The 70,707-nt window shown below is 38.1% G+C and overlaps 4 protein-coding genes and 3 pseudogenes across 6 annotated transcripts; 4 read left to right on the top strand and 3 right to left on the bottom strand.

The window, feature by feature from the left end:
* Positions 1-1,963: 1,963 nt before the first annotated feature.
* LOC126585025 (protein PIGMENT DEFECTIVE 338, chloroplastic-like) lies at positions 1,964-3,656 on the bottom strand (annotated as a pseudogene).
* Positions 3,657-21,137: 17,481 nt separating this feature from the next.
* On the bottom strand, positions 21,138-23,970 carry LOC126585032 (uncharacterized). Of its 2 annotated transcripts, XM_050249429.1 has the most exons (3): positions 23,718-23,970; positions 23,594-23,669; positions 21,138-21,896 (listed from the first exon to the last, which is right to left on the bottom strand). In XM_050249429.1, exons 1-3 carry the CDS (start codon positions 23,847-23,849, stop codon positions 21,685-21,687), a joined length of 420 nt encoding a protein of 139 aa, XP_050105386.1. In that variant the 5' UTR covers positions 23,850-23,970; the 3' UTR covers positions 21,138-21,684. The 2 variants fall into 2 exon arrangements, with proteins under 2 accessions (XP_050105386.1, XP_050105385.1); XM_050249428.1 differs by having other exon boundaries at positions 23,594-23,969.
* A 5,048-nt stretch (positions 23,971-29,018) lies between these two features.
* LOC126585022 (uncharacterized) lies at positions 29,019-31,491 on the top strand. Of its 2 annotated transcripts, none has more exons than XM_050249416.1 (8): positions 29,019-29,204; positions 29,505-29,544; positions 29,672-29,770; positions 29,857-30,146; positions 30,259-30,407; positions 30,504-30,631; positions 30,740-31,160; positions 31,261-31,491. In XM_050249416.1, the coding sequence occupies exons 2-8, from the start codon at positions 29,523-29,525 to the stop codon at positions 31,292-31,294; spliced, it is 1,143 nt and encodes a 380-aa protein (XP_050105373.1). In that variant the 5' UTR covers positions 29,019-29,204; positions 29,505-29,522; the 3' UTR covers positions 31,295-31,491. The 2 variants fall into 2 exon arrangements, with proteins under 2 accessions (XP_050105373.1, XP_050105372.1); XM_050249415.1 differs by having other exon boundaries at positions 29,497-29,544.
* A 1,627-nt stretch (positions 31,492-33,118) lies between these two features.
* Positions 33,119-35,056, bottom strand: LOC126585031 (protein PIGMENT DEFECTIVE 338, chloroplastic-like). Its single transcript, XM_050249427.1, has 4 exons — positions 34,728-35,056; positions 34,336-34,410; positions 34,180-34,251; positions 33,119-33,771 (listed from the first exon to the last, which is right to left on the bottom strand). The coding sequence occupies exons 1-4, from the start codon at positions 34,869-34,871 to the stop codon at positions 33,586-33,588; spliced, it is 477 nt and encodes a 158-aa protein (XP_050105384.1). The 5' UTR covers positions 34,872-35,056; the 3' UTR covers positions 33,119-33,585.
* Positions 35,057-62,039: 26,983 nt separating this feature from the next.
* LOC126585030 (SKP1-like protein 1A) lies at positions 62,040-63,535 on the top strand. Its single transcript, XM_050249426.1, has 2 exons — positions 62,040-62,438; positions 63,125-63,535. Exons 1-2 carry the CDS (start codon positions 62,145-62,147, stop codon positions 63,308-63,310), a joined length of 480 nt encoding a protein of 159 aa, XP_050105383.1. The 5' UTR covers positions 62,040-62,144; the 3' UTR covers positions 63,311-63,535.
* A 3,182-nt stretch (positions 63,536-66,717) lies between these two features.
* Positions 66,718-69,703, top strand: LOC126587384 (disease resistance protein RPV1-like; annotated as a pseudogene).
* A 245-nt stretch (positions 69,704-69,948) lies between these two features.
* The window catches only part of LOC126587382 (disease resistance protein Roq1-like), a 978-nt pseudogene continuing 219 nt past the window's right edge, over positions 69,949-70,707 (top strand).

Below are 70,707 nucleotides of genomic sequence, written 5' to 3'. Positions count from 1 at the left end.
TTAGGCGAAGACCTTTAGATTCCAACCATTCTCTCCAAAGGTTAAGCTTTGCATTTACCCCTTCCTGAGTTTCATCTATCAACACTATATCGTCTGCGAAAAGCATACACCAAGGAATATCATCTTGAATATGTCCTGTTAACTCATCCATTACCAACGCAAAAAGGTAAGGACTTAAGGATGAGCCTTGATGTAATCCTACAGTTATGGGAAAGCTTTCGGTTTGTCCTTCATGAATTCTTACGGCAGTCTTTGCTCATTCATACATATCCTTTATAGCTTGGATATATGCTACTCGTACTCCTTTCTTCTCTAAAATCCTCCAAAGAATGTCTCTTGGGACCCTATCATACGCTTTTTCCAAATCTATAAAGACCATGTGTAAATCCTTTTTCCCATCTCTATATCTTTCCATCAATCTTCGTAAGAGATAGATTGCCTCCATGGTTGAGCGCCCTGGCATGAACCCGAATTGGTTGTCCGAAACCCGTGTCTCTTGCCTCAATCTATGCTCAATGACTCTCTCCCAGAGCTTCATTGTATGACTCATTAGCTTAATACCCCTATAGTTCATGCAATTTTGTACGTCGCCCTTATTCTTGTAGATAGGCACCAAAGTGCTCATTCGCCACTCATTTGGCATCTTCTTCGTTTTCAAAATCCTATTGAAAAGGTCAGTGAGCCATGTTATACCTGTCTCTCCCAAAACTTTCCACACTTCGATTGGTATATCGTCTGGGCCTACTGCTTTTCTATGCTTCATCTTCTTCAAAGCTACAACCACTTCTTCCTTCCGGATTCGACGATAAAAAGAGTAGTTTCTACACTCTTCTGAGTTACTCAACTCCCCTAAAGAAGCACTCATTTCATGTCCTTCATTGAAAAGATTATGAAAATAACCTCTCCATCTATCTTTAACTGCGTTCTCTGTAGCAAGAACCTTTCCATCCTCATCCTTGATGCACCTCACTTGGTTTAGGTCCCTTGTCTTCTTTTCCCTTGCTCTAGCTAGTTTATAGATATCCAACTCTCCTTCTTTGGTATCTAGTCGCTTATACATATCGTCATAAGCCGCTAACTTAGCTTCTCTCACAGCTTTCTTCGCCTATTGCTTCGCTTTTCTATACCTTTCACCATTTTCATTGGTCCTATCCTTGTATAAGGCTTTACAACATTCCTTCTTAGCCTTCACCTTTGTTTGTACCTCCTCATTCCACCACCAAGATTCCTTTTGGTGTGGGGCAAAGCCCTTGGACTCTCCTAATACCTCTTTTGCTACTTTTCGGATACAACTAGCCATGGAATCCCACATTTGGCTAGCTTCCCCCTCTCTATCCCACACACACTGGGTGATTACTTTCTCTTTGAAAATGACTTGTTTTTCTTCTTTTAGATTCCACCATCTAGTCCTTGGGCACTTCCAAGTCTTGTTCTTTTTTCTCACTCTTTTGATATGTACATCCATCACCAACAAGCGATGTTGATTAGCCACGCTCTCTCCTGGTATAACTTTGCAATCCTTACAAGTTATACGATCCCCTTTCCTCATTAGAAGAAAATCTATTTGTGTTTTTGACGACCCACTCTTGTAGGTGATCACATGTTATTCTCTCTTCTTAAAGAAGGTGTTGGCTAAGAAGAGATCATATGCCATTGCAAAATCCAATATAGCTTCCCCATCCTCGTTTCTCTCCCCAAAACCATGGCCACCATGAAAACCTCCATAGTTGCCTGTCTCCCTGCCCACGTGTCCATTTAAATCTCCTCCTATAAATAACTTCTCCGTCTGAGCAATTCCTTGCACCAAGTAAAGATGACAAAAAAATCGACAAATGTGGAATCTTGATGAAAATATTGAAAATTCTAAATGAAAATTCTTGATATTTGTAGAGATATAATTGCCTTGTCCACACTCTTTAAGTATCCTCATTGCCTTGACTACACTTTAAGGCTAAAGCACACTCTTTTCATTATGAAACAGTGGCTTTAAGAAAACAGTGTATAATGGATTGTGTCCAGTGTTTCAAGTGCTTCAAGTATACACAAGCAAGCATTGATGTTAATGATATCTGGCTGGTTGGACTATCTAAGTACATAGAATTTCCAATTATTACTCTTATATTTTCATCTCTTAATAATACTGACATCTCAAAGAAATTGCTTCATTTGACGTTGATAGTGTCATAGAAAGAAGTAGTTCCAGTGGATACATGATATCAGTACTGATTGATGGCTTGGACGCATTAACATAAAGCAATTCAAATCATACCGGAGATGTAGCCAAATGAACACCGCATGAAAATATACATACACACACACACACATTCCACAAAACCATCAACTTACATCTCTCTCAATTCAGTGAAGCTGTTCACTTTACTCATTAAGTAAGTTTTTGGAAGGAAAGCTTGGGGACCCTAATGAACCAAACTGTGAAATGGTAGTTTGGAAACAAATACACCTTCACAATTTCACACACAAGACAAAGACACAAACCTCAATTCTTGTAAGAAGGCCTCCAGTATTCCATTCTGTAATTCTAACTTCAGTACGTTCATTGAGTTGTTTTATCTGTACATCATGTCGAAAAGCTTTAGGAAAAATTTGGAATACATTCTCACCCAGCATCACCAGTCAGAGTATCATGAGATAAATGCTACAGTCAACATAGTAGTTGCGAAGAGAAAATCAAGTATCATGAAGTCATGATAATAAAAGACTTAAGAGTTCCGAATTAACAAATAAATATGGTCTAAAAAATAACAGCGACGGCAAGATAATCCGAAAATGCACACAATAAGTCATGCAGCAAGCACAAGGATTCACCATAAAAATTGCCAATGCCATATCCAATGAATAGAAAAGAAACAAAACAAAGTGAGATAAGAACCTGCCTCACTCGATGCCAAGATATTCGCCTGAAGAGCGTCTAGTTGAAAGCAAAGGCCTACCACTGAGCGTTCTTCCAAGGACCTCAACAAACAAAACAGTGCCGGTTTCAACAACTGGCCCTTCCGGCACAGGTCCCCCCATCACAGCTTCATTTTTCACAATCCCCATCTTCCCTCTGACCATAAACTCTTCGGCGTCATAATTCGTATCACATAACAAGTAATCCATCTCTTTGTCATACAAGGCAGCACCTCCTTAGTCCTTAGCATTGTACCCAACAAGTCTGCCCCCACATTCACGTCGAGTTTATTCTCATCAACTGAAACAACAACTTCAACCACAAAATCACCCGGTTTTGGTTCGTAATACTCCACATTAACCTTCTCAGCTCCCTCATTTTCACCATCCAATTCACTTTCTTCCTCAAAAACTCCCACCTCACCTTCCTTCTCTTCCACTCCATCTCCATCCCCACTATCTCTCGGAGCGAAAAACTTCAAGAAAGGCGCCAATGCCTCATCTTTATCGACCTTTTCGGAGTTTTCATCCATTTTTTTGGAATCTTTATCCACTTCTGAAGCAGACCCATTACTCATAGGTACAGGGGAAACTGGGAAAGCTTAACAAGCAGCTCAAACTCTTCATTCTCTTCAATCCCATCCCCTTCAAACTTGTTACTCAAATGGATACTTGGAAAAACATCATACACCTCACTCGTAGAGCAAAACGTAACCCGGGTTCTCCCCCAAACGGGAAAATTCCTACAAATTTTCAGACTTTTCGACAACCCAACTGTGGAAAACGAGCTATAATTTTAAGGTTTAGCAAAAACGCTGAGGTTTGTGAGTTGAAATTGTCAATTTGAAGTCGAGTCAGAATTTTGTAATAATGGGTCATGATAAATAAACCTTTCACAAAGAAAAAAACTTAATGAGTTAACCTACCTGTAAGTATAAATACATGTGTCACTTAATATTATTGTCTAGTGCTATTCTTTTTCACTTGTAAGTAAAAGTTCTTAGGTTTGAATCTCGTGAATGACAAGTTGACAACCAATTCATTCCCTCACTCTTTAGTATAAATATTTCGTTGTATTAAAAAAATTACAAAAAATATGTAATTGGTTGCCCTGAGTCTTAGAAGAATGTCATAAGGCTCACATTGTATGTCTTACGTTACAAATTATTAGATCAATTTAATCCATTGAAAAGAAAACTGATACTCCATCATTGGTACTAGGTATGATAATGCAATCACATTCAAGACATAATAGAAGATAGTTGTTGAAACAATTAATGAGAAGTAACTAAGTGAATTCTGTAATATTATAATTGGCAAGCGAAAGATGAACATATGTAGTGCACAAACTGGTCAAACAAAAACCAACCCAAATGAATTAGGAAGTAAAATTCGTATCTCCAGTCCAATGGATGAAGCCAAATTCCAAATGGATGGTATGCAAAATATCTAGCACTGCTCTACCTACACCATCAAATTTGGTCTTCTTTGAACAAATTATGAGGTCAAGACAACAAAATACAAGGAGGAGCACTGGGTTATTGGGGTCGTGAGCATGTATTGCCTCCAATGTAGCTCCGCTACTGTTTGAAGTGACGAGCCGGGGAAGGAGAAAGACTTACAGGGTTGTCAAAGAGTAGCATGCATATCTGTTTTCGTTATCTTGGGCACCCCATGAGATTCAGCTAGAATTTTGCGTTCTAAACAGTTTACTGTGCAAGGCTACGTTTTAGAAATCTTACTTCTCGACATTCCATGACCGTAACGTTTTTTGGGCTTCCACAAACATCTTTTAAGACTATTTTGCAAGAAAATCAAAGTCAAGTCAAGTCCCTAGGTTAGATTTACAAATTATTAATTCTTAATATCTATACTACATATCTAAAATAGATATTAATAAAATTCTTTCAATCAAAAACCAATAGAATTACAATTATAACTTTTAATACATAACTAAAAAAAAATATTAGAAAAGAAACAAATGTGAGCATTAACACAAACAACTTTTTACTATTTTTTTGCTGGACGGATCCTTTTCCTGGAGATCCTAGGGATCCCGTGATCGTAGCCGTTCATTGTATATCGTGCGATCAGAAATCATTTCAAAATCTAATATTTAAAATTAAATATAAATAGTATCTAAAGAAAACTGATCGCATGATGTACAATGAATGGTCACGATCATGAAATCCCTCACCGGATCCTTTTCCTTTTTCCTGAACCTCATAACCATGTCACTCAACCGGATCCTTTTCCTTTTTTCTGAATCTCATAACCATGTCACTCAATCGTTATCCTCTAAACTCAAACATCCTCTCTCTATCCTTAACTGCCAATCCCGTTAAGAACAAATAACTCCTCCCTTAAAATAATAAAAAATAATATTTGAGAAAAATAAAAATTATAATTATAATTCTCACATAGAGAGCGTGTGACCTTTGCTAGTTAATATTAATAGAATTTTGCTTGTCAACCAAAACTCCATAAAATTACCATTTTACCTCTCTAATTAAAACTGGACATAAATAATAAGTATGGGAAATTTAGTAATAAAATTTGTGTTGTTTTTTTTTATTAAAACATTACCCACATATGATTTTAACATCTCTAAACATTAAAGACTAAAAAATAAAAAATTAACCTCTCTCCCCTCTCCCACTCCCACATTGTGTCTCACTCTCTTCCTCTTGCCTTCCATTTTAAAAACAAAAATAAAAATGTTGTGTGTGGATATATGTTAGTATATAAAGTCAGAAGGCAAAAAATGTGAAATGTTCATCATTCTAAAAATGTCCCTCCTTAATTAAGATTAATTAAAATCTAAAACTAAATTTTAACTTAAAAAACAATCTGCTAACAGAATAAAACTATACATGCAGTAGACAATTTTGTCCTTTAATTTTTAAAATATAAATATAAAAAATATTTAAGACAAAAATAAAAGGAATAAAATTACAAGTAAAAGATAACATGTAAAAGAGTAAATTACCACCAGCATGAGCCTGTGGTAGGAGGCGTATATATAAATGGAGCACTCTAAAATGGTGAAACATTTAAGGAGAAATTAGGTTCTCATACTTTCTTTTGCTACTGCATTGATTAAAATCTTATTCATTTTCAAATTTTGATCAAGGTCATTAGGTATTAATAACGTCATTAATTATTTCAATAATAAAATATTTTTTTTATTTCTAAATATATTCAGTTAAAAATGTTACAATTAGTCTATTTATATTTGTGACTAAATATTTTATCATATATTTTTAGTTTTAGTTTGTACCCATTTTTAATTTGTAATTTTTTTTTAACTTGTACCAATTTTCTTTTCAGTTTAATTTGTACCCATATATTAATTTCCTTTTGTGCCCATATTTTTTAAAGGGAGAAAGGATAAGATTAGGAATGAGGATATCCGGGGTAAAGTAGGAGTAGCCGAAATTGAAGGAAAGATGAGAGAAAATCGGTTACGGTGGTTTGGACATGTGCAAAGAAGGCCTACTGACGTTCCGATTAGAAGATGCGACTATGGGACAGAGGTTCAGGGCCGAAGGGGTAGAGGAAGACCTAGGAAAACTTTGGAAGAGACTCTAAGAAAAGACTTAGAGTACTTAGATCTAACGAAGGACATGACACAGGATCGAGCACAATGGCGTTCTAAGATTCATATAGCCGATCCCACTCAGTGACTTGGATTTTCCAAGTCTCCAACCGAGAAGTTTTCCTCACTCGGGAAATTAAGGGAACACTACCCCAACCTACATGCTCCACTCAGAAAGCTTCAACATACAAGCTTTAACAAAAGAAAATTCAAAGAACTTAGCGAAGAAGGCTTTGGTGTATTTAACACAATACGTTGAAATGAAGGAAAGCTTATTTATTGATATCCCCGATAAGCTACAAATATGTACATATACATGAGTCAAAATAAGCACACAAGAGGGAGCCTTCACAAAGGTTGCTTAGGAGAAGTCTCAGCAGTCGGTAGAGCCCCAGAAAGAGAAGGCACCGGAGGGGGATCATTTGGAGCCTCAGTACTGGACAGAACCCTAGAAGGAGGAGGCATCAGAGGTTGATCATTTGGAGCTTCATTACGCGGTACAGCCCCAGAAGACGAAGGCAATAAATGCCTTTGGAACAAACCCACAAATCTATGATGATCAAGTAAAACCTGACCATCAGTTTCCTTCATCTGGTCAAGCTTCCTCTTCATGTTTGTAGCATAGTCATGTGCGAGCCGGTGCAACTGTTTATTCTCATGCTTGAGCCCTCTAATCTCCTGTTTGAGACTCATCACTTCAGCCGCCAATGATTCAACTTGGCGGGTTCGAGCAAATAGGCGTTGGGCCATATTAGACACAGAACCTGCACACTGAACACTGAGAGCCAGCGAATCCTTAACAGCTAACTCATCAGACCGTTTGGAAAGTAGTCTGTTATCTTTGGGAGTGAGAAGGTTCCTGGCCACCACCGCAGCGGTCATATCATTCTTCATCACGGAATCCCCAACGGTAAGAGGACCAGTAGGGGAGACGAAGGATGGGCGCCATATGTTGTCTGGAGAAGGCGGGGCTGCCTCTTCAACAAGGTTCAAGTCAAAACGACGGTCGGAGGGGCCAGACATTTTCAAAGGTGTTGAAGAGAGAAGAGGTCGGACAAATCAAGATCTTAGAAGTGCAAGAATGAAGCTTCTACTGGTGGAGATTCAAGTGTGCTTTGGAACTTAATGCCAGCCCCTATAAAAATCTGCACTCGACGAAGCTTCAGAAATCGAAGAGGCGCCTGCTCAGAAATCGAAGAGGCGTTTGCTTTCTCAAAAGCTGGGCTGCTTAGAGATCACGAGGGTTGATCTCAGAAATCGAAGAGGCGTTTGCTTTCTCAAAAGTTGGGCTGCTCAAAGACCACGAAGGCCGATCTCAAAAATCGAAGAGGCGCTCGCTTTCTCAAAAGCTGGGCTCCCCAGAGACCACGAGGGCCGATCTCAGAAATCGAAGAGGCACCTACTTTTCCAGCCTTTTCCAGCCTTGTCAGCACCTGTCACACGCACACTCAGTTTTGCGGAAATTATGGGCATTCTGTCAAAGACTTCTGGGGAAGTAGAAAACACATGAATCTTACTGTTCAATCACCCACTTCTCACACGCAACAATAGCTCATGGGTACCACAGATAACTTTGCCAAAGTTCTCTGCCAAAGTTGAGCACGTGAAGCTTGCAGCTCCCACTACATCGCTCTGACCAAGAAGGGTAAAAGAATAGCAAAGAAACAGCACTAACAAAGTTTAGACCCATAAATTTTGAAGGTCTAGCTACCATATTATTACCCACAAGGGTAAAGGAACAGTACCACTGCTGGATAATTGGAAAGTCCCTGTGTGTCAACCTCTGTGCTTCGTGGCAAGGTAGACTAGCAAACATGCCCAACCTTTACTCACATTCGAGAAAACACTCCCAATAAGATTGCTTGCTCCAAAATCGAAGAGGCACCGTCCTCCGAATCTCGAGAGCCAGACTCCCAACATGACTACTTTCTTAAAAATCGAAGAGAGGGTAAAGGAACAGTACCATTGCTGGATAATTGGAAAGTCCCTGTGTGTCAACCTCTGTGCTTCGTGGCAAGGTAGACTAGCAAACATGCCCAACCTTGACTCACATTCGAGAAAACAATCCCAATAAGATTGCTTGCTCCAAAATCGAAGAGGCACCGTCCTCCGAATCTCGAGAGCCAGACTCCCAACATGACTACTTTCTCAAAATCGAAGAGAGGGTAAAGGAACAGTACCATTGCTGGATAATTGGAAAGTCCCTGTGTGTCAACCTTTGTGCTTCGTGGCAAGGTAGACTAGCAAACATGCCCAACCTTTACTCACATTCGAGACAACACTCCCAACAAGATTGCTTGCTCCAAAATCGAAGAGGCACCGCCCTCCGAATCTCGAGAGCCAGACTCCCAACATGATTACTTCCTCAAAAATCGAAGAGACACTGCTTTCCGAATCTCGAGAGTCATACCCCCAGCATGATTGCTTTCTCAAAAATCGAAGAGGCATCGTTCTCCGAATCTCGAGAGCCAGATACCACAGACCACTTTTTCAAAGTGCTCTGACAGAGTTAAAACATGTGAAACTGGCAGCTCCCACTACCGTGCTATGACCAAGCAGGGTAAAGGAATAGCATTACTACTTGTTGTTAGGGAGACTCCTATATATGTCGACCTCCATCCCCAACGGACAGGCAGACCTGCAAAAATGCTCAACCCTTCATCATATCTGAGAGGGCACTCCCAACGAAGCCTTTCGAAATATTCAGTTTTCTTTCCCCCCGATAATACCTCTGCAAACAAGCTATACTAGAGCAAGAATATCTCATATCATCAGGGTTAAAAGCAAGAGTATCCCATATCATGCTTTTTCCCTGTCTTTTCTTTTGGCCTTGTTTTTACCTGCAAGACAAGGAGAAAGAGAGCAATCAGTCAGCACTTGGAATCAAGCTTCCAGCCAGGAACTGACTGCCTGGAACCCCTTACCTGATTACTTACCTGGCATTGCTCTCGAGTACTCATCTTCAACATCTTATGTTTCCAGGGAAGATTTCGCATCTGCTTGAGGAACAGATAGGGCAAGTGCGAAGGATACAAGGAAGCATGTGGAGACAAGCGTAACAGCACACGTGCCGATACATTCATTACTCTGTCAAAAGCAAAAGTATCCCATATCAGCAGGGTGGAACGTACTCTAGATTTGATGGACTTGTTTTGACCCTCAAATTCTTCAGTCGGCCTTATACTCTGGAGGAAACCAGAAAACCCTCCAGCTCAGTTCAAGAATAAGCCTGTGGAAAGTTACTTCTTCAAAAGCAAAAGTATCTCATATCATCTCTTCTCATTTTTCTTCTCTTTATCCTTCATGCTGCTGCAAGATGGGGAGAAGGTGAACAATCAGTCGGAGCTCTGATTGCTTACCTTGTCTGTCACCTCTTTCAGCAAACCCCCTAGCTTGGCGACTTGGGGGACTCCTACTACATGGTTTGTATCGCGCTTGACCAAGCCTGAAACTACAAGTAAGCTTCAAGTGAAATTGATACATTACCTTGTGCATCTCCACCAGTTAAAGATACCACCCCTGGATGGAGGAAGAGTACTTCCAGAGAAGATGCCACATCTACCTATGAGACAGATAAGGCAAGTCAAGACGACACCACACTCCGATACTTAGAAGTTTCGTGATTACGAGATCATTCTCCCACAATATTTCCTAATGTCATTTGTACTAAATCATTCACTTGTACTCACTAAATGAGAGCTTGAACCTATGTACTTGTGTAAACCCTTCACAATTAATGAAAACTCTTCTATTCCGTGGACGTAGCCAATCTGGGTGAACCACGTACATCTTGTGTTTGCTTTCCTATCTCTATCCATTTATATACTTATCCACACTAATGACCGGAGCAATCTAGCGAAGATCACAAAAAGCGATCGTTTTCGCTACCTAGGATCTATCTTGCAAGAGAACGGAGAATTAGATGGAGATCTCAACCATAGAATACGAGCTGGATGGAAAGAGTGCATCCGGCGTGTTGTGTGACCGTCGTAGGCCACTGAAGCTCAAGGGAAAATTTTATAGGACGGCAATAAGGCTAGCGATGTTGTATGGCACAGAATGTTGGGTGGTGAAGCATCAACACGTACACAAAATGGGTGTAGCGGAGATGAGGATGCTTCGTGGGATGTGTGGGCACACGAGAAAGGATAAGATTGGGAATGAGGATATCCGAGGTAAAGTAGGAGTGGCCGAAATTGTAGGAAATATGAGAGAAAATCGGCTCCGGTGATTTTGAACATGTGCAAAGAAGGCCGACTGACGCTCCGGTTCGAAGATGTGACTACGGGACAGAGGTTCAGGGCCGAAGGGGTAGAGGAAGACCTAGGACAACTTTGGAAGAGAGTCTAAGAAAAGACTTAAGAGTACTTGGATCTAACGGAGGACATGACACAAAACCGAGCGCAATGGCGTTCTAGGATTCATATAGCCGACCCCACTTAGTGGGAAAAGGCTTTGTTGTTGTTGTTGTTGTACTTTTTATTTTGCTAAATGTACCCATGCTAATTATATGTACCCATTCATGTAAAACTTTTTAATCTTAAAATGTACTCATTCTTAAATATACCAATTTGTTATATGTAAAATGTACCCCTTTTTTTTTATATAAAATCTATTCAATTTTTTTCTAATCCATTTTTAAACTTATATGGGTACATTCTTTTTTCTTTGATTTTAAAATGTATCCATGTCAAGTTTAATCGAAGAAATTTACTAATATTATTAAGCCTAATATCTTTTGTTGTTGTTGTTGTGATTTTGAAGAATGTACCCATGTTTTGATACAATAAATTTTATGGTTAATTTTGATGAATGTACCCATGTTTATATATATACACACACATAATAGTATATTTATATTTTAATATTTTTAATCCCACAAATTATGGTTTTTTTATTTAAAATCTCATTTATACAAACAACTAAAATTTCTAATTTTTAATTTAAAAAATATAGTAACATACATAGAAATAAATTATCACATTAATTTCAGGGACCTTGATCAAAAATAAAAAACCAACAAGGTTTCAATCAAAGAATATTTATAATTAAGGACTGCATCCAAAGTCCCCCAACATTTAAAGTACCATAAATTGCTTGTGACAACCCGTCCCAAATTTTACATTTTTTATTAATTTTAAAAGCGTGAATTTATGAAAATGCCCTAGAGGCAATGACTTTGACTTCCGTTGACCATTGCCTAGAGAGACTTATGACTTATTCTTTTAGCATATCCCCGTAGTACTCGTTGGTACGAGCGCATAGGTGAAAGCCGTTTGCGAGTTCGAATTATAACGGTATAGTTACGGACGTTTGAAATTGGTTATTCAAAGTTTAGTTTTAATTAAATTGAATTTCCATCTTGTGGGAAAGAAGCCTAATTAGCTTTCAGTAAGGAAATAAGGAACCAATCTTATTATTTATTTTAAGGACCAATTAGACAAGGGGAGAAAGAAAAAAGACCAATGGGAAGAGGAGAGAGAAGCATCCCTCACCATTTCATCAGCTTGTGCACACCACACAACCGAGTTCGACCTCTCATTTTCCAAGGTCGATTCCGGCCAACTCCGATAGAGTTTTTCGACGCCACCATCGCCATCTTGAAGCTCTCATTCCCCTCTACAAAACCCACTAGAACCACCTTGATTAACCACGGTATGTGATGGTTTGAGGCCATGAAAGTCGACAAAAATCAACAGTGCTTCGGCTACTCTTTTCAATATTCCGAAGAATCGGCAAAGCAATGGCTGATGTCACCACTTGGGCTTTGTAGCCCATCATCCCAGGAGAAAATCCCAACCAAGATTCACCCCATTGGACCACCATAGACGACGAATCGACACCGGGAAGCTTTAGGCACCCGTTGGCTTTGTGGACAAAATTGACCACCTTCCGTCCACTTTTGGACTTCGTGGCATGTATGAAAGTTGTTCCTCTCTTCGAGATCTTCATTTCTGTGAAGTTTGAGAATTTTTAGAAATAGTTGGATTTTCCAGCGAGTCGGGGTGGCCGACCGCCGTGTGCGGCGGCACGTGAGCCGAGTCACCCCTGACCTTTCTAAGCTAAGTTTGACACCCCAATTCCATAGGTGAAGTCCAATTGATGAAATCTCATCGTTTGAACCTAGTTTTGATAAAGACCGCTACTTGAACATTATGTCCAAAAGTATATTATTGCGTAGAATTATTGTGAATGCTTTAAAGCACGAAGGTGAACACAGGATGCACAGATAAGTTCAGGTGAGTATATGTTGTGAAATGTGGGATGCATGGTTATGATTACATTTTATTTGGAACGATTGAGTGATGGCATGACTATATTTATGTTTTAAGCAACTCCGACATTGTCGTACATGTTGTCTGTAAGTCGTACATGCCATATTAGATGCATCTAGAGCTCCTAACCCTGCACCCCGATGTTAGTGCTCTCGTCCGAGGACAAGGCCTAGCCTGCACATGATCGTAACACTTAAGCGTAATTATTTACACCCAGCCTGTCGTACAGACCACAAGAGGTGGTTCCGACTCGTGTGCAAGGATATGTGATGAGCTATGGATTCAGCCGTATAAGCCACAAAAGGTAGATCCGGCTAACATATTACTGGGATATTGACTGATGAGATATGGATAAGTCGTACATGTCACTATAGGTGACTCCGACTTATGTGCTAGCATTGATTGTTGAGATATGGATAAGTCGTAAATGTCACTATAGGTGACTCCGACTTATGTGCTAGCGTTGATTAATGAGATATGGGTGCAGTCGTACAAGTCAAATTAGGTGACTCCGACTTGCATGCTAATATAGATTATTGAGCATATGATTATTTATATTACTGATGAGTTGTTGTGTCATGGTATATTTATGGAATTATTGTTGATATATTTTTTATCTCACATTGATACGTGATATGATTTTCTGGAAACTATACAGGTGTTGCATCGAGGGGTTATAATGTTTTAGAAGGCTTCTATTAGAAATTTTATTTCTAGGGCCACTCACTCCTGTTTAGTTTTCACCCTCCAGGTTTTATTAGCTGAGCTTTCTTATCGTCAAGGATTCGTGGCAAACCTTAGTATTGGAGATTTTTCGAGTGTATGATTCTTAATCCACTCTACTGTACTTACTTATGCTCTAACGTCACATGTGAAGTGGGTTCATTCCCGCTCACCAGCTCACTCTGGTTTTTAGGCACTCTTAGGTTTAAATTTATTCACATTTTTCCACATCATCATACTTTATGGCTTTGTCACCTTCTAGGTGTCGGCCATCACAGTTCGATTCGGGGTCCTAGTGGACATCTTGGGTCAGGGTGTGTCAATTTGGTATCAAAGCATAAGTTGGGCAGTAGTGCGTTCATCACACGCGTGATGGGATCATTTTTGTTTTCGAGTCTAATGTTTGAATCTTGCCACCTCGTCAAATACGAAAAATATGTTAGTTGTTCCTAAGTTTTGGGCATATTTGATGACTCGTTGATCTTTAGAAGATCATTTTGGTGAGTGTCTCTAGATTATAAGCAAAGAACTTTTCTGCCAAGGAAAGGTGTGGAATTGAGACTAGTTGATGGCCCTAAAGTGGGGTTAATGTATCATTATTGGTGTATCGCCAGGGATTTATGGGTCAATCTCATCACTATTGTTAATCGCCATTATTAAACCTTTCGAGAATAGAAATAAAAAATAGTTTTGATTCTTTGGCAATATTCAGGAGAATACCACCATTCCACTTCTTCGTACTACATTAGTTTTCTTGCATCTTTTCGCACAAATCCTATTTCAAATTGGTGGTCGATGTAACAAACTTTTGAAATTCAGAGTTTTCTCGTGAAGCTTGTTGAATTAATAGTAGTAGTCTTACCAATGTATAGAACCATTTGGAATGTACTATTTTATCCGTGATTTAAAGTTAACAATTATCATCTTTGCTTGGAAATCGAATGACATTTCTCTATGGAGAACGTGTCTAAAATCTTTATCAACCTTAGAACTTCTTAAATACACTTACTTTTTGGAAAGGACTAAGTTTATGACAGTGGTGGTAGAAGAATTTAATCAGCAGCTATGAGTGCACTATAGTGTATCTTTTCGGTTGTATGAAAAGGACATATTTACTCTTGAACACTTTCAGCTTGTCCTATTCTATTTTATTTGGAAAATACGAGTATCGATATGGAGTTACCTTTAACCTATCAAGAAATGGTTTGAATGATTATAATCATTTTGTTATATGAATGGAGTTGGGAAGTATCATTATACACTCGCAGTTCGAGGTATTTTATATGTATAGAGAATGTGAAGATCAATAATCGTGATGCTGAACCAATGTTACGCTCATGTGGTGTTCCAATTAGTGGTAGTTTTACTTAAGTAGAAAGCAGTATTCTTCCAGCCTCAAAGCTTAAAGTATTGGCGATGGTTTATTTTCTTAATATGGGCGTTGAAATTTCAACAACAAGACACTTGTGAAGACAACTAAGATAGAAGTGGGATGTTGTTAACTTATCTGTGGGATGTGATCTAAAAGTCCTCGTTCGTGACATGATCAAATGTGGAGATAAAACAGAAATTAAAATTGAGGCTCCACTTGAGGTGATTGAAGAGAATTTTCAGTCTAGGCGTCTTGCCTTCGGTTAAAGCAGAAGGATGTTGAGGAAATAAAGTCCAAACAAACTGGATAACCACAGTTTCTTCTCTATTTACTTTCGGAGGATGATGGCATTATGAGAAAGCCAATAAAAAACCCAACAAGATTATCATCTTAGTGTATTTATATTTCATCGTGTTATGTGTTTCACTTCCGAGCCTTTGGAAGTCTTTTTAAAGGTTGTAAGTATTAAATGTTGTTTAGTATCACATTTCCACCCCTAAACTAACGATTAGATTGAAGCGAGTTACTCAGACTTTAGTGGACGTGTTGCATTTTGTTCGTCCCACAAGTTGTAAGGGTGTAACATACCATTATCTCTATTTTAGTTGCTTGTAACTATGGTTAGCTATGATGCCATTAGAGTCGATATACAGAGACTTTTTGCACAGTACATGATTGTTAGACACTTAGCCTTGTTAGAGTTATGTGTAACTGAGGTTACATTCCTGGTTATGGGTACGGCACCATTTGAGATATGGTAACAATATGTGAGTTGCAGCAGAGAGTTGTGGGTAGGTATTAGAATGATGGAGATTGTGACACGGAAATTTTATGGTATTGACGATGCTGCCTGATAAAGTAGCGCGTGAGCACGTTTGAGGCTTGTTCAAACATTGTTTGTGTATTTCCTAATGGGGGGGGGCATGATGGTTATAGTGCACCTTCGGGAAATTGTTACTTAGCATGACAACAGTGAGTTGTCAATATCACGGACTGCATACTGTATTATCAAAGACTTATTCATTGGATTAGTGGAGCAAATAAATATGTAGGTCTTTTTACATTAGTACATATATTTTATTCTTCCCTATCTTTGAGTTTTGTGTATCAATGATTTTAAAATTTCGGGTATGAAATTTTCTTAAGGGGGGTAGATTGTGAAAACCCGTCCCAAATTTTACATTTTTTATTAATTTTAAAAGCATGAATTTACGAAAATGCCCTAGAGGTAAGGACTTTGACTTCCGTTGACCATCGCCTAGAGAGACGTATGACTTATTCTTTTAGCATATCCTTGTAGTACTCGTTAGTACGAACGCATAGGTGATAGCCGTTTGCGAGTCCGGATTATAACGGTATAGTTATGGACATTTGAAATTGGTTATTCAAAGTTTAGTTTTAATTAAATTGAATTCCCATCTTGTGGGAAAAAAGCCCAATCAGCTTTCAGCAAGGAAATAAAGAACCAATCATATTATTTCTTTAAGGACTAATCAGACAAGGGGAGAAAGAAAAATGACCAATGGGAAGAGGAGAGAAAAGCATCCCTCCCCATTTCATCAGCCCGTGCACACCACACAATCGAGTTCGACCTCTCATTTTCCAAGGTCGATTCTAGCCAACTCTGATGGAGTTTTTCGACCCCACCACCGTCATCTTGAAGCTATCATTCCCCTCTACAAAACCCACCCAAGAACCACCTTGATTAACCACGGTAAGTGGCGGTTTGTGGCCACGTAAGTCGACAAAAATCAACGGTGCTTCGGCTACTCTTTTCAATATTTTGGTCAATCGGCAAAGCAATGGCCGATGCCACCACTTAGGATTTGTAGCCCATCATCCCAGGAGAAAATCCCAACCAACCTTGACCCCGTTGGACCACCGTAGACGATGAATCGACGCCGGGAAGCTTTAGGCACCCGCCGGCTTTGTGGACAAAATTGACCACCTTCCGTCCACTTTTGGACTTTGTGGCAGGTATAAAAGTTGTTCCTCTCTTCGAGATCTTCATTTCTGTGAAATTTGAGTTTTAGAAATAGTTAGATTTTTCGGCGAGTCGGGACGGTAGACCGTCGTGTGCGGCGGCGCGTGGCAGCGACGCGTGAGCCGAGTCACCCCCTGACCTTTCTAAGCTAAGTTTGACTCCCCAATTCCATAGGTGAAGTTCGATTGATGAAATCTCATTGTTTGAACATAGTTTTGATAAAGACCTCTACTTGAACATTATGTGAATTGATGATCGAACCGTTGGATCGTCACCAAACTTTAATAAATTATAGTATGTAATATTTAAGGATATTAGAAACTTACCGATTGGGAATCTGACGTACTGATCTTTCCGAATTAGATTTGTAAGTTCATAAAATAAAATGTTGACTACCACTTGATTTTGGAAATTGGCGGAGATCCGACCGTTGGATCATAATGAAACCTTAGGACGTTGTTCTAGAAATATAATGTGCATCCTTGGAAGTAACGGATCGAAAATCCGTGATGTAGATCTTCCGAATTGAATTACGTAGGGATGTGTTTTATGTAAATTATGTATTTTATCGGTAAGAACTCTGAGATGTGATTTGATAATTGTTCTAGGCGACGATGGTTCGTGATGTCTCGATATGCGTGCTAGGAAGTCATAGCGCGGACCTCAGTTGAGTGGGTCTTTTCCTTTCTATCGTGTGTGTCTTTTCCTTTCTATCGTGTGTGTATATATAAATATATGATTGATAATTCCACAAACGGTTATAAATTGATTATTGCATATAATTACTGTGAATGCTTTGATGTACTAATGCGAACTACGAATGACTTGATCCCTGTTTAGGGTACTAGGCAATCTAACGAAACGTTAAATGCAGCTATACCATAAATGAGACTAAATAATTGAGACAATAGCCTTGTTTGGGAAATTGTGCAATGTGAGGGACATTGGTGGAAAATGTGAGATTTAACCTTATGATTTAGTGATTGGATGTTGGTCATAAATCATTGTGTGAAGGATCGAGAAATTAAGTAAAGAATCGTAAGTATTGATAGTTAGTTAAATTAGTGTTTAGTTGAGCTTGTCACCGATAATTATTCTCGAAAATTAATAGTTTGGGAGTAGGGCGTTATAAATTGTGCATTTTACGCCACATTATTGATATATATATATATATATATATATATATATATATATATATATATATATTTGGAAGCACTACGATATGATTAAGTTTTGGATTGCATCAGAGCATGTCCATAAGTATATTATTGCGCATAATTATTGTGAATGCTTTAAAGCACAAAAGTGAACGCAGGATGCACAGATAAGTTCAGGTGAGTATATGTTGTGAAATGTGGGATGCATGGTTATGATTACATTTTATTTGGAACGATTGAGTGATGGCATGACTATATTTATGTTTTAAACAACTCCGACATTATCGTACAAGCTGTCTATAAGTCGTACATGCCATATTAGATGCATCTAGAGCTCATAACCTTGCACCTCGATGTTAGAGCTCTCGCCCGAGGACAGGGCCTAGCCTTCACGTGATCATTCACCTCCCGCACCACACGCTTACCTTGGATTTAAGGCAAGTGCCAGCCTGTCGTACATACCACATTAGGTGGTTCCGACTCGTATGTGACTTGCGATACTTCGCACAGCCTTCACGTGATCGTAACACTTGAGCGTAATTATTTACACCCAGCTTGTCATACAGACCCCAAGAGGTGGTTCCGACTCGTGTGCAAGGATATGTGATGAGTTATGGATTCAGCCGTACAAGCCACAAGAGGTGGATCCGGCTGACATATTACTGGGATATTGACTGATGAGATATGGATAAGTCGTACAAGTCACTATAGGTGACTCCGACTTATGTGCTAGCATTGATTGATGAGATATGGATAAGTCGTACAGGTCACTATAAGTGACTCCAACTTATGAGGTAGCATTGATTGATGAGATATGGATAAGTCGTACATGTCACTATAAGTGACTCCGACTTATGTTCTAGCGTTGATTGATGATATATGGGTGCAGTCGTACATGTCACATTAGGTGACTCCGACTTGCGTGCTAATATAGATTATTGAGCACATGATTATTTATATTACTGATGAGTTGCTATGTCGTGGTATATTTATGGAATTACTGTTGATATATTTTTGATCTCACATTGATACGTGATATGATTTTCTGGAAACTATACAGGTGTTGCATCGAGGGGTTATAACGTTTTAGAAGGCTTATATTAAAAATTTTATTTCTAGGGCCACTCACCCTTGTTTTGTTTTCACCCTCCAGGTTTTATTAGCTAAGCTTTCTTATCATCAAGGATTCGTGGCAAATCTTAGTATTGGAGATTTTTCGAGGGTATAATTCTTAATTCACTCTAATGTACTACTTATGCTCTAAGGTCACGTGTGAAGTGGGTTTTTTTCCGCTCACCAGCGCACTCTGGTTTTTAGGCACTCTTAGGTTTAAATTTATTCACATTTTTCCACATCATCATACTTTATGGCTTCGTCACCTTCCAGGTATCGGCTAGCACAACTCAATTCGGAGTCCTAGTGGACATCCCGGGTCGGGGTGTGTCATTGCTCCTCAAGAATTTTAAAATTACAATTGAACAAAAGAAGTTAAAATATTCAACAAGTCACTTAGTACTAGGATTTAGTAGTATTCCTCTTCACTTGTAAATTAGAGATCTTAGATTTGGATTCTTGCTAAAGGCGAATTTGAACCACATTATTACTATCTCATTCATTGTGAGGCTAAGCCTACCATTTTTCTCTTAGTGTAGATAATATCACATTTTAAAAATAAAATAAAAAACATTATTCAACAAAGATTAGTTTTGAATTAATTTAAAATTTAAAACCTTTTGAATGAATTTAAACTTCGGAAAATAAATAACAAACCCCCCCCCCCCCCACTAACGTGGGGTTTATGTTTAACTTCTAATTTATGTTCAAATAATTTTTTTAATAAAAAATATATAAATAAAAAAAATTGGATTCTTTTTTTTTTTTTTTGGTAAAAAACCATAAAAACCTTAATTTAACATACAAGAGGCTAGTATATACAAAAACTTGAGACGCGTTCTTTCAAAAATGAGATGGAGTTGTTAATTGTGAAAGACCGTTTTAAGCCAAAATTTAATTATAAATACGGTATAGTATTAACTAAAGCTCTCATACTACTCAATTGTATCGATATTAAGAAATTGACTGAATAGACGAACTATAAACCTTAAGTTCCCTTCATTTCTGTATATTTGCAGTTGCTTTTCCATATAAATCTTCTCTTGCAAAGAAATTCAAAGAGCTCTAATTGTATGGACTTTATAGCCTGCGCTCTAATTGTATGGACTTTATAGCCTGCTATCCAACAATTCCCTATACGATATCTTCAAATCCTTCGCATAAATAACATGGAGCACTTTGACCGTTGCCTAGGTATAAACCTGCTGTCCAACTATTCCCACACGATAGGTGATCAAAATGGATAATGCTAGAAAGATCAATTTTTTTAAACAAATTTTTTTTCAACCAAATAATGTAATTCCTCTTTAAGTACCACTAAACTTTAGAACTAAATGACCATATACTAATTAATAAAACACTCATTGTCAACCAAAATCCTATAAAATTACCAATTTAACCCTCTAATTAAAACAGAACATAAATAAGAAATATGGGACAGAAATATAATTTTACACTATCAAATTTTGTTTTTTTTCAAAGTCTTACCTACATGTAATCCTAACATATCTCTAATTAAAAAAAAAAAAAAAATTCCCACCCCCACATTCTCTATCAATCTCCTATTTCAAAAACAAAAATAAAGAAAATTCTCACACTTTTTGTGTGACCATATGCTAATATATAGTGAGAAAACCCTCATTGTCAACTTTTTACTTTTTTTTTTTTTTAGTTTTATCCTACACTCTTGACAAAAAGAAGGGCAAAATAGTAATTTTGTATCTTTTGACAAAATAACAATCATATCCCCTCACTTTTAATACACAATATTTACATAAAGAAGGTAAAATGATAATTATGCAATATTAAGAAAAATATGCCCTTATTAAGAAATCACATCATCATTATCTCATATATTAAGAAAACTCTCCTTGTCAACTTTTTGCCACATTTTTATTTTATTTTACCCTCACTTTTGATACTCTTGACAAAAAGGAGGACAAAATAGTAATTTTGTATCTTTTCACAAAATAACAATCACATCCCGCATTTTTAATACACAATATTTACATAAAGAGGGTAAAATGATAATTATGCAATATTAAGAAAAATACACCATTATTAAGAGACCCCATCATCGTCTCATACTCTTTTTAAAAATTTAAAAACCTAATCACTTCTTAATAAAAAACAAAAATGAAAATGAAATTGTTCCCACACAAATGCTAGCACAACCCACAAAGTTATGCGCATGCATATATATAACGCACAGTACGAACAAACAAAGGCCGCCAAAGGTTAGCTCAACCCACAAAGTTATGCATAGCTATATATATGTGTGTGTGTGTGCGCGCTCCTTTCTGGAAAAGGATCATCTCTGGATCTCTTCCACCAAATTCACCCGATCAATCTGAGCCTTTAAAATTTGATCCAACGGCTACCAACAGGACGCCTTTTAAAAGTTATAATAACTTTAGCCGATTGATCAAATCTCAAGGACTCGGATTAGGTGATTGGGAAGATTTGATGGAAGGGATCCATCCCTTTCCCTGAGAGGCGGTGGAGAAGGGGGAGGGGGAGGTGTCGGTGCCAGCAGTTTCCTCTTGTACAAGTTATACACCAGGCTTGACCATAGCTCTCCGTGCGACTATTTCACCAGGGTGGGCTACTTCTGGGTCCTCCTGACAACACCAACAGACTATTTCAGCATAAGGGCTGACAAGCTCCCCGGATGGGACAAAATAAGTCAAGGGGCAGGTTGCAACAGTGTGGTCATCCTTCCAACAAATTATACAGGTACCATACTTCTCTGATTCGGAACTATCTGTGACAAAACCAAAAAAGAAAAAGAAATAAATACCGCTGATCACACATCGTACGTTCAACGAGTAATCGTTTTCATTTTAATCCAGAAATGTATTGAAAGACAATAAACCAATCGACAACATAAACAAAAACATATAAATTAACAGATAGATGAAATGACATGTCAATGATTGCTCCCATCAACAAATTACTAGTTACTTAAATATGTATATAATCCTTTCTGGGCTATGCATCGCAATCATTCATGCACCAGATGAAAAGGCTTGAGCAACAAGTTATGCAACTTGAAAAACTTTGGCACAATATTTCCTCAAACCAGTAGCAATAAATCATCAGACCTCTCAACCTCTAGTTATACGAAAGCACTAAAGACCTAGAGGAAATAACATGCACAAAGGAGCATCTCAGGGCTCACACGGTAATACTAGGTGCAGAAGGATAAATTTCACAAAACTTTCGGCAACCAATTGATTCCAACATGAAAAAAAAAACAATGGGTAAGCTAGAAAGAACGCATAATTAGGTAAGCCCGACATACCGACTCATTCATGCACCAAACGAAAAGACTTGAGTAACCAAGTTATGTAACTTGAAAAACTTTGGCACAATATTTCCTCAACCCAGTAGCAATAAATCGTCGGACCTCTCAACCTCTAGTTATATGAAAACACTGAAGACCTAGAGGAATATAACATGCACAAAGAAGCATCTCAAGGCTCACACGGTAATACTAGGAGCAGAAGGATAAATTTCACAAAACTTTCAGCAACCAATTTGATTCCGACATGAAAAAAAAACACGATGGGTAAGCTAGAAAGAACGCATAATTAGGTAAGCCCGACATACCGACTCATTCATGCACTAAACGAAAAGACTTGAGTAACCAAGTTATGTAACTTGAAAAACTTTGGCACAATATTTCCTCAAACCAGTAGCAATAAATCGTCGGACCTCTCAACCTCTAGTTATATGAAAACACTAAAGACCTAGAGGATATAACATGCACAAAGGAGCATCTCAAGGCTCACACAGTAATACTAGGAGCAGAAGGATAAATTTCACAAAACTTTCGGCATCAAATTGATTCCGACATAAAAAAACACAATGGGTAAGCTAGGAAGAAAGCATAACTTGGTAGGCCAGACATACCGACTCATTCAGCCGATTTGTGTATTGTAATTTATATTGAAAACACAAAAGTAAGGCAGTACTTGATGGGGGACTGTTAAAGGGCTGAGAATCAACTAGACGAACACTAGCACAACTAGAGAACGAGACTAAGATAAAGAGCCAAGTTCTGTTCATAAATTCATTCAAATAACTCCCCCCAACCTCCAGAATTCTAGTATTTTAAAAGGCCTAGCCAACTGCTTAATTAAACGCTAACTCAATTTCCTAGTCCACTAAAACTTCATAAATAATAATCAAGTCCCAACCCAAAAACATAATTAAAACACAACTTACCAAAATACAAATTACTAAAATATAAATTAGCCATTTAAATATGAGAGCTCAATGAATTTCTCTTTCATGCACAGACTCTCCAGGCGAGAAAGAACTCGCCCACGAGCTCACTGATTCAAAATCGATCCATAACCCAAAGTGTTGTAACCAACTTTTCTTCGCATGCTTAGTTTCCTTTTTCAAGCTAACAAACAACTTCTGTGCATAATAGAAAAAGAAATTTAAGTATACCAGAATCCGGCCAATCTTTTTCGTCAGGATCGTCCGCCTCTGGTCCTTGTTCCCCAACCGCTTCTGGTCCTTGTGCCTCAGCCGCCTTTTGTCCTTGTGCCTCAGCCGCCTTCGGTCCTTGTGCCTCTGCCGCCTTCGATCCTGGTGCCTCTGCCGCCTCCGATTCTTCTACCTCTGCAAGCCGTGGTTGTTTAGTAGGCCGCATCGGTTCGTGATCGGGACGGATCCGGCCGGATCCTGGTGTCTGGGGCGGCATGGGTGTGTCTCTGTGAATTGGGGAGAGAGATCGGAAAACCTAGGGTTTGCTCTTGTGGTGAGAGTGAGAGGTAGCGTACCAAACGCGAGAGATACCGACCTTTACCCTTCGTTCGAACTTATCTCTACTGTTAAATAATGCAAGGGGGAGGCCCACAATTTAACCCATCCTTAATGTCGGTCAGAAATTGACAGTTGGACTACCAAAAAAGGAAATTGAAAACAGGAGGCCCACCATTTTTTTTCAAGTTATAAAAATTCTAATTTTCTTGTGTTTCATTCGGGCTTGATTTTCATTTGGTCCTGAAAACAAGAGAATGCCCCATTCCAACCAGAGAAAACAAATTCAACCCGGAAACCATAATTAACACCAAACCTAGATAAATTCACACAAATCATACAAAACCCATCTCACATAGATCTCAAATCATCAATTAATTTAAATTATGCAAATGAAAAGAGATTTACCTAAAACTTAACCGTGGCTGGTGGAATAATGAGGGGCGACGGCACAAGTTTTTCAAATGGCTGGACGGCAGTGGTACGAGAGAGACTCTTGCAGCCCTTGCTGCTGTTGATTTTCTCCCTCTGCAATGGCAAAACAAAGGTTGTGCAGCCTATTGTATAACGCCTAAATGGTCCCCCGTTTATGTTATTTTCTTTTTACGGCCAAACGAACTGTTTCATTTATTTTTCCATTTTAATCCCAAGCCCAAAACGAAGACGTTTGGCCTGAATACTTGGAATAAAAAATGAGTCATATGATATGGGCGCCTCAATTTCAAATTTTTTGAATCAAACATATACAGCTTTTAAAATTTTGATCAAACATTTTTCTACTAATTTTTAATTAAAAAATTATGATTTTTATTATATTTAATTTACCCATTAATTCACAAATTAATATCACAAATCTCCTAGAACCACAACAAACATCTTATCTTATCACAATTCGTTTGAAAAGATTTTTTTTTTTTTAACTCAAATAACTTTTTTATTTGAATTCTGAAAATACTCAAACATCTTTTTTTAACATACAATTACGAGATACCAACAAGATCCTCTCCGGATCATATTGATGAGGATCCTGATAATTTATGAATTGTGTCCGTTCATCGTACTTCGTGCAGTCAGTTTTTGTCAAGTACTATTTGTGGTTAATTTTAAATAAAAATATTTAAAATGATTTTTGACCGCACTATATAAGATGAACGATGATTTTTGACCGCACTATATAAGATGAACGGACACAATTCACGGATCTCCAAATCCTCATAAAGAGAATCCGGCGAGGATCCGGATTGTCACATCCCGGCCCGAGCCCTCACCACATCTCGGGCTCGACTCCGCCATAGCATGATATTGTCCCCTCGACCACGCCATCACGGTTTTGTTTCTGGGAACTCACATGAGAACTTCTCAATGAGTCACCTATCATGAGATTGCTCTTGTGTGAACTCACTTAACTTCGGAGTTCCGATGGAATCCGAAACCAGTGAGCTCTCAAAAGGCATCGTGCTAGGTAGAGATGAGAATATACATATAAGGCTTACAGGATCCACTCCCCTGGACGATATGAGATGTCACACGGATTTTATGAGATATAACATGCACATATATTAAATATAACGTACCAAATGATTGGCACATTATATAAATTTTATTTGGGTACGTATTAGTATTTTGGTACGTTATAAAATATTACTTTGGGTACGTTGACACACCCCGACCTAGATCGAGGCATGTTGGCCGTCACATGAGGGTGACGTAACCTACGAGTCGGAACCACCTAAAATGGTCTGTACGACAAGCATGTGCACCTAACTTGGATCCAAGACGAGCATATGGTGCGGGAGGTGAACATCACGTGAATGACTGTGCCTTAACTCTAGGCGGGAGCACTAACACCGAAGTGCAGGTTTATGAGCTCTCAATACATCACATCAAACATTGCATAGCTAAAACAATCTCATACCTTTAATTTATAAACTTACCTAGCACATACCTGTGCATCCGCATCACTAATTATAAATATATGCAACTACTAATGCATAATAAAATAGACAGATACTTTGCATGGCATTTCAAAACATAATTTCATTCAAATTCATTGTCTGGGAAAAATCAAGTATATAGGTATATACGGAAAACCAAAAGCCCACTCACTGATATGTCGAAGAGTCGTAGGCCCCGAGCCTTGATTGATGGAGCTCGTCCTCAGGATAGGTCTCACCTATATGCGAAATAACTGAATAAACGTTATTTAAAGCACATACACCAAACTAGGAAATAACTTCTCATACATTGCTCAAATGGGGTATTTGAATATACCATCATGACCTACTTAACCTCAGGAACATCCCCAAATTTTTAGAAAAATTTGGCGAGCACCCACGCGCCCTCACGCGCCGGCAAAGGCATGGCCAGACGCGCGGCTCACGCGCAGACACGTGCCTAGCACATCAAACGAATTCCCTAACGGCGTTAGGGAATATTCCTTTAAAAATCAGAATATGCCGTTAAAGTTACTTGACGGCGTTAGAATATTCCGTCAACTTTGACGGAATATTCTCCTATTTCTTCCTTGGTTCGCCGGAGTCCGGCGCCGATCACTGCTGCGATCCCTGAAAACTGGGAAATTTTAAAACTTCAATATCTCGCTCATTTTTCCACCAAAACTCATGAAATTTGTACTAAAATGAAGCTTAGGATTAGAAGAACAAAACCTTACCACTTTCAAGCCTTGAAATCCACCAGATTTATCTGGAGAAACCTCGATATTCCAGCCAAATTTGAAACTTGTCAAACTCAACTTACCGACGTCCAAAACACTTCATTTTTCTTCTCCAAGCTTCGCGAAGATGTCCTAAAGCTCACTAGCAGCATAAAATCTCCTAAAAACTTCGAAATCATGAGTGTATGAATAGTACCCCAAAACTGGGTTTTCGGGTTCTTAGGAAAATGAGGTATTCACGTCCAACTAAGGGCATAGATAAGCTCCTGAGATCTCAAGGATCACAAAGAACACCTTCACAGCCTTGATCCATGAAGAAATTGCTTGGTTTGAGGTTTGTAGAAAAACCGAGAGGGAGGAGAGAAAGAGAGGGTCAACGAGATTGGGTGTGTGTGTGAGTGTGTGATCCAGCTTGTCACCAACCAAAACTAGGAAATTTTTTAGTTCTAGTCGGGTTTAAAAACTTAGGAAGGAAAATAATTGGTCCACAACACAACTTAAACCACATAACACCACAAACGTCTAAGGGTATTTTAGGCAATTCACACCATCGAAACATTTATTTCGGGACGGACTGTGTCCAACACCACAAACCTTCATGCACGCGCATAACATTTTTTGAATCATGGCTTACTACGCGCGACTTACATGTTTTAAATGTATTTATATGTGTAAATTGACAAAAGGAATGTCAAATATTTGAAGTAAATGAATAATTTTAGATCATGCTAGAAGAAACCCCTCATGAACCAATTAAAGCAGCTGAATTCACATAATAAAATCGGTATCTATAGAATTTACATTAAGAATAGAGAAAATAATATTTAATAAACAATTGATTGAATCACATTATTACTAGCTCATTGTGAGGCTAAGCCCACCCCCTCCCCCTTAGTGTAGATAATATCTTTTGTTTTTTTTTTTATAAAAAAACAATCATTTGACAATTAATTTAATCACATTATTATCCGCGTGCGAAATACCTTTTTTTATAACCGGCATTACACGCATCTTAAGATGTTTCGAACAGGCTTTAAAATAGAGAAATTGAATCACATTATTGCTAGTCTATTGTGAGATACTAATTATAAAAAATAAAAAAATAAAAAAAAACTGCACCAAAAAAATAATTATTAAAAAAACATTGTTAAAATTACAAAATTACCCTTGTATTATTTTATGTATTCTTTTTTGCTGCTTTTGATTTTTTTTTGCTAAGGGGCATTTTGGCCATATTATTTTTTGTTGAAGTCGTGACCCTAAAGTGGGGCTTTGGCACGCGTGTAGAAGATATTTTTTGAATCATGACGTGCTACACATGACTTACACATTTTAAATATATTTATGTGCGTAAATTGACAAAAGAAAAGTCAAATATTTGAAGTAAATGAATAATTTTAGATCATACTAGAAGAAACCCCTTATAAACCAATTAAAGCAGCTGAATTCACATAATCAAATCGGTCTCTATAGAATTTACATTAAGAATAGAGAAAATAATATTTAATAAACAATTGATTGAATCATATTATTACTAACCCATTGTGAGGCTAAGCTCACCCCCTCCCCCTTAGCGTAGATACTATATTTTGTTTAAAAAAAAACAATCATTTGACAATTAATTTAATCACATGTTTCAAACGTGTTTAAAAATATAGAAATTGAATCATATTATTGCTAGTCTATTGTGATGTACTAATTAATAAATAAATAAAATAAAAAATAAAATAAAAAAAACTGCACCAAAAAATTAATTATTAAAAAAGCACTGTTAAAATTACAAAATTACCCTTGTATTATTTTATGCATTCTTTTTTGCTGCATTTGATTTTTTTTGTTTGAGGGGCATTTTGGCCATATTATTATTGCTAGTAATCACTTAAGAAATATAATGAATAGGATCTCATTATTATGCCTAGGAGAACGACTTATATAAAAATAACTAACACAACATATTTTAAGGGGTGCGTAGCGCCTGTGATTAAAAAGGCCTCTCACATGCAAGTGAGCCCCTGCGGAGAGGCTAGTGAACATGAACGCTACGTGATGGCACACATATTCTTATATAAGTCGTTCTCCTAGGCATAATAAGATGACACTGCTACGTGATGACACGCATGCATACTTGCTCGCATGCTTATTTCTTATTGGAACTTAGGCAAACATTTGACGTGGTTGTTGACAGTTGGAATATTAACTAAACATTGATTAACGTGCTTATTTCTTATTAATAACACATTAAATAATTTGTATATTTAATTTAAAAATTAGTCTATCTAACATTATTCTTCTGCACAAATATAAAGAAAACTCTTAAACATTTGCTATTAAAAACTAACGCGTCAATCTGTGGTAATTAAATCCCAAATTTAATCCCAAGCCCAAAACGAAGTCGTTTGGCCTGAATACTTGGAATAAATAAAGGCGAAAAAATAAACACAGCAGCACACAGCAGCACCCAGCAGAAGCGCAGCGCTGCAACCAGAACCAAACCCAGATTCCGGCGAGCAGGGGGCAGAATCCTCACCTTCAGTGGCTATTTCCGACGATTGGAGGGGCGGCCCCCCCTCCTTGCCCATAATTCGGGCGAACTGGACAGAAAAATCTGCTGTTTCAATTCAGGTAATGCTGTCTTTTCTTCTTTCCAATGTCTTTTCATTTTGACTTCCTCAGCTGTATTGCAAAGCAACCCATAATTTTGGTTATAAATTCTCTTGATTCTGTTTTATTTTTTCTGGCATTTTATAGATATTGCCGAATGAATCAAATATGGGTTGTTTTTGTTAGGAAGATTAACGTTGTAAGAAGCATTTTTGAGTTATGATCCTCCTAATATTATTTCCTGAATCCGTCACTGTTTCTTACTTATAAATACCAGCATAACTTGTTTGGTTTGTTCCTCTTAATCGCCCAGTGTTGCAGTATTTCACAAGTGTTGCTATGGAGCCTGAGAATGGCGAAGGTTATTTTTGCTCTTTACTTATTTTTCTTGTTGGGAAAAGACTTTGTTGTTGTTGTATTTATTTTTCTTGTAACAGTTGGCTCAATTATTTTTAATTTTAAAATTTAAATAATTTATTTTTTTGCAGATATTCTATTTGGGACCTGCAACATTGTTGCTATCATTGGTTCCTGCTTTTTTATAGCTTCTGAATCACGTCTTACGAAGAAAGACAAATTGACCATTTGTAAGTTTTTTTGTATAATTAATTGTTTATGTATTAGTTAATTGTATTTTTATGGGCTTATTTTAATTCAATTTTTCTTTTTGAAGCGAGTGATGACTATAACAAGATATGGAAACTTGACGATACTCTGTATCTTACCATGACTGGTAGCAAGGCGGTCGTCGAAAAGATGAAAACCCATACTAAAAATTACCTTGAACACTGTGCAAAGCAGAAACGCTTTCCTGTCTTTAAAGATGTTGCTCTGAATGGCCTCCATTTCTTGAAGAACATTGCCGATGAGAATAAACCTCGCGATTTCACTGAAGATGAGCTTCGTCATTGGGTGCTTAAGTATCAGAATGCTGCTTCGTTTTTCTGTAGTTTTGTTGATCGGGTATGTTGTTTTTGAGTTATTTATGTTTTATTTGAATTCAAATTTTTATTGGTTTTATTTTTGTGCTTCAAATTTTTATTGGTTTTTTTTATTTTTTTATTTTTTTATGCAGAAACCTGTTATTTACAGGGTATGCGTCAAAAATGAAAACAATGCACCCGTAGACGTTTCTACTCTTGCTGAGAACGCTGGATTTGATTTTCTCGGATCTAGCATGAAACAAGCTAGGAAGTACTTGGTGGAAACTGAGTTTTTCAGAAGGTATACTTTTCAATCCTTATACATTAATGTATCAAACCTTAAATTTGTGTGTGTGTGTGTTTTAATTCAAATACCTTAACTTCTGCTGTATTATAGGTGCGAGGAGTTTGAAAAAGATGACAATGTGTCTGTTGGTGACATTTTTTTCCAATTTGCGAAGTACTTTGCTAGGGCAATAGTGTCTTCTGCTCTTGTGGACAATTTTTCTGGTGGAGACATTCAAGGTATTTTCATTTTTTATGTTTTTCAGTTAGCTTATTCATTGTGTTTTTGTTAATTTATATGTTTTATAGAGATTTTGTTCGATGCTTGTTTTGTTTTGTTTTGTTCAGTTAAATGTATTTATGCTAGTGGGGACTGTTTGTCTTTCACATCCAATGTTGCACAAGTGTACCTGGACTCGTATGGAGATTTGGAGATGCACAAGGACATGGTGTTGCTGTTGTTTGTATCAATTGAGTCAGAGGATGGAGCAGAAATTGTTTTAAAGTTAACTCCTACGGTTAAGAAATGGGGAACTGTGGCATTCTTTCATCGGTTGGGTGTCTTTCGGAAAGCATATGTTCATCGTATTGTATTTGCCAAGTTTGTTGATATGGGGAATGTGAAGGAAATTTTCTCTAAGAAGAGGCAAGTAGGATGTTTTGGGTTTCCAGCCATTGAATATGACAAAGGTGTTTGGGTGTCAGGGCTCTATCCTGGTTCCGACGGCGTTCCCATCAAGGAACTGCTTTGTGGCAATTGTGTTGCTGGGTAAGTTTGATTCCTAAGTTACAAGTTACACGAGATCTTTAACACTATGTTAATAGGTAATTGGGTATTGAGTTTAAATCAATGTGCTCTGTTGAACCAGGCCATGCTTGTCAGATTGTGTGGAGATTGTGTAATTTGAGTAAGCACCTAAACTCTGAACTGTTGTATTGCACAATTGTAGCTCCTTGTTGTGTAAGATTTAAACTTCTGGTGTATTGCACTATCGTAGCTACTTGTTTTGTAATTCTGCCTAACTGATTCGATCACGAGTTAAACCTGTTTTGGTATTTGCTTGTGAAAGTGAAGAAAAAGTGTTGTTTGAAAGCTAAAAGCTCTTTTGCAGCAAAACTGTTGTAACTGGCAAGCCGTGACTTCCCTGCTCTATGTCTCTTAACCAAACAAGTTTTTAAGTTTTTGTGATTTACAAATGAAACTGTACTTCTTTTCTTTCTTATTTTTGTGATTTAGAAATAAACCTTACTTCTCTTAGTTTTTAAGTTTTCAAATGCAAGCCCACTGAAACAAATTTTCATATATAACGAGGACATGAGTGCACCATCATACTGGAGATGAGAGTTCAATTACAGATGAAGATCGAACCAGCGAGAGCAATGATATGAGACTTTGAATTTCCCGATCTTCAAATGTAAGATTAGTCCTAAAACAACATAGTTTGCTCTTTTTACCTGTCCGCTATCGAGGAATGTGTGCGTTTGAGATGAATGGCAAAGTTAAACAGTGCTTTTTCGAACTACCAATATCACAAGCCAACCTTATGCATCACCTTGGTTCTTGTTACTTTTCAAGTTTGAACCATTTCCAATTTGCATACCTGCTTAACTTCTTGTGGCATTAAACATTATGTGACCTAAACATAACTGAACAATTAGATATTTCAGTTGTTTGTTAGATCATTTCTCCTGCCCCTTACGCGTTATGTCTCCCGGAGAAACCAATTTAATTATCTTATGTAGCATGTAAGACATCTTGATTGGTGTTGAGCAAAAATTGTCACGAGGGCAAATGATTTACTCGACACAATTTCACTCTCGTTTATCTTTTCAAAGAGATTTCTATTATTTTGAGTTCAACCAATTCTAGACCTATGAGCCTATTAATTACAACCCTTTTTTGATAAAGGGATTCCCTTTTATTCTAATATGAAAGAAATGAAATTTAAGGATTAGTGTGTTTATTTGATTTTGCGACCGCACCTAGGTCAAGCCTTAGATTGCCTACGTACCCTTTTGAGAGATCAAATCACCTGTAGTTCTTTTGATTTGGGTTTGGGGTTTTTAGTGAGTAAATGACACACTAAAATGAATTGGTGTTTGGTTTAATTAGATTAATTTGGCTAAATGAACTAGGGATTCGATTTGGTGTTTCGGTTTTGTAGTTGTGTCTAGAATGTGAGACTAGACTGCCAACGTATCCTTGACGGAATCAAAACAGGCGTAGTTCTAGATGTAGCTTTGTGCCATTTGGAATTTGGTGCGGCTTTGTGCCATTTGAATTTTGACGCGGCTTTGTGCCTTTAAATTTTGATGCGACTTCGTGTCAATGAATTTTGATGCGGCTACAGGCCACTTGGCCACTTGAGAAATTTGACCCATTAATTTTGACGTAACGTATTTCCTTCAAGCTTTGTGATTTTAGATGGTTCTCCTCTACGGAATTTGAAGTGGTTCGAAGCTGACTCCATGCCCTTTTTTTTTTTTTTTTGGATTGCTCGGACACATTGTACCTCCGGCATGCCGTTTCGCTCTTGGCCCAAATTTGGTCTTTTGGTTTTTGAGCGGATGATTAAAAGGTGGGTTTCCATCTTTTAAACCATCACCGTGATCGCTCCATTTCATGCAAACAATCTTGAGTATGCCCATATACTTTTTCTTCCTCTTTTAAATTTTGGAGGCATCTGGTAGACTGGCACTTGTTGAAAGCAGAATTGTGGTGAGTGCTATCGGATTGCAATCAATCTGTAGCATAACCATTAACCTACAAACAAATATTTGATTTGCTGACTCATAAATCACGGCAAGGAGAGACAATTTGCGTCCCTCGTGTTTTAGTTGGATTGTTTACTGTCAGTAGCTGTGAGGAGACGAAGCTGATTTTGAGCCTTCATCTGGATGAACTTGGCATCCAACAACTGTATGAGTTTAGTACCCCAAACACTTTGCGGATTTTAACACTTGGGAAATGAAATACGATTTTGAGAGCATTGGCCTCTGGTTCAAACCTTGTCAAAGCATGTTATTTTTCTCCACTGTGGACGTCAGAGAAAAGGACACGGCAGCTCTGCTATGTGACCTATCTCCATCATGACTGCCTTTTCCACCAGAGAACACAAGGGCCTTTTTTCCAACACGATCATCATCTGTCAACTGAGCTGAAGGTCTTCCATTTTTGTTTACTGGTGCGAGGCTCATGCAGAAACAAGAGTGCTGCAGTTGCTTGGTGCACAGCTTCCTGTTGGGTCTTCAATTTTGAGGTAAGTTTTAAGGTCATCATACCTCCTGTCAGCTTCTCCTATCCTCAATTGGGCTCCATATGGAAATATTTCCTTAACGGTTCCTTCTAAATGTGTTCCTTCCTTAAGGTATAACAGTTCCTGCAACATTATATAGTAAACCGATGTCAGTTCTGAAGAAAAATAACATCATAAATCCTAAGAACAAACACTGGGAGAACACTGCAAGCAACAAAAGAACATGAATAACTTAAATATATGTAAGCTGCATTGACGTTAATGATAACTATGGATGGTTGGACTATCTAACTACATAGAATTTCCAATTATTGTTCTTATATTTTCATCTCTTAGTAATACTGGCATCTCAAAAAAATTGCTTCATTGACACTGATAGTTTCGTAGAAAGTAGTTGCAGTGGGTACATGAAATCAGTGCTGATTGATGGCTTGGACGAATTAACATAAAGAAATACAAATCATACTGGAAATGTAGCTAAATGAACATTGCATGAGAAAAATATTATATACCACAAACCCATCCACTTACGTTCTCTTTCAATTCACTGAAGTTGTTCACTTTACTCAATAACTCAGTTTTTGGAAGGAAAGCTCGAAGACCCTGATGAACCAATTGTGAATGTTAGTTTTGAAACTTAACAAATACACATTCACAATTTCACACACAAAAGTCAGAGACACAAACCTCAATTCTTGTAACAAGGCCTCCAGTGTTCCATTCTGTAATTCTAACTTCAATAGGTTCATTGAGTTGTTTTATCTGTACAACGTGTCGAAAAGCTTTAGAAAAAGTTTGGATTACATTTTCACCCAACATAACCAGTCAGAGAGTAATGACCTAAATGCTACCACCTACGTGGTAGTTGCCAAGAGAAAATCAAGTATCATGAAATCATGGTAATAAAAGACTTCAAGAGTTCCGGGTTACTATTAACAAATAAATACGGTCTTCAAAATAACAGCACAGGCAACATAATCCAAAAATAAGTCATGCAGCAAGCACAAAGATTCACCATATAAATTGCCAAAGCCATATCCAATGTGCAGAAAACAAACATAACAAAGTGAGATTAGAACCTGCCTCACTCGATGCCGAGCAATTTGCCTGGAGAGCCGTCTAGTTGAAAGCAAAGGCCTACCACTGAGCCTTCTTCTATGAACCTCAGCAAATAAAACAGTGCCGGTTTCAACAACAGGCGCTTCCGCCACAGGTTCCCCCATCACAGCTTCATTTTTCACAACCCCATCTTCCCTCTGACCATAAATTCTTCTGCATCATAATTCGTATCACATAACAAGTAATCCATCTCCTTGTTACCCAAATGGGTACTTGGGAAAACATCATACACCTCACTCCTAGAGCAAAATGTAATCCGTCTACTTCCCCAGACGGGAGAATCCCTACAAATTTTCAGACTTTTCGACAACCCAATTGCGGAAAACAAGCTATAACTTGAAGGCTTTTGTGAGTTCAAATTCTAAAAATATCCCTCCTAAATTGAAATTTATTAAAATTTTAAAATTAAATTTTAATTTAAAAAATCTATTCACTATTGCAATCCTAATAGTTTAGGAATGTGATCATATAAATCATATTATATTTTGGGATATCCTTGTGGAATTCTACCATAGTTTACACTTTAGATATTATCTTATTAAAGTTGTAATTATATGAGAAGAGTAAGAAATTAATCTTACACTTCAGAACTTTTATTTTTCTCTAACAAACGATAGTGGGCTAAACCCCATAATGGCTAATAATAATGTGGTTCAAATTTAACTTTGACGATAATTGAACCTAAGACCTCTCACTAACAAATTATAAGAATATCACTAAACTGCAGTACTAAGTAGTACAAAAATACTTTTACCTTTCAAAGAACACTTTTTTACTTTTTAACAACCAAATCCCAAATAGGTTTAACTTGTGGTTTGATCAGTTAGGTTTAACTAGTAAGTGACAGGTCTCATGTTTGATTCTCATCAAGGATGAATCTAAACCAGATTATTGCTAACTCGTTGTGAGGCTAAGCACACCCCTTCCCACTTAGTGTAGATATTATTGTTTGTCAAAAAAAAAAAAAAACAATGTAATTTTTTCCAAGGCAAAAATAAGATGGAAGAAAATAGTAGTGCTAGGAAAACGCAGTTTTTTAAACAAAATTATATGATTTGTCAAACTTACCAATGAAGAAAAATATCATTAAACCATAATATTAAGCATACATATCCTTCCACTTAGCACAGTTATATATACGCAGCGGCGGAGCCAGCATGGGGTCATTGGTTACTCTTGACCCCAGTAACTTAAAAAACTTCAAGTAAATTTGTGTGTATTGTATATGACCATTATAAATAGTTAAGGCAAACTAAATTACAACCTCCTTCTTCTACTTGTTCTATCACATTTGTCTTCATTTTCTCTTTTCTTGTGTGATCTATTGTGCACACCATGTGCTCGATGAAATACCTTAGTTAAAAAGCCATGATAGTCTTCAATATTACTCCACAATATCATGCACCCATCCTCTACAAGCTACCAAATAGTAGTTGTCGACATATGTTGGCATAAACTTTTGGCATATGTTGACAGGAATTCGCAAGTGCCTACTAGGTGTTCGATGAAATAGCTCAATGAAACTTTTTTAATTAATATTATGACCTCATTATTTAAAAATCCTGGCTTCGTCACTTTATATACGGCAACAACTTATGTTTGAGACAAATTAAGTCTACGAACAAACTAAGGCCGTGAAAGGCTAGTACAACTGACAAAGTTTTCATCGTAGTTATATATATATATATATATATATATATATATATATATATATATATATATATATATATATATATATATATGCTCCTAGGCCTTTTATACAAAAGGCAAGGTTCTAAAAGTCGCTAGGCGCTAGTCGGGCGGCGGGCTGGGGCCTAGCGCCTAGGCGGGAGCCTAGGCGGACTAGCCGGATTTAAGTAAATCTATCATATTTCAGGTAAATAAGTGTCTGCTTCTACTTGAAATATATATAATTTCATCATAAACTACAAAATAGAATGCATATATATCATGAAGTATTGGAACATAATGAAAACATGTGAAATAAGGATATAATGTTTGTTCATTCAAGTATGCAACAAGTCTCTTACAATTTATTGGAAAAAAACAAAATGCAAAATGAAAGTTATGTATTTTCTGTCTAAGTGAGTTGCAACCTAGGCGGGTCTAGGCGGGCTAGGCGGGTGCCTAGGCGGGCTAGGCGGGTGCCTAGGTGGTCTAGGCGGTGGGCTGGGGCCTAGGCATTAATCGGGGCGGTGGGCTGGGGCCTAGGCGGCGCTAGACGGGGATTTTTAGAACAGTGACAAAAGGATCCTCACTTTTTTGATGTGAAGCCTACTCCACATCGAATTTCAACGATACGAACCATCTTTTTTGTTAGTCTCGATTCATAAATCATCCTTGCAAATATTCAATTCAATTCAATTCAATTCGAAACCATTTGCCTATTAAATTATCAAGATCAAATTTATTGTTTTTTATATAACAAAGTATTCGTTCATTGCTTCTTGCGGAGGATGTGAGTTCAATTCTCAACGAAAACATGGTACATAGGGTACCACTATTCCCACATTATTTTCGTCTCTCACACATTTTACTTAGTTTTGTTTATTACTCTTCTTCAATTCATTCGATACAAATGTCAAAAATTGAGAGACGTGTGTTAGAAGTAAAAATAAAAAATTACTTGCGTTAAAAGTGAAATACGTGTGTGAATAGCACAATCTTGTCCACCTTTTTTTGTTTATTCATTTAATTACACGGTCCAATAATATTTATTTTATCTATAAGTTAAATGTTCTGTGTCGGAATAGCAGGATTGTCAAATTATATTTGATAGCAATTTCAAATCTAGTTTTAATTGGTTAATCATTATTATTATGTTTACTTTACAATTATAGAAATAAATAATTTAATAAACAGTAATTTAATTTAACTAGGTAACAAAATTTCAAAAATTAAAGTCTGATATATGCTGACAAATTTAAATTTTATATTATAGCTTAACTTCGAGATGTTCTTAGATCAACTCCCACGCTCGGATTAAGTCTTAAAATTTGTCTTCTATTGCCCCTAATTTCCTTCCAACCCTTGCGTCAATTTAGGGTTATGAGTTAGAAGCTAAAATTGGGCTAAATACTAGCTAGAAAAGTAGGTATGGTTAGTGGAGGGACCCTAAAATGCGCGTGGACGCGCCTAACTTTTGCCCAACACCTCACGTGAGAGGCGCCTCACGCCTAAACACCTGGAGGCATTAAAGAGGCAGGGTCCCACCCTCTATCATGTCTTTAATTTTCTTTCATAGTGTTTCATAAGTTTCATGATGTCGGTTTACTGAATTTTCAATATTTATCGGAATCTAAATATTTTTTGGTTAAAATGTTTCTTTGCCCAATTCCCAGTTCAATTTCCTTGCAATTTTTCCAATTGAATTTCGTAATTTTTGTTTGATTTTTGAATTTTGCTTTTTGAAAATTTGGATATGCTGATTAGACTTGAATGGGCCTAGGTCAAGTTAGTAGGAACTGTCTGGTGGGGTGTTTGAGGGAGTAGAATTATGGAATTTTGGGGCAAAACGAAGTTTTTTGAAGTGAAGTTTTTGAGAGTGTAGGGGTGGGTGATCTAGGTTTGTGCCATTGGCAAAACGAAAACCTTTTAGCTTTTGAACTTTGTTGATTGGTCTCCTCCTTTAAGTTTTGTGGCCATAAAGATGTCGGTTTTACCGGGAAAGCAGTAGATTTGACACGTGTTATGTTGCGTTTTAGTGACCACGGCATTCAGCGATGGTTCATTATGTTAATTTTATTGATTTTGACTGTAAATAAGTAGAGACTGGTGTATATGCTGTACTGTATTTTGACTATGTCATATCTGCAGTGTGCATGTGTTGTACCACATTTTTGCATTCATTTTGACTATTTGGTTCTTTTCCGAAACTTATAATAAAGTAACCAATTCAGCACTTGATCTTCAGAGAAAAACACTTCAAACCCAATAGTTTAAAAAAAAAAAAACCCAACTTACTTGATGATGGAGAAAGGATTTCACAACTAAGAATCATCTCGAGCATGACAAGTGGATAGACGAGATTTTTTTTTTCCCTTCAATTGAGCTCTTGAAGTGTTTTTGTATAAAACTTAGGCCATCTCCAACCGAAAGGTCCAGAGGGCCAGAGGGCCGAACATAGCCCGAAAACCGTCTCCAACCGAGGGTTAGGCTAGAGGGCTGTGGAATCTGAGAGGGCCCCACGAAATCGGAAAAGGCTAGAGGGTTGGCCACTTTTAGCCAGCTAGCCAGCCCTGGGCTGGCCAATTTTTTTTTAAATGTGTCGGATTTCCTGTCGGTTATAACCGACAAAATTTCTTAAGAAAAAATTCAAATGCAAAGGTTAACTGACTAGCCGTTGCATTTGAAATTTTATTTTTTTTTACAGTTTTATTATTATTTTTTATTTACAAAATTTTTCATATAACTTCTATTTTTTCCTATAACTTTTATTTTACAAAATTTGTTTCATATTTTTTTTAAATTCCATTTTTTCCTATGACTTCTATTTCACAAAATTTGTTTCATTTTATTTTAAATTCTTTTTTTTTTCCTATAACTTCTATAACTTCTATTTCACAAAATTTGTTTCATTTTATTGTAAATTTTATTTTTTTTCCTATAACTTCTATTTCACAAAATTTGTTTCATATTTTTTTTAAATTATATTTTTTTCCTATAACTTCCTAAGCCATTATACAACATTAAATTAAATTAAGTAACATGAAACAACATTAAACAATATGAAACAACATTAAACAATATGAAACAACATTAAATAACATTAAACAACATTAAATTATACAACATAAAAAAACATTTAACAAAATGAAACTTAAACAACATTTTTAAAAACATTTAACAACATAAAACTTAAACGCCTACTCCATGCTTCTTTTGGCCCAAAGATGTGCAACAAGATCCTGTTGTATGTACTTATTTGTGGCACGAGAACATATCATTCTATAGCGCCTCATGTACTCATTTATAGAGATACTACCAGTTCTTGGATTGAAAGGCAAATTAGGCCGATCATATATTTTTGCACGAGCCCTTCTTGACCTATTTGGATCTTCTTGGTCGTCATCGGATTCTCCATCAATATACCCATCTCGCTCATCCTCCACTATCATATTGTGTAATATGATGCAAGACATCATGATGGAGTCCAAATTTTCTCGACTCCACCCTCTTGCTGGTTCGTTGATGATCTTCCACCGTGTTTGTAGAATACCGAAAGCTCTCTCAACATCATTCCGGTATGCCTCTTGGTGTAAGGTAAACAACTTTTCTGCGTCATTCCTAGGGTTTGGAATTACTTGGACAAGTGTTGCCCACTTTGGGTAGATGCCATTTGCCAAGTAATACCCCATATTGTATTGACGGCCAAGTAATACCCAATATCCACCCTATTTATAGCAAAAAAAAATTCAAATCCAATGGCTAGCTGACGTCAGCATGATGTCAGCTGCCAACGGCTACCTGACGTCACTTAGCCGTTGGATTTGAATTTAAGTTGTAGTTTTTAAATAATAAATTATGTTTGGCCTTATGGCCCTCTGACCCTCGGTTGGAGACAGTTTTTTGTGACAGGGCTAAAACGAGCCCTCTGGCCCTCTGGCCCTCGGTTGGAGACGGAGACAAATATGGCATTGTATTGTTCATTAAAATATTAATATCTTGGAGGATCTTGGAGAGCCATAGGGCTAAAATGAGCATTTTGGCCAGCCATCGGTTGGAGATGGCCTTATAGTTGTCAGGGGTGTTTTGTTCTATGTTTGAATGAGGGACAAACTTTAGACTTAATTGTTAAAAAAGCACTACAAGAACACTACTGATGAACTACTAAAGCACTACAAAGTTACTACTATAACGCTACAAATGCAGCTTAAATACATGCAACAAAAGACTTTCAAGGTGTCATTTGAAAGTTCTATTAAATGTTTGCTTCTAGTCGTTTTGAAGCCCTTTTGTCTACATTTTTGTAGTGCATTTCTGAAAAGGGGTAGCCTAGCTTTCGTTGAACTTTGAAGACCATCATCCACATGTAGTGTTTACCTTATATTTGGATGAGGGACCTTAAAAGTCCATGGAACTTAAGCTAAATTTGTTAGGAGTTCTTTACAACAATGAGATAGGGACTTAAAAATGACTAGATGCAATACATTTGATAGAATTTTCAAATGTTCAAAATGTCATTTTAAAAAGAGGTATTCATCAATTTAAAAAGAGGTATTCATCTAATTTTTCCAACTCAAAATTTTTTCCCTTACACAGCTTTGCATGTTTGCAGAAAGAGCGGTACTAGTTCTCAAACACATTTCATCGAACATGCAGTGTGCCATGTTCTCATATGCTTTCTCACGAGAATAATTGAACAAAATTAACTTCTAGTTTAGTAATTTAACAAATTGGAAGCAAAAAGAAACCCAGCAATCTTGAAAAATTGGCCTTCAAGAATTGAAATTACCTCGAAAAGGTTGGAACACTTCGTGTCCTCAGACAAAATGTATATAAAGCATTCAATCAACATTTGCTTGGACAATGTGGGAGTATTTCCTCACTGCTATCCTGAAACGCACCATATGGCATGTTATCTCTTGATAATTACAAATAGATGATGGATAAACTCCTTATGTGATGGCGACTCCAACTCACCTTAGTCAACTCGTTTTTGTCACGAATGAGCATATTTTGTTGTTTGTCGAACTAATTTATTGGGATTGTTTTCTGAAGGGTATAAAACCGAATTGTAACGATATCGAAATTACTTTTGGATAACACACAAGTCGAAGCGCGTTAAGAACCTATAGCTGATTAAAAGTATTCACGTCTATATTTAAAAGTTCAAGTTTGATTATGCCCTCCCGAATATCACTTTGTAATTTGTATATAAAAAAAATAGAAAATACTACCATCATTCCCGAGATGGTGGACATAATAGTTTATAAATGTTGTCAAAAACTTAAATTCCTCACTTATAAAAAAATGAATATCACTAGATGGTATAAAAAAAATGTCTAAATACTTAATTTTCGCTTGAGTTCTAATCCATAGACAAAATCGTTAGTTTACTCTTTCTTTTCCAACTCAAATTTACCCGAAAGATTTGAAGCCCAAAAAGGCGGAAAAGCACAATATACATAACACAAGTCCAGCTCGTACTACCGAAAGACAGAAGTAGACTGAACAAACTCGAATTGAGAGTGACATAGAACACTAGATGACTTACTTATGAGAAGAGGCAAGCCACCGAGCCTGACTTTATGGTAAAATCTTGTTCATTTTGGCACTTGTACTCTACAGTCTATACATATGATTTTATTGTTGTTCTTTCTTCGTCAATTATTCGGTATTACTTGTTTTAGAATATATAGATAAAATGATGAAGTTTGGAAAAATTTCACATAAGCGTAGAATTGTAACGAATATTTGCAACTGCAACAAAACAAAGGCATAAAGATGTTAGACTTTGTCATACCAGTGTCTCATATGCCTAAATTAAGACTTGTAAGATGAATGAGAATTAAAGAGCTTAGGGTTTCTTGTGGAGGAAATGGTCTTCACTCTTCAAAGTTTGGTTAATTATTCGGTGTTAATTTAGATTTGAAAGATAATCCTTGATGATGCCTCAATCTCAACCAATTTCTCTCCATAATTTCATATGTCGTTTTCACTTTAGATTAATTCAATCCCACAAGTCATAAATCTCTAGAGTCTTACCAAGCAAGTAGTCGAAAAGCATCCAGATACTTAACGTTCCAAAAAAGATAAGAAGAAAAGGAAGGAACGATTGAATGAATGGAGGCCCCATAGAAAGAATAATTATTTTTGGTCTAACTTAGGGGCAGGAGTAGGAGCATGTAGAATGCTGGCTGTTCACAATGGTTTTTGTGGTTTTGTTTTTGTTGGACTATGATTCTCTCTTCCTTCTCTTTCTATCCCCTTCCATCCCCTCCTCTCACATTCTCTTTCTATAACAAATTAATATAGATGTTGACATGGCTTAACCGTGATCGTTCAAATAGGAGGGGAGGGAAGAGGAGGAGAGAAAAAGGGAGAGAATCCTACTCCTTCCAACTTAGCTTTAGCTTGATATTGGATGCCAATGTTTAATTGCTGATGTTCTCACTTAATTAGTATTTGTTCTTCCTTTTAATTGAAGTTTATCTTTATACTATGTGATGAAACATTCAAATCAGTCAAATGAAACCAATGTGAGCAGTTTTGTGCAGTAAACTTGTAGTTTAATTTGATTAAATGGTTTACCTCATTCTTTTAGTAGTTAGTGTTGTTTAAAAGCGTCAAATGTGAAACTAATAAATTAATACAGAAAAATTGGACAAAATAAACAATTCAAAGTGACAAAAGATTTATATTGATTTGACATAAGTCTACATTCCGTACAAAGACGGCAAGGAAATTTTACTAATAACCAATGGAGACCACAAATAGAGTTTTAACTCTCAAACCCCAAATCCTAGATACACCCAATAGTTCTCACTCAAACAAAATATAAATAGAGAAGATAAAAATACATAATTTTGTCTCTCCCAAAAGCCAAAAAATGTAGCACCAATATCTTGAATGTGTAATTGCCCAAAACCTTTATTTTTCTCTTTGCTAATGGGAACCAAAAGAAAAGCATCCAATGCCTTATAATGCTGTTTTTTTTTCTTTTTCTCTTTTTGGTGATGGGAACCAAAAGAAAAAGCATCAAATGTCTTATAATATTAGCTCCTTGCGGCCCTTAACATAGTCATCACGTGGCTTTCACATGGAGCTATTAAAACAGCCAATCAATCGGCTTCAGTCAAAGTAAACTACCCAATTGGAATGTGTAACATCCCACATCGACCAATGGAGAGGGGGTAATGTGCCTTATATGTACATGCTCATCTCCATATAGCACGAGGCATTTTAGGAACTCACTGACTTTGGATTCCATCGGAACTCCGAAGTTAAGCGAGTTCAGACAAGAGCAATCCCAGGATGGGTGACCCACTGGGAAGTTCTCGTGTGAGTTCCCATAAACAAAATCTTGAGGGCGTGGCTAGGGCCCAAAGAGGACAGTATCGTACTACGGCAGAGTCGAGACTGAGATGTGATAAAATGGTATTAGAGCCACTCTGCCGTGTGGTGTGAGTGTGCTGACGAGGATGTCGGACCCTAAGGGGGTGGATTGTAATATCCCACATCAACCAATGGAGAGGGGGTGATGTGCCTTATATGTACATGCCCACTTTCATATAGCACGAGACTTTTTGAGAACTCACTAGCTTCGGATTCTATCAGAACTCCAAAGTTAAGCGAGTTCGGACGATAGCAATCCTAGGATGGGTGACCCATTGAGAAGTTCTCGTGTGAGTTCCCAAAAATAAAACCATGAGGGCGTGGCCAGGGCCCAAAGCGGACAATATCGTGCTACGACGAAGTCGAGAATGGGATGTGACAAAATGAGTCACTAAACCCAATAGTAAGCATTGACCAGGGCAATCAATTGTTTGGAATTTTAACGGTACTGGAAAGTATGAGATATTTCAAATATTTAATCATTACATAATTTCACCGTAGATCACTGTATAACTTTAGTTTTTTACTCCTATTTAGGTTAGTAATTGTACTCACTAACACGGAACCATGTGTTCCCCATCACCTCCACTACCAGTATAAGTATGCCTCTCTCATTCATTTCTTATCATACCTCTCTGAATTTCCTATATTCTTACCGACGCTCTAGTTAGAAGATGTGATTACGAGATAGAGGCTCAGGTCCAAATGGGTAGGGAAAGATCTAGGAAGACTTGGAAAAAGACTTTAAGAAAAACTTGGTGTACTTGGATTTAATGAAGACATGACACAAAACTGGACGCAGTGGTGTTCTAGGATTTATACAACTGATCCCGCTAATAGAATACGACTTTGTTATTGTTGTTGTTGTTTGTACCATACTTGACCAATCCCGAAACTACTGAGCACCGGTCAACGTTATACCGTCAAGGACCCAGAAGAGTTTCCCTCCAACCAGGAGGCCAATCACAGTGCGACACATGTCGACATCAGAAGCCAATCATAGCGCGACACGTGTCAACATCAGAAGCCAATCACAACATGACACGTGTCAATGTCAGAATGAAACTAAAAACTCTCTTCTATAAATAGAGATCATTCTCTCACAATATTTCCTAATGTTATTTGTACTAAATCATTCACTTGTACTCACTAAAGGAGAGCTTGAACCTATGTACTTATGTAAACCCTTCACAATTAATGAGAACTCATCTACTCCATAGATGTAGCCAATTTGGGTGAACCATGTACATCTTGTGTTTGCTTCCCTATCTCTATCTATTTACATACTTATCCACACTAGTGATCGGAGCAATCTAGAGAAGGTCACAAACTTAACACTTTCTGTTGTACCAAAGTCCTCACTGATTTTGTGCATCAACATTTGGCACTGTCTGTGGGAACGACACTTATTCCCACTCTCTTCAGCTTTGTTAAGGTGGTTTCCACCATTCGAACACTCTCTTTTGACCAGGCATCATTCTCCAACATAGGGAGCGAAGGAAGCCACAACACGCAGAATGACACCCCTCTTGCACTTGGTGCGAGGCAACGAAAGAATGAAGGAAATAGGGTTGCTCTTCAAGCTAAAGTCAATGAGCTAGAAGCTCAGAACAATAAGATAGTAATGAAGAATGAGGTCCTCCAGGAGTAGTATGAGAAGCTTTTTGAGACGCACCACGAAACTAGGCATACTTAAACGCACGAGCTCGTTACCCATGTAGACATCAACCATCATCTGGGTGCCCCCCAACACGGAGGGTCACCTTCCTTCGACATGGGTATCCCTGATGAGGAGCGAGCTAATCATCAAAACATTGATCAACATGAAACTTCTCTCAACCCAGCTGCTTTGACCCGAAGCAGGAGAAGTGGAGGAAGACACATTCTTACAGAAGGAGTGGAATGATCAAAAGCCGTCTTTCGCGACTGTCGAGATTCCCTAAAGCAACGTCGAGACAATCCCATCAATGTAAGCTCGAAGATCAATGACCCAAGGGTATCTGAAAGACTCGGTCCCCTCCCATGTCCCAGGCCAGCTACCAATTTGGGGAAGAGACAACAAGTCCTAGAGAAACACGAAGGTATAGGGGACTCAGAGATGTTCTGACAGGCATACCTTGGAAGTCAGTACGGTGAGTCCAGGGAAAAATCACATGCTCTTGATCAAACCTTCATACTTCCAAGAGGAGATGGAGATTTACGAAAGAAAGCTCCAGTGGTACATGACTCCACTCAGGACCCTCTTGTCCTACAATTTCTTAAGGAAGTAAACAAGTTGAAGTCTGAACGACAAGCTGAGATACTTGATTGGAACCAACCTAGGCCTGGCCTTCTTACAAGGAGGATCCTCGACACCCCTCTCCAAGTAAAGACAAAGTAGAAGCTTGGCTTGCAACTCTATACTGGAAAGGATGACCAGATTGAACACCTTAACCTTTTTTAGTCCACCATGGCATACCGGATGCACACCGATGAATAGCGATATCTTCTCTTCCCCTCTACCCTTTCTGGTGGAGCTTTAAACTGGTATTGTCGTCTTCCACCTGAGATGGTAGACTCATTTAAGGAATTGAGGAAACTGTTTGTTTCTCAACATATTTTCCAGACCGATCGCTTGCACTCTGCGGATGACTTGTACACTATTCACCAGAAGCCAAACGAGTCATTACGTATGTATGCTGGCCGCTTCAGCCATGAGCATTCCCATTGTGCCGAGGCAGACGACAAGACTGCCCTCAAAGCCTTCACGACAGGGCTACATGATTGTTTCTTTAAGTACATGATCAATGCTAACACTTGGAAGACTTACTCTGAGGTGATAGCCCAAGCTTATAACCATGCATCCGTCGAGGCAATGACATACCAAGAGAAACCCCCCACAACCACCCCTTATCAGCAAGTAAGGAGTGGAAGCCAGATCCAACCAAATGAGAAGATCTCGACCTTCCAAAGGGCAGCGGTGCCTCCTTCTGCCTTACTTAATACTTCGCCAAGTCAACAGACATATCAATCTCAGGGTAAAAGGAAAGATTTCCATCCTCACCAGTCTAATTTTAGTAAAAAGAGTAAGGGACACTATCGCGATAACCAAGGGTATCGCCACAATAACGCCCGTCCCCAGGCAGTTAACACAGTGGGCCAAGCACGTGTCAGGACATGCCCTACCCCAAGGTATGAGATATACACACCTTTGAACGCCACATGCGTGGCTATTTACCCCAGCATAGCACACCTGATACCAAAGCCAATGTCGAGGCAGTGGAGTTACAAGCCCACGAAGAACACGGCACATTTTACTGCTACCACGAGCATAACGGCCATGACGACGAGAAGTGTATCACCTTTCGTGATCATATTAAAGCTTTGGCACATGAAGGAAAAATTGATCAATTCCTCCTTCACCCTCCAAGGGGTAACCGTAACCAACGCCAGGTGAATGTGATATATTTCATAAGTGGTGGCACACCCATATCTAAATCTTCCAACAGGGCCATGAAAAATAGTGAACGAGCTTTAAGGTCTGGCCACCAAGTGTTTCACGTGAAAAACATTAGGGGAGGCAAGTATCAAAAGCCTAATTGGGATCCAATATGTTTCTACCCTGAGGAAGAAAGAGGTATCATCTACCCTCACAATGACCCACTGATCGTGGAAGCTCACATAGCCAACTTTGAAGTACGACGAATCCTGGTAGACACGGGGGCTTCGGTCAATATCATGTTTGCTGAAGCTTTCAAGGCACTTAATGTAGCTGAACACTTACTCGATCGCTCGATTTCTCATCTGATAAGTTTTTCCGGTGATATCGTGCAACCTTTGGGGAGCATACACTTACCCTTCACCATTGGTACAGGCCCTTACACAGCTACCATTACCACTAACTTCCTGGTGGTTGATTGCCCAACGGCATACAATGTCATCTTGGGACACACAGGCATCAATGATCTCAAGGCCATGGTATCCACACATATTTTGTTGATGAAATTTCCAACCCCCTTATGGCAATGGTTACATCAGAGGAGATCAACTTAGTGCACGATCATGTTGCAACACTTCGGTCAAACAACATCACCTGCCTGTGCCTAAGGAAACCCTTTCTATACATGACCAAGTCATAAAGACCAGCCCAGACGAAGCCAACTTGGATCTTCACAGTGGCAACAGTCAACCCGACGATCTTTGAGATGACTCTTTCACCTAGCAAGCACAACCTGCTGAAGAGTTGGAGAAGGTATCTATCTCAAAAGATTATCCGAATCGCATGGTGAAGATTAGCACCACCTTGTCACCACTCATTCGGTTGGCATTGATTTCTTTTTTACAAGAGAACACTGAGGTCTTCGCCTGGTCATACCAGGACATGCCAAGCATCTCTCCCGATATCATATGTCATCGCTTGAGTATTGACCCCAAGACCAAGCCGGTGAGACAGAAGCGAAAATCTTATGACGCTGAACGATACGAAGCAATGAAGGCAGAAGTTGAAAAACTCAAAGGCATAGGCTTCGTCTGCTAAGTCAATTACCCAACATGGGTAGCAAATGTGGTCCTTGTTAAGAAAAATCCGACCAAAGAAAGTCTCTTGCTCCAAAAGGTCTTGTGGAGAATGTGTGTCGACTACACCGACCTAAACAAAGGATGCCCGAATGATAGCTTTCCTCTTCCTCTTATTGACAAACTTATAGACTCTATCGCAGGGTGTGAACTCTTGAGCTTCATGGATGCTTACTCAGGATACAACCAAATCCTCATGAACCCTCCAGACCAATAATACACAGCCTTCACTACTGACAGGTGACTATATTGCTATAAAGTCATGCCCTTCGACTTAAAGAATGCATGAGCGACTTATCAGAGACTAGTCAATTCAATGTTCGCCGAACAGATTGGGAAGAGCATGGAAGTTTACGTTGATGATATGCTAGTCAAGAGCAAACATGCTGACCAACACATTGTTAACCTATCTGAAACTTTCACCATTCTGAAGAGGTATCGAATGAGGTTAAACCCCAACAAATGTGCCTTCGGCGTAGGCTCCGGCAAATTCTTAGGCTTCATGATAAGCCAACGAGGCATTGAGGCTAATACCGAGAATATCAAAGCAATCCTCGACATGAAGGAACCGGTAACTTCAAAAGACATCTAGAGCCTTACTGGCAAGGTGGCAGCCTTAACTAGGTTCATATATAAGGCCACAAACAAATGTGCTCCTTTCTTCAAAGCACTTAAAGGAAGTAAGAAGTACATTACATGGATTGATGAATGTGCCGAGGCATTCAAGAACCTCAAAGACTACATGAGTAAAGCCCCTCTGCTCTCCAAGCCTGAGGTTGGTGACACTCTCATTATCTATCTGTCGGTATATGCCTCAGCAGTAAGTTCTGTTCTCATTCGAAACGATGGTAATGTCAAACGGCCTGTCTACTATGCTAGCAATGCCTTACAAGATGTAGAGACACGATATTCCAACATTGAGAAATTGGTTCTAGCATTGGTCATGTTTGCTCGAAAACTTCGCCCTTATTTCCAAACACACTTCATCATAATGATTACCAATCATCTTCTTCGACAGATACTCCAAAGTTCTGACACTTTGGGGCCAATGATAAAATGGGCGATAGCATTGGGTGAGTTTGACATCTCCTACCAACCAAAGCCAACTGAGAAGGGCCAAGCAGTGGTAGACTTCATCGCCGTCTTCACATATCCTGTTAACATTGTTTCTACGCCTAAAGAAGTGGTTTCATTACCCTCGGAAGCTTAGAAAATAGAACCAACATCCCCAGCATGGAGTCTATATGTTGATGGCTCGTCCAACCAACAGGGTTGTGGAGCAGGACTAGTCCTTACGACCCCTGATAAAGTGGCGATGGAGTATACTCTTCGTTTCAAATTCAAGGTGTCGAACAATAAGGCCGAAATATGAAGCCCTCCTAGTAGGCTTACGCTTGGCCAAACACCTTGAGGTTAAGCGAATTGATATCTTCAGTGATTCCCAATTGGTGGTTAACCAGGCCACCAACAACTTTGACGCTAAGGATAGTTCCATGGCAGCATATCTGGCACAAACACAATTGTTGCTCAAGCACTTCCACTACCAGATCACCCAAATTCCTCAAGCGGCAAACAGTCATGCAGATGCTTTGGCTCACCTCGCCTCAGCGGTGGAAGACAAGATTGAGAGAAAAATTCAGGTCCAATTGTTGGCAGCACCAAGCACCATGGCTGCGGAAGTGTGCATTTTACAACAGGGGATAGTTGGATTACCCCAATTTATAGATTCCTTGCTCATGGCACCCTTCCAAATGACAAAGTCCAAGCTAAGCAAATTCAATACAAGGCTACCCGTTACTTGATCATTAATGACCAACTCTACAAGCAGGGTTTTAACCTACCATACCTAAGATGCCTTACGCTCGCAGAGGCAGAAATTGTCCTTCGGGAAATACATGAAGGAGTCTGCGGAGATCATGCTGGATCTCGATCCCTAGAACACAAGGCTTTTCACCAAGGATATTACTGGCCAACACTCCACCAAGATGCCATCAGAATATCTCGCTCATGTGATAAGTGTCAACGTTACGCAACTATTCCTCACTCTCTTCTCGAGCCGCTCACTCCTATGATCAGCCCTTGGCCCTTCGCCCAATGGGGACTTGATTTGATCGGCCTAATGCCTGCAAGGAAGGGTAAGGTTCGCTATGCAATCGTTGCAGTTGACTACTTCAGAAAGTGGGCTGAAGTAGAAACCTTGGCAACCATTACTGAGGTAAAAATAGAAGACTTCATATGGAAGAACATCCTTTGTAGATTTGGCATTCCCAATGCGATAGTCACTGACAACGGGCGACAGTTCAACAACAATAAGTTCAGGATGTTCTGCTCTAAGTTCAACATCAACTTATGTTTTGCCTCCCCAGCTCATCCTCAGTCTAATGGACAAGTTGAAGCCATCAATAAAATAATCAAGCGAACTTTGAAAACCAGCTTGGACAAGGCTAAAAGTTGTTAGCCAGAATTTGTACCCCAAGTTCTTTGGTCATACCGCACTTCGTATCAGACATCAACAGGAGAAAACCCATTATCACTTGCCTTTGATACATAGGCAATTGTCTTAGTTGAGCTTGAGCAAGCAACATTCTAAGTCCAGAACTACGTGCAAAGCGAAAATGACAAACAAATTACCCTCAATTTAGATCTAGTCGAGGAACATAGAAATCAGGCTCACTTGAGGAATGTTGCCTATAAGCAGCGCATCTCCAACTACTATGACTCAAGGGTCAAACCTCGTTCTTTCAAAGTGAGGGACTGGGTATTGAAGAAAAGATTACTCTGCAACAGAGTCCCGAGTGAAGGAACACTTAGTCCAAACTGGGATGGATCGTTTGAAGTTGTTGGCATCAGTCGCCTTGGCTCCTACAAGCTTAGAAGCTCCGATGGCATGACCCTTGGCCATCTATGGAACATTGATCACTTGAAGTACCATTACAAGTAAACTCACATTGTACAAGTGTTAAGTTTCAACCGTTCGGCATCCTATGTAACGAAGACTATTTGGAATGAATTCAATAAAGAGGTGATTTAGACAACTCGGTCCTAATCCTCTTACATTCCTAGCAATGAAACACTCGGGTTCAAAGCTTCAACATGAATGCTTCCAACATGAAACAAAGTCTATGTCAACAAGACTATACAAATAAACGAACATCTTCACAGTATATTCGTTCAATCATACATTCCAACACATTCATACATAAGCCAACTGTGCTTCGAAATGGTTCAACATACATTATGTCATTCGACATTTGCTACAATGTGCCTCGACACCTTGCCCTTATTCTCACCAACCAAGTGATGAAATGTGAAGAAGGAACTCATCTTCATGCCACTAACCAGGTGATGAAATGTACAACCTGTACTCTCATTCATTCCACCAACCAGGTGATGAAATGTACAACCCGTACTCTCCTTCATGCCACCAACCAGGTGATGAAATGTACAACCCGTACTCTAATATCATTTGGCAACTTACCACTCATGCCACCAACCAGGTGAAGAAGGAACTCATCTTCATGTCACCAACCAAGTGATGAAATGTACAACCCGTACTCTCCTTCATGCCACCAACCAGGTGATGAAATGTACAACCCGTACTCTCCTTCATGCCACCAACCAGGTGATGAAATGTACACCCCGTACTCTAATATCATTTGGCAACTTGCCATTCATGCCACCAACCAGGTGATGAAATGTACAACCCGTACTCTCCTTCATGCCACCAACCAGGTGATGAAATGTACATCCCGTACTCTAATATCATTTGGCAACTTGCCATTCATGCCACCAACCATGTGATAAAATGTATAACCCGTACTCTCATTCATGCCACCAACTAGGTGATGAAATGTACAACCCGTACTCTAATATCATTTGGCAACTTGCCACTCATGCCACCAACCAGGTGAAGAATGAACTCATCTTCATGCCACCAACCAGGTGATGAAATGTACAACCCGTACTCTTCTTCATGCCACTAACCAGGTGATGAAATGTACAACCCGTACTCTAATATCATTTGGCAACTTGCCATTCATACCACCAACCAGGTGAAGAAGGAACTCATCCTCGTGTCACCAACCAGGTGATGAAATGTGATGAAAGGTGGTGAAGGAACTCACCTTCGTACCACCAACCAAGTGATGAAAGCAACTCACCATTCATTCCACCTACCAGAAGACGAGTGGTACAAATTGTACATGTGAACTACTAGCATTCACAAATAATCAAAAACCCTCAAGCTTAACAACTCAACTAGGGGAGCACTTATGCCCAACAAGAGTTATAGTCACCAACAAAGTCTTATTGCAAGCCAACAACAACTTCAGTGCATGGCATACGAAGATCAAGCTATTTAGCCCTCTTGCATCTGCTTCAGACATTTCCCCTTTGTAACAATGCAAACACTACAACTCGTAGAAAACTTCACACACTCTTGATCAAGACAGTGTGAAGCAAAACCAATTTATGGTGCCAACAAGAGCTTCATCAATGGAGGGCAACCACAATTCTCAAAAGTTTCACACACTCTTGCCAACAAGAGTTTCATCAATGGAAGACAACCACAATTCTCAAAAGCTTCACACACTCTTGATCAAGACAGTGTGAAGCAAAACCAATTTATGGTGCCAACAAGAGCTTCATCAATGGAGGGCATCCACAATTCTCAGAAACTTCACACACTCTTGATCAAGACAGTGTGAAACAAAACCAATTTATGGTGCCAGCAAGAGCTTCATCAAAGGAGGGCAACCACAATTCTCAAAAGCTTCACACACTCTTGATCAAGACAGTGTGAAGCAAAACTAATTTATGGTGCCAACAAAAGCTTCATTAATGAAGGGCAACTACAACTCGTAGAAAGGTTCACACACTCTTGATCAAGACTATTTGAAGCAAATTCAATTTATATGGTTCGTCCAAACCTTCGACTACTACAAGGTGTGGCTTGCATCACAATATCTTGCTCAATAGTGTGGAAACAAAATTTGTATATGTTGTCTCTCCCACATTTCCAAATTTCTAGTTTCCCAAAAAAAATTGGGGGGGGGGGGAATTCAACAAAGCTTCATCAATGGAGGACAACTACAAATTCTCAAAAGCTTCACACTATCTTAATCAAGATAGTGTGAAGCAAAATCAATTCATGGTACCCAACAAAGCTTCACCACAAAAGCTTCACCAACAAAAGCTTCATCAATGGAGGACAACTACAAATTCTCAAAAGCTTCACACTATCTTGATCAAGATAGTGTGAAGCAAAATCAATTCATGGTACCCAACAAAAGCTTCAACTCCAAAGCTTCACCTACGAAGCTTCAACTCCAAAGCTTCACCTACAAAAGCTTCTATACAAAAGCTTCATCTACAAAGCTTCAACTCCAAAGCTTCACGTACAAAGCTTCAACACAAAAGCTTCACCCACAAAAGTTTCACCTACAATAGCTTCACCTACAACAGCTTCACCCATAAAACCTTCACCAATAAAAGCTTCACCCACAAAAGCTTCACCCACCACAAAAGCTTCACCTACCACAAAAGTTTCATCTACAAAAGCTTCACCCATAAAACCTTCACCAACAAAAGCTTCACCCATAAAACCTTCACCCACCACCCACCACAAAAGCTTCACCTACAAAAGCTTCACCCATAAAAACCTCACCCATAAAAGCTTCACCCACCACAAAAGCTTCACCTACAAAAGCTTCACCCACAAAAGCTTCACCTATAAAAGCTTCACCCACCACAAAAGCTTCACCTACAAAACTTTAGCACAAAAGCTTCACACTATCTTGATCAAGATAGTGTGAAGCAAAATCAATTCATGGTACCCAACAAAGCTTCAACCTCAAAGCATCACCTACAAAGCTTCAACACCAAAGCTTAGAATATATATATATATTCAGAAATTAGAAAATTCAAAAATTCAAAAATTAGGAAATTCAGAAATTCGGAAATTCGAAAGAAAAATAAAATTGCCTAGGCCTCATCTTCTTTGGGCCTAACAACTTTCATAACAAATATATATGAATGAGGATTTTTGGGCTACCATTTAGAAAGGAAATGCCTCATTCGTCAACTCCCTCGACCGGAGATTTGGGGGACTCCTACCATATGCTACTGCACCTTGATACTCGGAAGTTTCACGACCACTAAGTGACTTGGATTTTTCAAGTCTCCAACCAAGAAATTTTCCTCACTCGGGAAATTAAGGGAGCACTACATCAACATACATACTTCACTCACAAAGCTTCAACATACAAGCTTCAACAAAAGAAAAAAACTCAAAGAACTTAGTGAAGAAGGTCTTGGTGTATTTAACACAATACATTGAAATAAAGCAAAGCTTGTTTATTGATATCTCCGTTAAGTTACAAATATGTACATATACATGAATCAAAATAAACAAACAAGAGGGAACCTTCACAAAGGTTGCTCAGAAGAAGTCTCAACAGTCTGCAGAGCCCCAAAAAGAGGAGGTACCAGAGGGTGATTATTCGGAGCCTCAGTACTAGGCAGAACCCCAGAAGGAGGAGGCACCGAAGGTTGATCATTTGGAGCTTCATTACGTGGTACAGCTTCAGAAGACGAAGGCAATAAATGCCTTTAGAACAAACCCACAAACCTCTGATGATCAAGTAAAATTTGACCATCAGATTCTTGCAGCTGGTCGAGATTCCTCTTCATATTTGTAGCATAGTCATGTGCGAGTCTCAGCAGAGTCTCTCGAAATACTCAGCTTCTTTTCCCCCCGATAATACCTCTGCAAACAAGCCACAACAGAGCAAGAGTATCTCATATCATTAGGGTTAAAAGCAAGAGTATCCCATATCATGATTTTCCCTGTATTTTCCTTTGGCATTGTTCTTACCTGCAAAACAATGAGAAATAGAGCAATTAGTCAGCACTTGAAATCAAGCTTCCAGTTAGAAACTGACTGCCTGGAACCCCTTGCCTGATTACTTACCTAACATTGCTCTCGAGTACTCATCTTCAACATCTTATGCTTCCAGAGAAGATACCACATCTACCTGAGGAACAGATAGGGTAAGTGAGAATGATACAAGAAAGCATGTGGAGACAAGCGTAACAGAACACATGCCGATACATCCACTACTCTGTCAACAGCAAAAGTATCACATATCATTAGGGTTGAACATACTCTAGATTTGATGGACTTGTTTTGACCCTCAAATTCTTGAGTCGGCCTTATACTCTTGAGGAAACCAGAAAACCCTCCAGCCCAGTTCAAGAATAAGCCTGTGGAAAGTTACTTCTTCAAAAGCAAAAGTATCTCATATCATCTCTTCTCCATTTGCTTCTCTTTATCCTTGTTGTTGTTTACGACACAAGGAGAAAGAGAGCAATCAACCGGAAGCCGAAGTCGAACCTCCGATCCAGGTTGCTTGCTTGGAAGTCTGATTGTTTACCTTGTCTGTTACCTCATTCCGCAAATCTCCTAGCTCGGCGACTTGGAGGACTCTTACTATAGGGTTTGTATCGCACTTGACCAAGCCCGAAACTACAAGTAAGCTTCAAGTGAAATTGATACATTACCTTGTGCGTCTTCATCGGTTAAAGATACCACCCCTGGATAGAGGAAAAGTACTTCCAGAGAAGATGCCACATCTACATATGAGACAGATAAGGCAAGTGAAAATGATACCACACTTCGATACTTAGAAGTTTCGTGATTACTCAATGGCCTAGATCTTGCAATTCCCTAACCGAGGAGCTTCCCTCACTCGGGAACTTAGGGGAGTACTGTTTGTACCATACTTGACCAATCCCGAAACTACTGAGCATCAGTCAACGTTATACCGTCAAGGACCCAGAAGAGTTTCCCTCTAACCAGGAGACCAATCACAGCGCGACATGTGTCGACATCAGAAGTCAATCATAGCGCAACACGTGTCAACATCAGAAGCCAATCACAACATGACACATGTCAATGTCAAAATGAAACTAGAAACTCTCTTCTATAAATAGAGATCATTCTCGCACAATATTTCCTAATGTCATTTGTACTAAATCATTCACTTATACTCACTAAATGAGAGCTTGAACCTATATACTTGTGTAAACCCTTCACAATTAATGAGAACTCCTCTACTCCGTGGACGTAGCCAATCTGGGTGAACCACGTACATCTTATGTTTGCTTCCCTATCTCTATCTATTTACATACTTATCCACACTGGTGACCAGAGCAATCTAGCGAAGGTCACAAATTTAACACTTTCTGTTGTACCAAAGTCTTCACTGATTTTGTGCATCAACAGTTGTATTAGACTTTGATACAAACAAAAAAATTATCACTTCTGTTGGAACTAAATATGCGCACCTCCATGGGTGGGTGGTTGAATACAAATTCGTGTAACTTTAGCAACCTAGAAAAAAATAAGACAACTGTAAGCAAATCTTAAGCCAGGGGTGTGATGGTCAAAGGCTCTCTGATAGTCAAGTTAGTGAATGATCTTTAAACTCAAGTAATGGGCCAAATAATTCAAGTGTATAGATTGTGTTACTGTAAATGAGCCCCAGATGGGTGTGTTTATACCTTGGGAGAGAATTTTTTAGGATAGAATCCTCGTTCTAAGTCGGGAGAATTCTAGAGGATATCTAGTAAGTAGATATTGCATCATTTTAGGAGTGTGATTACTTGCGACGCATATATGTCCCTAGATTGTGTCTATATCCAGATCAGATTGCAGGTCTTGTGGAACAAGCATGGTCATCCAGCGGAGTCACTAGGACTTCGCCCATTGTCCCAGGGTAGAGTGATGGTAGCACCCTGCTTCATTTGATACAGCTCCGCCTAGAGCTGGTAAGTTTATGACCGAACTTTTAAGGTACCAGTATTAAGGTCAACCTTATTTCGAACCTAGAAAATCATGGTCCCACAACTTCCATTGTGTACTTGGAGCTCATTTAGAAGTGCTTTTAAAAAGTTTAAAAGTGTTTTTAAATAAAATATTTTGGGTTCCAAAAGCACTTTAAGTGTTTTTAAGAAAGCACATAACTGGTTTCTTCCAATAAGCACTTTAAGTACTTTTTCAGAATTTATTTATTTATTCTAAGAATTGGATCAAAAAACATTTTCATTAAAAAAACTTTCAATCATTTTAGAAACACTTTTAAATTGACACTCAATCTAATTTTTCAACTTCCTTTTACTCTTTTTTTTTTTTTGCAATAGGGGCAACCGATCATAGGAGATTTTATTACCTTTCAACAAAATATTAGGACATTAGCCAAAATAAAAAAAAAATTAGGACTATATCATCCGGGAGAAGATCCTTTCCGGACCCAAACCCTCCGGATCCTTCTTCTTTGATCATCTCCCAGATGGTTTACAACGAGTTAAAGACCATGAAGAACTCAAGTCTCTCTCTCTCTCTGATATCTACACACATCATCATCATCTGTTCTTTAAATGTTGCAGAAAAAATAAGGAAAAATGTACCACCATCAAAGTTACTCTCAGTATTCACCACCAGTCTGTATGGATAGATACAAACATGGGAAGCTTGAGAAGAACCTGATCACGAAGCCAACTCCGAAGAAGCACGACGCCGACGACGCCGACTTGGCCTTCAAAAAAGAAGGATTCGAAGGATCCAGTGGGTTTGGGTCTGTAGAGGATCCTCTCCCATATCATCCAATAGTAACCAACCACGTAAGAGCCACTCCTCTCCACGTGTCCAAAACCTCCTCTATACAACAAGTCACATATAGGGATGGGCAAAATACTCATGGGTTCGGGTAACCACGGTTACCCGCCCATTTAAAGTTCACAGTTACGGTTATGGATAACCGTTTAGATAAACAAACAGTTAGGAGTATAACCGTTGAACCGTGAAATTTAAATGGGCAGTTATGGGTATTACCTGCGATTATAACTGATATCCATCGGTTATGGTTATTACCCGCAATTATAATGGGTATTCATTTACCCATTTAATTTAATATATGTAAAATTAAAAACCCTAAATTTTCAATTTATCCACCAAACTCAGAGTCTCAAACGTCCTGTCCCCACTCATCTCTCCCTCTATTTAATTTAATAAAGGATGAATACTTTTGCGTGTGAACACTCATGCGATTCAATATTTTTAAATTACAGCATAAAGTTTGACTGATAACAAAAATCACAGCAAGAAGATTATGTACCCATGACGTGACCACATCGTGCAAGCAGATCCCATTTTGATATCAGTATACATATTTCCCATGTAGTTGCTCCATAAAGTCACGTAAATTAAGGGACACATTACACCTAAGCACAAAGCCACATAATTAATTAACCTTTTCTGAAAGTATTAGTGTTTGAAAGTATTTAGTTTCGGAATATTTTTGAGCTTTGAATAATCTAATATTCAAGATAATAACTACTTTTTTGTTTTTAGAAACTTTACTTTGTAATCATATGGATTATAATTAAAGACTTGCTTGGATGTAACAGAAAAATATCGTTCGTAAACTATTATTTCAATTATTAGAATTGTATGAGGACTTAAATAATTAAACTAAGGAAATGCATGCTAAAATGTACTTATAATGGTGTTTAATTGTTAAACAACGAAAATTATAACAAATTGTTATTTTGTAATTTTCAAGTTGTTAAAAAAACACATGTAGATGAGTGAAAAAATGGGTAAATGAGTAAGAAAAGAATAAACGGGTTCAAAAACGGATAAACGGGTAAATGGTTATGGTTAAATGAGTAAACGGTTATGGTTCAATGGGTACACAGTTATATGTATGGTTAACCGTTTATAAACGGTTATGGGTATAGGTATAACCGTTTATGTAATTACCCAATGAGTAAACGGTTATGCAGATATAAACATAAACGGTTATGGGTAAATAATCGCGGTTACCCGCCACGCCATAACCGTTGCCCATCCCTAGTCACATAGCTCTCACCCCCTCCACTCCTAGTTCTTATTATATTTTTCCGAGTGAATTGTCAATTTAATCCTTAAATTATTACTTGGATGAAAAATTAGATCTTTAAGCTATTTTTTTTAGAAAATATTAGTTCTTGAATTATAAAGATCTGTCAATTACATCCCGAATATTATATTTGAAACTACTATATTCAATTTTCCGTCAATTTAGGTCACGTTACATGTATGCGATACACATTGAAGGCTAGTTTGGTAATTTTACATAAAAATAGTATGTAGTTAATTTTGGAGGGTAAATTTAACGTTAGATTAGCAACTTATATGAAATGTTAAGGGCTTATAGGCGAGAAAAATACGATATTACACTTTAAAATGTATCAAGTGACTTAAGTTGACAAAAAAATTGGATAAAATAGCTTTGAATATAATAGTGGGATGAAATTACCAATTTTGAATGAATTTATGAACTTATTTTACCAAAAAATAATTCAGAAATCTAATTTTCACTGAGATGATAGTTCAGGGATTAAATGGTGGTGAGCACAAATACTCCTATTATATTACCCTTTCACCAAAATATTAGACTATGGGCTGGTTTAGTATTGTTGTACTTTAAAAAAAAGCTGCTTCTACTGTGCTGTGAGAATAAGCGAGTGTGAAATAAAGCTGTAGAGTGTTTGGTAAACTTTTTTGTAAAAATGCTTTTGAAAAAAAAAAAAACAGTATTATAGTGTTTAGTAAACTTTTATGTAAAATAGATGTGAAAAAAGCTGATTTTTCAAAGCTTGGTTTTGCAGCTTCTTGTTTTTGGTCTTTTTTCACCCAAAACTGTAAAAAAAAAAAAAAAAAAGCTGAAGCTAAATGTTAACTAAACACAAAAAAGCTCTCAACTTTTTTTGATACCAACTTTTTTCAGAATCACCTTACACCAACCGAAGCCTATATCATGCAGCAGCTCTCACCCCTCCACTCCTCGTTCTTATTATATTTTTCCCGTGCGCGAAATCAAAAGTCTCTCACTACCATGGAAGAAAAAATCGATAATATCGGCGATATTTCGCCGATATTATCGGTTTTTTGCTTTACTGATATTTTAATAGGTATCCAAGGACTTTTTATCAAAATATCGCGATATTATCGATAATATCGCGATATTATCGATAATATCGCGATATTTTAGATAATATCGAGATATTTTGGTTTCTCGACAGTCACAACCTCACCGGAGAATCGGAATAACTCCGAGCAAGAACGAAACCTGCAACCCAACGGAACAAAATCATCACTATCTTTCAACAAAAATCACCACTTTATACCAAAATTAGTGACAAAATTACACTAATCCGAGAAGCAAGGGCTTGAATTCGAGCAAGATCTAGAAGAAAACAGTAGAAGCTGAGAAATCGAGTACCTCACCGGCAGTTACAGTGCTAAAGATCATCATCTTTGGAAGGCCGCAGATCGGACGGAGCTGAGAGATCGATGAGCAAGCATTTCACAGATCATATTCGATCAGCGGCTGAAAGAGAGGAGAGAGAGAGAGCAGAGGGACCGATGGGGACGACGGAGGAGAGGTAGAGGTCGCGGCCCGCGGGACATGGTGACGGGCTCGACGAGGAGGAAGGCGAGGGAGGAGCAGAGGGAGACGCGGACGAGGAGGATCGCGCCGATGGGGACGACGGAGGAGAGTCTGTGTGTGTGTGTGGGAGAGCTGGAGAAGGGAAGGGAGAAGGATCGAGAACTCAGAAGAGAGAGAAGGAAGGGGATGGAGAACTCAGAAGATATAGAAGGAAGGATCGAGAGACTGAGCTCAGTCTCTGTGCGTGTGTGGTGTGGGGGGGGAATCTCGATCTCTGGACTCTGTGTGCGTGTGTGGTGGCGTGTGAGTGTGACTCACTCACTGACTCTGTGTGTGTGTGGTGGAGTGTGAGAAAAAAAAGAATCCAATGATCCAAATAATTCAAAACCTGTCTCTAACTCTCTGATCCAATGATCCAAATAATTAAGTAATGTTAACAATTACATGTTAATTTTTTTTAAGTAATTAAGTAATGTTAACAATCACCATGTTTTATATTAGGATTATTTTATTATCAAATTGGATTATTCATTAAATTGGATTATTATCAAATTTGATTATTATTCATCACCATGTTTTATATTAGGATTATTTTTTTTATGAAATTGGATTATTATTCATTAAATTAGATTATTATTCATTAAATTGGATTATTCATTAAATTGGATTATTATCAAATTGGATTATTATTCATCACCATGTTTTATATTAGGATTATTTTTTTATGAAATTGGATTATTATTCATTAAATTGGATTATTCATTAAATTGGATTATTATCAAATTGGATTATTATTCATCACCATGTTTTATATTAGGATTATTGTACTAATTCATTATATATAAATTATTATGATGTGTTTAGACTTCTTTCATTAATTACTACATATTTTCTACATTCACAATGTTTGTCAGCTCGCTATATAATCAACTTGATAATGCTAAATTCATCATGCAATGCATTTCTTTCCAATTTTTTGTGATAAACTAATAGATAATTGACTAAATAAACATCCTACAAAGTTTCAATAAAAATTTCCAAGTTTTTCTTACAATTTCCATGGTTTCCATGTAATTTTTATCGATATCGATATTATCCTGATATTTCCATCGATATTTCCGTGTTTTCAGACTACCGATATTTCTGATATTACCGATATTTTCTTCCTTGCTCACTGCAACCACAAACCAAAAGCTTTGGCTTTCTCCCTCTAAACCCCCTTTGAGTTTTCAAAACCGTCGTCGTTTCGAGACCATCGTTATCACCGTCACCATGTCGTCGTCGTCGAAGATCACCCTGCAGAGCTCCGACGGCGAGTCGTTCGAGGTCGAGGAGGCGGTGGCGCTGGAATCACAGACCATTGGGCTCGTGATCGAGAACGACTGCGCCGACAACTGTATTCCTTTGCCCAACGTCACCAGCAAGATCTTGGCCATGGTCATCGAGTACTGCAAGAGGCACGTCGACGCCGCCAAGCTCGACGAGAAGATCTTCGAGGACGATCTCGAGTCCTGGGATCAGGCGTTCGTAAAGGTGGACCAGGCTACGCTGTTTGATCTCATTAACGTATGTTAAAACCCTAATTTAATATTGAATTTCGAATTAATTCTTGTTCGCAATTGCTTTGTTTGATTCTAGGGTTTCGGAATTTGGGGATTAGTTAGGGATAGGGTTTTTGAATTGGGTATTGGGGTCAATTGTGTTGTTTTTAGGGATAGGGTTGCTGATTTAAGGGTTTTCTATGATGGTTTGGTATGCGATGCAATTCGATTATTTTTTTACTTTTGTTTCTGTTTAGGGATTTGTTTCAGTGGTTTCTGTGCATTTGAATTGGTTGATTTTGTTGCTTTTGATGTTACTGTGCTTGTTCTGATTCTGCTTCTGCTTCTACTTCAAGTTTGTCTTGTGCTTCTGTTTGAAGTTGAGATAGGAATGTCTTCGTATTGAAATCTTTTGCCGTTCGACGTTTACTTGTCTAAGTTGTCACTTGTTCAAGTTGTGATTAAGTTTGTTAATAAGAGAATGTGTTAATTTGTAGATTGGCTGAACAATTAACTAGTTTCCGTATCTAAAATCATTGTTCAGTCTCTGGCGATGGTATTGTCAGTGTAATTGGTTTATGAATTACTACGTAAGCTTTTGCAGAAACTACAGTAATTTGATGTGTTGGCTTTCATTGTTTATGAGGGCGGCTGATTGCTGAAACTAGCATTGATTGTGTTTTTTTAATATGGTGATATTGGTTTTGACAGGCTGCAGCCTACTTGAACATCAAGAGCCTTTTGGACCTGACATGCCAGGCAGTTGCAGACATGATCAAGGGTAAGACTCCAGAAGAGATCAGAAAGACCTTCAACATCAAGGACGAGTTCACCCCGGAGGAAGAGGAGGAAGTTCGTCGTGAGAACCAGTGGGCGTTGAATGAAGTTTCTCGGTGATGGTCTTTTTACTTGGAACCTAGTGCTGGCATACCTATCATGTATTATAGTTAATCAGCTGACTTCTTTATCATTCTCTGTTTTTGAGTGCTTTTATCGGGAGTTGCAAGTCCTTTCAAATTGTAGATAAAAGTTGGATTCTGATGTTGGTAGTGGTTCTTCTACTACTGTCAATGCCATTGCCAGTTTTACTATTTCTGAATCAAAATCTTCTACTTCCATTAAGTTGTTTCTCACGTGGTTTGAATCAAGCTTGGTGTGTATGCCTTAGTTGTGTCCTTTTCTAGCCGAATGGGGATAACCAGTTGATGGCAACTGTTGTGCTGCCCATGAATTTTGTGAATTTTCGAGTCCTTGGCTCCGAAAGACACAGAAGTGTTCGCAAAGATTTGGCTAGGGATCGTGGTTGGGGATACGGAGAGAGAACATAATAATAGGGAAGGGAAAGCGTTAAAGGGGGGACGAGAGGGCGGCAAAGAAAGAAAACAATATCGGAGAAGTGAAAACAAATGAGAATGATTTCTGGTTTTTCAGTTTTCTTGTGTCCCTTTCTTGTTACATTTCTTCTATATCTCTGCGACTATCATTCCTCAATTCCTTTCATTTTTGCTTAAGTTTGCATAAAAATGATTATGAAACTGGTTTTTAAGATACGATCACTTATGGCTTGTTTTACTATTTCGTAATCAGAATTGGATGAATTGAATTGAGCATGAGGAGGAACGTGACGAAGTTAGAATTAGTTTTGTCCAAGTTTTGTACTAAATTTTACATGATACCATGTATTGTTTACTACTTTTTTATTCATATGACATAAATTTAGACTCACATCAACAATCATTTAACAGTCAAGTTGACATAAAATGTAACGAAGTATGACATTGAAATGAAATAACAAGTCGTAAAGGTCGTACCCAGTGCACAAGGCTCCCGCTTTACGCAGGGTCTGGGAGAGGTGAATGTCGGCTAGCCTTACCCCCATTTATGAGGAGGCTGCTCCCAAGTCTCGAAATGTGGTAAGGGCTGTGACTGTCATCTCCAGGATATGTGGTAAGGAAAGGTCCTTTGTTGAAAGCCTCTGCAAAGCTAAAACAGAGAGGGTACACGCAGTTCCCACTCCAATACTGCTATCTAGTATCTACTAATGTGTTTTAGGCATGAAATTGAATAGATTGGTACTTAGAGAGAGATGCTTCCCTTTGCCTCCTCTGTTTTTCCCCTGTTTTATTGGTCTGTCTTGCTATCTTGTCAAGCTGTGTGTGTTGTGAGTTTACCATCTTGACATTGCGATCGAGTTGTAAGGAATTTTAGTGAATTCAGTACAATTTTCCGCAAGGGGATGCTTGTTCTAATTAGTTAAGAGCGTTCATTCCCTCTGAAATGTCACTCGTATAAAAAACAAGAAGAAACTGAGATGTTGCCGGCTTGCAAATTGGAGGTGGCTAACATCCGATCTTGTGGGGTAGAATTGCCGGCCTCTATTCGGCTTCACTTAACAAAGTTGTGGAGAAAGGAGAGATGGTGATTGTTTGACGGGCTGGGTTGGAAATAATATTTTCAATTTTCATTCAATAACTTTGAAATTGAATCAGATCAGATCACAATTTTCAATTTCAGAAATATCTGGAGTAATCTTGAATTTTTTTGGATAAGTTTATGTAAAATATAATATCAATGAACATAAAGTACTCAAAACCAACAATAAAATACAAAAGTTAATTATAAAATACATAATTTGAGTGAATAACTATAAAAATCAATATTTCTGGAACTTTTTTTTTTATTTTTTTTTATCATAATAAGTTGGGATTTGGGAATACTTCGGAATATTTTGGATCAAAAATTTTAAATTCTTAAAATTCCTAAATGCATTTCAAATTTTCAAACAATATTCGACGGATTCGGAATTTTTAGGTTTGGTAATTGGTATTGGTATTGTGGTTATGGGAGTGCATTTTTGCTCATGATCCTCAAATGGTGGTAATACTCACCATCCTATTAATTATCATTAGATGAGTTTAAATTTTAAGATTTGTGTTTATCCACTAGATTTCGAAATTTAAACTCATCCAATGATGATAAATATGATGGTGAGTATCACCAGCATTTGAGTGGGATTGAGCAAAAGTATTTTCAAATTTTGGTATTGCTTGGCTCCAGCTACTACTAGTTTAAACCATTTGGCTCCACTGAGTAGTAGATTCAGGATTCAAACTTTAGGGGTTCCAATGTTAAATACAAGTTTTTAGAATAAACAGAGCATCATTTTATTCACTAAGGCATTTTGTTAAACACTTGGTAGGCTTGTTGTCGTCAAACAAACCATGTTACCCATATATCAACACATATTGATATATGCCAAAACAATCTAATATAAAATAATTTGTCAAGTGTCATTAACGCAACATGTCAAAATATGCCCTAGTAGCTACTACTTGTTGCCCTCCACTTGCTACTAATATCGTGTTTACCAAACCGGAATGGAGGTAGAAGAAAGGGAATTGAATTCCCATCCAAGTGATTCCGGTGTTTACCAAAGTTTAGGAATGAAAAAATCAGTGGGCTTCACCCAAAATCAGTAATCGGATTCCTGATATTCCCAAAATCAAAATACTAACTTGAATGTGGTAATTGAATTCCGGAAGAAAGCCAGCATTTGGAATCAAACTTCTCTACCAAAATTGCCCTCCCCTCCCATCTACCTCCCACGATTCAACCACCCAAAGCACACACCCATCCCACCTTTAACCAACGCAGACCATCGCACCACCTCCCAGACTACCAAGACCTATCACCCACTGGTGAAGCTACAGAGGAACAAGGAGGGGCGACCGCCCCTCGGCTCATCTGAAATCGCCACTGAAAGTCCGGATTCCACCCCTCAGATCATTCGAACTGTAGGAAACTGGGTATGCTTCTGCGTTTATGGAAGGTTTGTTGCTTAGACGGAAAGAATGAGAAATAGCTAGAGAGATTGAGAGAGAGAGCTAGAGAGAACGAAGCGAAAAGGGACTGAAAAATATAGAAAAAATAATGATGATGTACTCCGATGGTGTGCCAACCAATAGTTTCCCATGGGAATGGTTAATATTTTAATAAAACTATACATATATATATGTGTGTGTGTGTGTGTGTGTGTGAGTGTGAAATTGTATTAAAAACTTATGAATTTTTCTATTATTTAGATTAAGGGTATTTTAGTAATCATATTAATTTTTATTCCAATTCAGGTGAATTAGTAAACAATTTATATGAATTTTGTTTTATTTTTACTCCGATTCCAAAACATTTAAGTAAACAGCTTTAATAGGAATCCGATTATGACTCTTCCTCAATCTAATTCCTCTATTTTGATTACGGTTACGTAAACGCGCCATAAGTTTAAATCAATTTGGCACCAATATCCAACCTGTAGCTACTACTTTTCCAACATGGAGAGCTGAACAGACTACCAGCAAAGTCAAGTTCAGTTGTCGTATCCTCCATTTCTCCTTCTCCAGAAAGGTATTCATTTTCCCTTGCCATCCACCATCTTCTTCTGCACACATATCTTAACTTACATTTTTTTTCCAGTTTCGAGTTTCAAAAATTTGGTATATCTGTTGCTCAACTTTTAATTACCAGATATCTCTGCTGCAGCCTGGGTCGGCTAATGACAATGACCGATCCAAGAGCCTCCGGGTCTGGTTCTTCTTCACCTCCCCAATGGAAGTACAACGTTTTCTTGAGTTTCAGGGGTGATGACACCCGCAAGAATTTCACAGGCCATTTATACGACAAATTGCTGTGGCGCAGCATCAGAACTTTTAAGGACAACCCAGAACTCGAAAGAGGCGCATCTATATCTCCGGAGCTCTTTCGTGCAATTGAGGAATCAAGGTTCGCCGTGGTGGTTCTCTCTCCGAACTACGCTTCGTCTTCCTGGTGCTTGGATGAACTTTCAAAGATTTTTTATTGCATGGAAGCAAGAAACACAATTTTGCCAGTGTTTTATGATGTGGATTCCTCCTGTTTGGGTTAATATTTGAACATTGGGCTTGAACTAAGAAAAGCCCAAGGATGTCAATTAGAAAAGGAATTGCCTGAAGCCCAGCATTGAACCCAGAAGTGAATTGAAGCCTTTTATCCAAGATACAAGTCACATGGCTATAATGGAAAAGACAAGTGATGAAGACTAACCTACTATCAGCCAAATAACACTTCCAGTGGCACTTCTAGTAAAAAGTTAATGACTCACTACCCTCCATGTGCTTTTGGGTAAGAGCAAAAGTTACAGCAGTCAGGCTAAATTGTCTATAAAATGATGGAGAGACAACATAGACAAGGACACTCAACCAATCAAACAAACAAACATACAAACTCTGTTCTCAAGCCATATTTGCATCCAAAAGCTGAAATCAACACAGATTCAGTCCTTCTAGCGATAGTTCTTTAGAAAAGCTATCCCTTGCCTTGTTTAAAAGCTCTGATATCTCCCTCAGTGACGTAGTATCGATTCCATCGTGTAAACTTGTTTACCATCCATCCCTTTTTAACATATAAACCCCAGTAAATTCAAAGAGAAGTGACTGCAAGAAGTTCAACCTTACCAAACAAGGTGAAATCTTGCCCGAAGCTCTTTGTTTGTTTTCTAAATTAGTAGATTTATTACTTAATGCATTCTCCAGCATGGATTCAAGTTATTCCCACATGTTTCTCTATTTTAACAGTACCATTTACATTTGGATCTGGTTAACTTGATAAATATGTTTCATTAAAAAGTAACTTGGAACCAGATAAATGACTTAAAAGGCTCTGGACTCCCTTCATTCAAACATGCAGGACTATGAACTAAAAGTCCTTGTTTACAAGGCAAGAAAAAGAATTAATGCGGACTTAACTCATCTGTGACAATCATTTGATAACGAGAAGTCTGAGTAACTTGAGGCGTAAGTAATCAACTTAAAACATACTTGTTCTATATCTGCTATACTGAGATAGCAGTGGCATGCCTAGCACTTGGTTAGTTTTGATTGCGAGTTTTAAGACCTATACATAAGGCCCTACAAAGGCACATTTCAGAACTAACTTTGTTCTCTTCTTGTAACACATCAACGAGTAAGAGCCTTCAGAATTAACTTTGTTCTCTTCTTGTAGCACATCAACAAGTAAGAGCCCGACTATGTATCCAAAGTGTTATTCCCTTGGGGAACTGTGCTGAGGTCCAGAGACCTTCTCTAGAGAAGTCTTTGCCCGAACACCTCCTATGTCCGAAAACAAATGGGGACTTTCACGGAAGCCTTTGACAGGCATGAAGAGAACTTTCAGGAGGATTCAGCAAAGGTGCGGCATTGGAGAGTTGTTTTAACAAAATTGGGGAATCTTGCTGGATGGGCTTCAAAGGACAGGTAACACCCTGAACCAATTAACCAATCAGTCCTATAGTAGTAACGCATTAAAGGTTTCGTTCTTTACAGTTTTCTTTTTCTTTCGTGTGGATATGAAACGGAACTTACAAATGAAATTGTGGAAACAGTGTGGAACAAAGTTCGTCCCACATTCACATTGAGTTCTAGAGAGAAGTTTGTGGAAATTGATTCTAAAATAGAGCAACTAGATATGCTTTTAGACGTTGAGGCAATGACGTCCTTGCTGTAGGGATATGGGGGATTGGTGGGATTGGTAAGACAACCATTGGAAGGCTACTCTATGAGAGAATTTCTCATAGATTTGAAGTTTGCACCTTTCTTGCCAATGTTAGGGAGGTGTCGGCGAAACATGGTATTGTTAATCTACAAAAACAACTTCTTTCCCCAATATTGAAGGAAAAATTTACACAGGTTTCGGGGTATTATGGTGGAAGCATGATGATAAAGAATTGTTTATGGAATAAAAAGGTTCTTCTTGTTCTTGATGATGTGGATCAATTTGAGCAGTTGGAATTATTGGTTGGAGACAAACGCTGGTTTGGTGCGGGGAGTAGAATCATCATTACAACTAGGGATCTACGTTTGTTGGTCTCACGTTGAGATCAAACAATTTGACCTTATGGGATTAAGTGAAGATAAAGCTCTTCAGCTGTTTAGTTGGCATGCCTATAAAAATGATCCGGATGGCGAATATCTGGAGTTGTCAAAAGCTTTTGTTAAATATTCTGGCAAACTTCCTTTAACTCTGAAAACTTTGGGAATCTTTTTGTGTGCAAGAGATCGAGGTGCATGGATAAGTACATTGGATAAACTAAAGAAAGATCCCGAAGAGACAACTTTTAAAACGCTTCTAGTAAGTTATGACGGACTAGATGACATGACGAAGAATGTTTTTCTTGATGTGGCATGCTTCCATAAGGGGAATGACAAGGATCCAGTAATTGAAATACTTGACAGCTGTGACTTTCCTGGACATATGGGATAGATGTTCTTGTTGAGAAATCGCTTTTATATATTTCAGGCAAGAATGTGGAGATGCATGATTTGGTACAGGAAATGGCATGAAAATTGTTCGTAGAAAGTCTAAAGAGCCTGGACGACGTAGTCAATTGTGGCTTCGTGAGGACATTTTTCATGTATTGAAGAATAATACGGTAAGAAATTATGCAGAAATGTCGAGCTTAGATATACAGCACTATTATTTCTTCTAAAACGCTATAGGAATTGGTCATGGAACTAATTTCTGCTTTATTTTTTCATCAAGGAACAAAAGATATTGAAGGCATAGTATTACACTTGCCGAAGCGTGAAGAAGCACACTGTAATTTTGAAGCGTTCTCTAAGATGTATAATCTGAAGATGATCCAATTTAATCTTTTGTTCCTTTCTCCTGGCTCTGAACTTCTTCCTAATTCTTTAAGATTTCTGGAGTGGAGATATTATCCATCCAAATCTCTACCACCAAGTTTTGAACCGGACTCTCTTACCGTACTTAGTTTGCCTACTAGTGAAATTGTTCAACTTTGGAATGGAAGAAAGGTACAATAATGGAGTATGTATATAGACGTATTTATGTTTGCATTTTTACAACCTTTTTATAAATCAAGGGTTTTTAATCTAATCACCACTTGCTATTATTCTGCAGCGCTTGTCCAATTTGAAACATATGGATCTTAGTTTCTCAAAACTAATCAGGACCCCAGATTTCACAGAAATTCAGAATCTTGAGAGGTTACTACTTGAAGATTGTTACGATTTAATTGAGATCCACCCATCCATTGCAGCTATCAAAGGCTTAAGATTTTGAACTTTAAAAATTGTCTGAGTATGAAGAGTCTCCCAAGTGAGATAGCAATGGAGTCTCTTGAATTTCTGAGTCTCTCTCAATGTGTCACTCTGAAAAAGATTCCGGAGTTTGTCGGAGACATGAAAAATCTGTCACGTCTTATTTTAAGTGAGACTGCTATTAAGGAAATACCTCCATCAGTT

The sequence above is a fragment of the Malus sylvestris genome, chromosome 10, assembly GCF_916048215.2.
Source record: "Malus sylvestris chromosome 10, drMalSylv7.2, whole genome shotgun sequence".
NCBI lineage: Eukaryota > Viridiplantae > Streptophyta > Magnoliopsida > Rosales > Rosaceae > Malus > Malus sylvestris.
The sequence above is the reverse complement of the archived record's forward strand: the minus strand, read 5'-3'. Positions and strand labels throughout refer to the sequence as shown.

Bases quoted from the DNA above. Each gene is read 5' to 3' on its own strand.
- LOC126585032 (XM_050249428.1), bottom strand. From the start codon at position 23,849: ATGCCGCCCCAGACACCAGGATCCGGCCGGATCCGTCCCGATCACGAA. The intron at 21,897-23,593 runs GTATACTTAAAT...GTTTTGTCACAG, and splicing joins AAAAGATTGGCCGGATTCTG to ATAGTTCCGAATCAGAGAAG.
- LOC126585022 (XM_050249416.1), top strand. From the start codon at position 29,523: ATGGAGCCTGAGAATGGCGAAG. The intron at 30,408-30,503 runs GTATACTTTTCA...GCTGTATTATAG, and splicing joins GAAACTGAGTTTTTCAGAAG to GTGCGAGGAGTTTGAAAAAG. The intron at 30,632-30,739 runs GTATTTTCATTT...TGTTTTGTTCAG, and splicing joins TTCTGGTGGAGACATTCAAG to TTAAATGTATTTATGCTAGT.
- LOC126585031 (XM_050249427.1), bottom strand. From the start codon at position 34,871: ATGGGGGAACCTGTGGCGGAAGCGCCTGTTGTTGAAACCGGCACTGTT. The intron at 34,411-34,727 runs GTTCTAATCTCA...CACGTTGTACAG, and splicing joins CTCGGCATCGAGTGAGGCAG to ATAAAACAACTCAATGAACC. The intron at 33,772-34,179 runs GTAAGTGGATGG...ATAATGTTGCAG, and splicing joins TCAGTGAATTGAAAGAGAAC to GAACTGTTATACCTTAAGGA.
- LOC126585030 (XM_050249426.1), top strand. From the start codon at position 62,145: ATGTCGTCGTCGTCGAAGATCACCCTGCAGAGCTCCGACGGCGAGTCG. The intron at 62,439-63,124 runs GTATGTTAAAAC...TGGTTTTGACAG, and splicing joins CGCTGTTTGATCTCATTAAC to GCTGCAGCCTACTTGAACAT.